Here is a 72,089-nt window from a genome sequence, read left to right as displayed (position 1 = left end):
AATCCATGAATAAAAAATTCTTCTTTCGTGAGTAGAGAGAGAAAGAATTCATAAGAAGAGATCATCAAATGAAAGATCAAAAATCCATGAATAAAACTTCAAGAAGGTGATAGGAAATGATCTCAATAAAAAGAAAACTCAATTTTCAAAAGCTGAGAAATCCGAAAAAGGTATAAGAGGAACTCATGCATTCAAAAGATTTAACATGTCTAATTCTTAGAGTATTGCATGCATCATAATATCATCAAGAAGTGCATCATAATATTAGAAAGTACATAATATCAAAAAGTACATCATAGAGTGTAAGGATAAGGAGTACAACATATCAAGGAGTACAACACATCACGGTACTATTGAGTTTTCTCCTTTATCAACATAAAAGAAAGGAGAAATATACAAGCTATTCAGGTGGTCATAAACTAAAATGCCTAAACAACGTGTCAAGTTATTGATGAATTTGTTGTATCTCAATTAAGATTTGACTTTGACATAGTTCAATTCAATCCAGTCGAGTCACTATGGAATCAGTAGATGAGGAGGGTGCTGGCTCCTTTGGAGGTGCTGTGATAAGACCCTAAAGTCTTATCGTTGCTCTGATACCAATTGATAAGACCCTAAAGTCTTATCGTGGAAGAAAGGGAAAAAATGGGGATGATAATGATCGCTTCGAGGGGATCGGCCCTCCTTGATCTCTTCGAGGGGATCGGCCCTCCTTGATCACTTCGAGGGGATCGGCCTCCTAGGGTTTGTCCAAAGACAATAGTATTTTTCATAGATTATCGAAAAGAAGTAGTTACATCCCTATTTATAGAGTTCCACCCAGAGTCCATCAGGACTTGAACTCTAATAATAAATAAATATTAAATAAACCTCTACTTGACTCTAACTGAACCAAACCGACTCAATAAACAACTGGACTAAACAAACTCAATAAACATTATTCAAAAGCTCAGAAAAAGGGTCCTAACAGTTCCTCCCTCTTCAAATCAGCCTTGTCCTCAAGGCTGAGCAGCATCAATCTCTGGGAGCTTCTCTTTCAGCACTTTAGCCATAGATTATCTGTAACACATCACAACCCGTTGATCAAGTAAGTATGATCTCCACTTTTTGATAGTGTAAGCAAAAAGTCGGTCTTTCAATATAGCAATCGTTGCATGAAACTTCTGGCCCTGTATAATCAATTTTATCTTTGAACCTTTGCTATCACAAGTGAAAATCCGTCCATCAACGATTTTTACTTCGAATCTGTCATAGTCTTCAATGTGATGGGCCAATCGATCAACAGTCTCATTGTCCATAGAATTGTTAGTGCTACCAGTATCAATCAAAACTATAACAGGCTGATGTTCCAGAGTTTCGCCAACTTCCATAGTTTGCGGGTTAGAGTAGTCGGCTAATGCATGCATTGTATGTATGGTAGGTCCAACCTCTGCATTAGAATTTATACCTTCATGATCGGAGTCCACATTCTTAGCTTTCAGTTCCTCTCCAATTGGTTCAATCATCAGAAGTTGCCCTTGTTTACATCGATGCTCCATACTCCATTTTTCATCATAATACAAACTCTTTGCTAATCTTTCATTGAGTTCTTCTTGGGTTAGTCTTCGGGTGTCAAGGCTTTGGTTGGGAATAGATGGGGCCAGTGGCTTACTAATCATCTGGTTGTTGTCACTTCTGTTTCCATGATTTTCTCTGTTGATTTTTTTCTCATGTAGATGTGCAAATGAGATCGCAGCTATCATAGTGCGGGGTTGACGAGCCTTAACTTCACACTAAATCTCTGGAATAAGACCTTCAATGAATGTATCCAGAAGTTGTCGTTCCGACCAATCTCTAGCTTAATTTGATAATCTTTCAAACCTACTCTGATATTCCAACACTGTAGAAGTCTGACAAATTTTTGAGAGTTGTCCATCCACCTTCATGTCTGAGTAGATTGTGTCACAATCTTGGGGTCCTTTTCTAGTATTTCCATATCTATGCAATGTAGAACTTGAGCTCCCACCTTGTTGAAATTTACTAAGGCTCCCCAGTAAGTCCTTTTTGAAATCATTAAGTACTTCTTGTAACCGGTTCTCAATTCTAATTTCCAATGCTTCCATTTGTGCTTTCACTAAGTTATCGGTGGCCATTTCGTAAGACTGCAAATCTGTAATCTCAACTCCTATTTTTGATGTTGGTCAAAGGCATCAATCACTGCCCTATTCGGTGCTGTTGTTGTGACGTAGTCGATGGCAACACTATGGGAATGAAGGATTGCTGCGAGGATGCGGGAATGTAGTTGCGATCGCCGCGTGGGAAGCAGCGATGCTTGTTGCGATCGCCGCGTGGGAAGCAGCGATGCTTGTTGCGGTAGCTGCGTAGAGGGATCGCTGTTGCTGAGGGCTTGGAGGCAGCGATGGTGGTGCGGCTAAAACAGCACTGCCAAGGGCTCACCACTACGATGGCTGCGACGGTGCGGATGGAAGGCAGTGTTGCTCTGTTTCTGTCACACTACGGAAGGAGGCGGTGGTGAGAGGCAACGATGCTTGTTGCAGTCGCTGCGTGGAGGGATCGCTGCTACTAAGGGCTGGGAGGCAGCAATGGTGATGTGGTTGGGGGCAACGCCGGCAAGGACTCGCCGCTGCGGTGACTGTGATGGAGGAAGAGTTGCTGCCGTGTGTTTTTGTCACCGTGTGAGATGAGAGCGCCGAGGCTGAAAGGCGACGGTTGTGATTGCTGTGACCCAAGGAAGCAATCGCCGAGCAGCCGTGTTGAGGCTGCGGTGATGGCAACCGACAACTGCAGCAGCGGAGGCAGAACAAGAGGGAGGTGGCGTTGAAGCGATCGGGGTTGAGACTGCAGTGGTGGCAACCGGTGGCTGCGGCAACGATGCAGCGCAAGGGGGGCTGCAGCAACGGTGCAGATCGAGGGGGTTGAGGTGAAGGCTGCGGTGGCTAGCAGCACCGGTGGTCACTGGCCGGAGCGCAGCGTTGGCGGTGGAGAAAAAGGCAGCGGGGGAAGTTGCGATGCTGGAGATGGGAAACAGGGTGCGAAACAGGGTGCTCTGTTTCTATCGCACCACAGCCGGAGCCGCTGGCGATGCTGGCAACGGCGGCGCGGCGGTGATCGTGCGGCCGAGAAGCAGCGGCAGCGGTGGAGAAGGAGGAGTCGGCGGTGTCACGGTTGGGAACAAGGGCAACCGGTGAGTTGCCCTGTTTCTGGCACTACGGATGCAGAGCAAGGAGGATCGGCTGCTGGGAGGCGTGCGGCGGTCGTCGCACGGTGGCCCGCAGCGGTGATGGGTTGGCTGGTCGGCGATGGCGCTGGAGGGGAAGAGGAGTGCTGGAGGCGGCGCGGCTGGTGGAGGCGCGGTTGCGATCGACGAGGGGCTGCGGCAACAGAGGAACTCTGTTTTTGCAACCGTTGCAACGAGGGGCTGCGGCAACAGGCGGCTGCGGCTGCGACCCAAGGGGGGGGGGCACGGCTAGGGTTGCAGTGGAGAGGCAGCGGTGTTGGCGCAGCTGGGAGCAGCGTCACCAACGATCGCCGAGGAGAAGAGTCGAGCGGCTGCGCTGCGACGCAAGGGGAGGCGGGCGGCGGCAGTAGGGCTGGGATGGACGCTGGCAGCGTCGTCTCCTGGCCGGGGAACAGCGGCGGTGGTGGTCGCCGGCCGGGAACCGGGGCGATGGTGGGCGCTGGACGGAGAGAAGCGACGGCCGGACGCAGGGGAAGCAAGGGTGCTTCCTCTTCTCTCTTTCTTTCTTTCTTTCTTTCCTTCTTTCTTTCTTTCTTTCTTTTTCTTCTTTCTTCGTATCTTCTTTTTTTTTTTTTTTTTTTGATAGCTTCGTTGCAACGAGAATGCGAAGGATCAATGGGGATGATAATGATCGCTCGGCCCTCCTTGATCACTTTGAGGGATCGACCTCCTAGGGTTTGTCCAAAGACAATAGTATTTTTCATAGATTATCGAAAAGAAGTAGTTACATCCCTATTTATAGAGTTCCACCCAAAGTCCATCAGGACTTGAACTCTAATAATAAATAAATATTAAATAAACCTCTACTTGATTCTAACTGAACCAAACCGACTCAATAAACAACTGGACTAAACAAACTCAATAAACATTATTCAAAAGCTCAGAAAAAGGGTCCTAACATGCTGCCTCAAAGGGACTAGTAGGAGGAGATTGACTTTCCTTATATATATGTGTTTCTAGTTCTGGTTCAAGTGGGGGATGATCAATTCTCCTAGGTAATCTAGTCCAAATACCATTTCTTATTATACATCTTAATCTTCTTAATAGGTTTCTGTTGATGATATTAAATCTATCTAGTTTCATAGTTTCTTCATATGGTGGAATTACTATGTCATGTGCATGTATTAATCTAGCAATCAAGTCACCATATAGAAGTATCACATCTTTTATTGACAATTCAATCATGTTTTACCATATCAGATATCCAAAATAGTTATCATGTTCTTCCATAATTCAATACATTGTTCCTAATTCCATTCGACTAACTTCATCATGATGGTATTGCTTTAGAAGTAGAATACTAATCATGATGTGATGAAGTAGTTTTGTATTGAAAGATAGCAAATGTTCATAACTTTTTGGAATGATAGACAAATTTGGGTTTCCAAAAATAGTACCTAAAGCCTCAAAGTATATAATCCCAACCGATTTTGTGTCTCATTGTCTTCTAAAATAGCAACCTCTTCCTTTCTCAAGAATTCATATAAGGTTACAAATTACGCTACCCTTAATGGGTATGTGATGCCCTAAGAGATAAGTGGACACCCTATCGTGTTCATTCACATGCAAGTTATTGTAAAACAATCGAAAAAGTCTAGGATAGATAGGTTCACTAATTTGAAGAATTAGAAGAATATCTAAGTTAGCAAATCATTGAATGTTTTTAAACCACTCAACTCTTCTAGATCTACATATTTTCCCATATGCACATTTCTAGACTCAAAAGTTAAAAATTTTAGGGCATGATTATATGAGTCAAATAATGTGGAGCAAAGGTTTCATCTAATCTCCTCTTTCCTTTGTCCCTTGAGGATCTTCTAGGTGCCATGGAACTATATATATTAACAATGAGAGAGCTACATATAAGAAACAAGATCAATCAATGAATTGAGAGAAAAGTTTTAAGGATTACCCTTGTAGTGATCTCCAAGAGATTTGAGATTGATCCTTAGATTTGTAGAAGAGAAGGGTTTTCTTTGGTTTCTAGAGGAAGAGCAAGGAGAATGAGAAGTGGAGAAAGGTTTAGTGATGTGGAGGAGAGGTGGAGGAAGGTTTGGGGGCAGTTTTACCGTCAGTCCTAAAAGCTCTTTAATAGGGCACGTTTCGGGCAGTGGTATCGCTAACTGGACGGTACTACCACCTATGGCAGTGTGCTCTGGTGGTGTTACCACTGGTGCACTGCCTTTGGCTCATTTTCAAGCTACAATTTTATATTTCAACCATTCAAGCTTCAATATTTGACCTTTAACAACTCAACAACCATATTTAACATTCTAGTAGCGTTAACATACAAGTCAATATCCGATAATATTCAAGCTAACATTTAAGCGGATGATGCCAATCCTATATTTAGCATTCAAGTCATCACTTTGCTTATTGAAAGTGCAAGCTTCACAACACTTTTGAGATGTGCAGGCCAACAATTTTCTGTCCTTGTACATCAATGATTCAATCATATCATGAGACATACAAATCATAAATACAAGAAAATTTATAATACACTTTAAGTCATAGACATCAAGAGGTCTAGTGATATATCATAGTTTATTTGGATAAATCCTTTCCTTAGTCAATAAGGGGCAAAATCATAGGAAAATGATTAATGAAAAAGTTGGAAATAAATTAAAAAATAATCAATATTTATTTAGATAAATGTTCTCGAGAAACAAGAAAATTATTTCATATATGGTACATCTCAAATCGTAAACATCGACATATCATCTCATATGAGAAACTATAAGATTAAAAATAGCTAATGTTCTTTAGCTTAATTCGTTTTTATACTTAGTATGCTCTAGCATTCCATACACAAACCATTCATCATGATTTAAAGCCTAAAGATAATATTTATCACAAAAAACATCAAGATCAAAATAGCTCATAATTCCAAAACATAAGATTTTAAATCATCATTACTTCAAATCCTCATGCATAATATCAAATCTTCAAGTATGATTTCATAAAGCATCCTCAATTGAAATCATTTTGTTTCGGCTAGTAAGCTTTGTGAAATGTATTGGATATGCAGTCATAAGCCTTGAGCATACACTATCAAAATTTTATTTTTACTCCTAACTTTCGATTGTAGAGATGTCTATAAGAAAGGTGGGTTAACTTTAGCTACCCATTTAGCTTTGAGTCCCTTATGAAAAGCTCTACCTATTTTGACTAATGTCATTGAGTTACTTAGGGTTCTTTTAGGAATCCAAACTAATTTGTGTAGACTATACATTTTAAATGGACATTTGTAAGCAAAATGACTATATTTTTCATAAAAATTATATCTTTCTCTAGGTGAGACATGTAATATAGGGCCTTTAACGAAGATAGTTGGCTTTTGTTGAGTGTTACTCACAAAGCCAATTCCTTCCTTTCTATAAACATTACCCTTATTAGCAAGGATCATGTTTAGAGATTTATTACCTATTTTAAAATTTTTAATATTTTTTGTAGTAAAACATTTTTTTCTTAAGTGAATATATCTCTTCACACTTAGTGCAAGAAGCTAACATACTATCATCATACTCATTTTTTAATTTACCAAATTCACTAATAAGAGAAGCATAATCATTTTTTAATAATTTATATTTTTTACTAACTAATTTATATTAATCAAACAAATCATAAAAAGCACTTAATAATTCATCAAAAGATAAATGAGCTTCGATCGAGTCACTTACCTCGTCGCTAAATGTCATTAATGTGTAGTTAGCAACTTCTTTGTTGGTTGGCTCCTTGTCTTCGAATGTACTTGAGTCATCCCAAGTAGCTTTGAGCACTTTCATTTTCTTTGGTAGCTTCTTCTTCTTTTGGGGATAATCATTTATGAAGTATCCTAGCTTCTTGCATTCATAGTAGATTATTTGGACTTTTTTTAGTTCACTTTTGTTCTTAAAGTCTTATTTTGTTTTGTTCCTTTTTAAGAATTTTTTAAACTTTCTTGTAAGAAGTGCTAAGTCATCATCATCATCATTGTCATCACTTGAGTTTTCACCCAAGTGGCCTTCTTTAGTTCTAAGTGTCATGTCCTTCCTATTCTTTGGAAGATTGTTTTTAAGTTCATCATATGTTATACATGTCATTTCATAGGTCATCAAGGACCCGATAAGTTCTTCAAGCGAAAAATTATTTAGATTTTTTGCTTCTTGTATTGTCGTTACTTTAGGATCTCAACTTTTTGGAATGGATCTTAATATCTTGTTAACAAGTTCAAAATCAGAAAAACTTTTACCAAGTACTTTTAGACTATTGACGATATCCGTAAAATGGGTGTACATGTCTCCAATGATCTCGCTTGGTTTCATACGAAATAACTTATAGCTATGAACCAAAAGATTATTTTTTGTCTGTTTAACCCTACTTGTGCCTTCGTGTGTGACTTTGAGTGTGTGTCAAATGTCATGTATAATTTTGCATATAGAAACCCGATTAAATTTATTTTTATCAAGAGTACAAAACAAAGCGTTCATCGCTTTAGCATTCAAGGAGAAAGTCTTCTTTTCCAAATCATTCCATTTGTTTATTGGTTTGGAAGACTTCTTAAAATCGCTTTCAACAATGTTCCACAATTCAAAATACATAGAAAGCAAGAAAATTCTCATTCTAGTTTTCTAATACGTGTAGTCCGTCCCATTGAACATAAAAGGATGAGTGACAGAAAGACCCTCTTGATTACCGGCAAAAGTTATTTCTCTTGGGTTTTAAACCAAATAGAGAGTAACATTACTCTAATACCAACTGTTAGGATTGTGAATGACACTAAGAGGGGGGGTGAATTAGTGCTATCATAAAAATTAGGTCGATTTGAAACTTTCGGTTTGATAAAAACGTAACGAAAAAGATATTGAAAGTGTGCTTGACTTAGAATAAGAGTGATAAGCAATTAAGGCAGAAAACAATAGTAATGAAGAGCAACAAGAAAGTGTACACCAATTTTATAGTGGTTCGGTCATCGTGACTTATGTCCACTCTCGATTTCTCCTCCGTTGAGCCTACCGATGTTCACTATCGGTCTTCCTTCCATCGGCAAAGACCAACTACTCTCTTACAATACTTTCTCCTTTTTACAAGTTTAGGAGACAACTTTTTACAAGTCTCACACCTCTCTTAGTTTGATTACAAAGCTAAAGGAGGAGGAGGACACTTAGCACTTTTTTAACACTTTTACAACCAAAATCTCATGACTTTTATTCACACTTTTGTGGTCTTTCATGTAAAAAAGAGTGGGGGTATTTATAGGCCCCAATGACTTAAAAAATAGAGCTAAAAAGTGTTTCATTCCTAGTTTCTAATGCACTGATGGTACTACTGTTATTATTGGGTGGTACCATTGCCTATAGACTGACACTAGGTAGTACCACTGTATAGTTTGGGTGGTATAACTACCTAATAGAGCCTCGGAGACTGGGCTCTAGCAGTACCACCGCCTAGCAGCATTAACTACCGATGGTACCAATGCCTAAACCACTTGGGAAGCTGAGCCTCAGGACTAGTCTAGGTGGTGCCACCGGCTGACGTGGCTCCAAATGACTGAATGGGCCATCCAATCGACCTAATTCAACCTTGTTAAAGGCCCAATTGGCCCCTAATTGAGTTAGTAGGATTTTTCTTAAAACTAACTCAAATAAAGTCCATAGTTAAGGCTAAAATAATTGCGATATACATAATTTAAGTTGTTTGGTACGTCAATTGTTCAATCGAACTCTCAGTGAACTTCCAGCGAACTCCCGGTGATCTTCCGACGAACTCCCAGCGAACTTCTGTTGAGCTTTCGACAAACTCCTAGCGAACTTCCAGCAAGCTTTCACTAAATCATCTGATCCTTCAGTGTATCCCCCGATTCATTCGGCTTGATGCCCGATCATTGACTTCGGCCCAACTTCGATTCCTCTTTAATTATTTTGCCTTTCTCACGATCATAGTTAGTCTTGTATCACTTATCTCAACACATGAATTAGATCATTAATTCACCAATTGATTTCATCATTAAAATCTGAAATTCAATAAAAACTTGTATATATCTCCTTTTTGTTGATGATAAAGGGGGAGAAGTTGACTATATTCTTTGTTGATTTAAAATTTTGATGATTTAGAATTATATATATAATGATATCTTAACTCATGATTTGATATTATGATATATATAATGATATTTTAACTATGCATATGAAGTGTGAAATGATTATTTTGATATAATCTTTGCAAAGAAAGTCAAGTTTAACTAGCATTAGAAGGTTATCTTTTTCTAAATTCAAGTTTATTTCAATATGACATATAGATAGGGGGAGTTTAGTTAAAACTCCATCATCAATTGGTTGTCATCATCAAAAAGAGGGAGATTGTTGAATCCTGAATTTTGATGATGAAATTAATTGATGAGTTTATGATATAATAAGTGTTTGAGAAAAGTACCGTAGGACAAACTTCGATTATGGAAAGACAAATCGATTAAAGTAGGAGAATCAGATGTTAGGCTAGAGTGTATCTTGTTAGAGATTAGGCATCGGGCTAGAATGATCAAATATTGTGCCAAGAAGATCAAATGTTACGGGAGGTCAACATGATGATGGATTGAGCAATACGCCGAAGGAAAGAATGACATGCCAAAGTAGGATTCATGATTGCAATAATTGTCTTATCAAAGTAGATTAAGTATCTTATTGAGTTTGTTTTGGGTGTAACTATGTCAACCTGATTAGGAGTCCATTGGGCCTATTGGAAGGCTAATTCAATGACCTTAGGTTAGGCTAGGCGGTGGTACCTCTTTGAGTTCGAAAGTACATAATATACTTCTCTGGAAAACCCGACGGTAGTACCACCCAGTATCAAGCGATGGTACTGTCAAAACACAGTCTCCCTGGCTATGTCAGGCGATGGTACCACTAGTGCTTAGGGTGGCAAGTAGTGGTATCACCCAATGCAGGTGGTGGTACCGTCAGTACCCCGAAAACCCGAGGATTTAAATTTTTAGCTCCAATTTTGAAGCCATTTAGGGCCTATAAATACCTCACTCATGCTTGCTTGATGCAACAAGAAATGGGAAAGAATTCTTGAGGATAAAAGTATTATAGACTCTTGAAAAGTGTTGAGTCTCTTCCTTCTTGAGTTTAGAAGTCTTTCTAAGGGAGGTATAAGATCTTTTATAAAAGAGAGATGTAAAGGTTCTCTCTTGAGCCTATGAAAAGAAGAAAGTGTTCTAACAAGGATAGTTGATCTTAGCTCATTGAAAAGAAGATCTGTAGTGAAAGCCAATGACCTCGAGGGAAGAGAAATCGGGAGTGGATGTAGGTCGGTATGATCGAACTACTATAAATATGGTTTGAATTTTCCTTTATACTTATTATTCCTATTACTAACTGATTTAGTTGCTTACTATATTTACTCATATTCTAAGTTAAACACATTTTCGATACGGGTTTCATCAATCGAAACTTTCAAACCGAAATTTTTCAAAAGCACTAATTTACCCCCACCCCCTCGTAGTGCCTCTACGATCCTAATAATTAATGATCCTATGAGTTCTTCAAGAGAAAAATTATTCAAGTCCTTTATTTCTTGAATTATAGTTACCTTTGGATCCTAACTTTTTGAAAGAGATCTTAAAATTTTATTAACCAATTCAAGATTAGTATAATATTTACCAAGAGCTTTTAAACCATTAACAATATCCGTAAAATGGGTGTATATATCACCAATGGTTTCACTTGCTTCATTCTAAATAATTCATAACTATGTACTAAAAGATTAATCTTAAATTCTTTTACTCTATTTGTGTCTTCATGAGTAACTTCAAGTGCGTGTCAAATATCATGTGTAGTTTCACATCTAGAAACATGAATAAACTTATTTTTGTCAAAAGCACAAAATAAAACATTCATAGTTTTAGCATTTAAAGAAAATATTTTTTTTTCAAGATCATTTCATTCATTTCTCAATTTAGAAGATTTTTTAAAACCACTTTCAACGATATTTCACAAATCAAAATCCATAGAAATCAAGAAAATTTACATCTATGTCTTCCAATAAGTGTAGTTCGTAGTTCGTCCCACTAAATATAGGAGGACGAGTGATAGAGTGACTCTCTTGATTGCTAGAAAAAGTCATTTAATCTCTCTTGGGTGTTAAACTAATTGAGAAAATCTAGCTCTGATACCAATTGTTAGAATCGTAAAGGCACTAAGTGGGGGGGGGGGGGGGGTGGTGAATTAGTGCTTTCAAAATAAAGTTTCGATTTGAAAAATTTTAATCAAAAAATATATATCAAAAATATATTTAACTTAGAACATGATTAAGAGTAGTGAGCAACTAAATTAGTTAGTAATAGCAAGAAAAAGTATAAAGAGAAATGCAAACTATATTTATAGTGGTTCGATTGTCCCGACCTATGTTCTCTCCCAATTCCTTTTCCCTCGAGGCCATCAGTTTTCATTATCGATCTTCTTTTCAATAGGCGAAGATCAACTATCCTTGTTACAATTTTTTCTCCTTTTCATAGGCTTAGGAGTGTTGAATCTCGGATTTTGATGATGAAACTAATTGATTGTGTTTAAATGTTTGACTACATTTTGAGTGATACAGGTCTACTCGATCAGGATTAGACAATTAACGCAAGAGGAATTGACGTTGCGTCGGAGGAGATCACGTCAGGATATTGGGTGGCAGAAGGCTTCGGGCGTCGGGCATCGGGCCAAGGAGAGCGAAATTGCGCCAAGGATATCGGGGTTGCGGAAGTCAACCGCCGATTGGGCAACAAGCTGCAAGAGAGGACGATGCACCGAAGAATCGGATGAAGCGCCAACCAATGACGTGCCGGGCAACAGAATGTCAATTTGCGTTATAATAATTGTCTAGATCGGAGTAGAGTGTTTGCTTGTGTGTGCAGGATTAACTACGATAACCAAAAAACACAAAGCGAGAATACCGGAGTCAAGCTCGATGGACGTTTAAGAGACCGAAGAATCATCGGAGATGCTGCCGGAACCATCCGAGAAGAAATCGGGAACGTGTCGGAAGTTCGCCGAAGAAATCGTCGGAGGCTCGCGGAGATCACCGAGAAGGCTCGGCTACTCGTTAAAGTCATCACAAAGATTGGGAGCTTGCAGGGAGTCCGTCGGAAGAAGTTCGTCGGAAAGCTCGCCGGAACAAGACTTGACGTTCGCGGTTGATAAAATTGCTTAGGATGTGTTTTGTTATGTAGTTCACTTGTAATTAGGATTAGGATTAAGAAGATAATCCTATATCCTGGTTAGGGGCCAATTGGGCCCGAGTTCGGACTAGTTTAGGCCAAGATTGAAGCCCAACTAGTGGCTGAAAACACTGTAGTCGGGCTGAAAACACTGTAGGCGGTGGCACCGCCTAACTGGGCGGTGGCACCGCCCAGCACCCGAGTGCTGGGCGGTGACACCTCCTTGGCTGGGCGGTTGCACCGCCCAGCACCCGAACGCTGGGCGGTGGCACCGCCTGGCTGGGCGGTGGAACCGCCAGCACCGGGAACCCTAAGAGAATTCAAATTTTGGAGCCCAAAATTTGAATCCTCTTGAGGCCTATAAATACCCCTCAAATCTCAGCTGAGGTAACAACTTTTGAGAAGCATTTTGATTGAGAGAAAAGTCTTAGAAAGTCTTAGCAAGTCTTGTTTTCAATTTGCTAGAGAGTTCTCCTCCTTCTTTTTTATTGAAAATTTATAAGAGGTTGAGCTGCTTGTAAAAGGTTGTAAGAGGGGTGTTTACCCTTCCATTTCAAGAGACTTGCTAGTGGAAGGTGGGAGCCTCATCGAAGAGGGGCCTCGCAAGTGGAGTAGGTCATTTGACCGAACCACTCTAAAAATCGGCGTAATCTCTGGTTTGCTTTTTATTATTGTCATTTACATTACTGCAAATCTTCTTACTGCTTTAGTTTGTATTACTCTTGCTGCGCAACTTTAAGAATACGCCTTCAAGTTAAATTTCTCAAGTTTCGTTCTTAACGTACGAAAGATTTTGATTAAAATCGAAGTTTTAATCCGCTGCACTAATTCACCCCCCCCTCTTAGTGCCGCTCCGATCCTAACAAGTGGTATCAGAGCAAGGTTATCTCTCATATTTGGTTTAATACCCAAGAGAGATGGCTTACTCCGGCATGCAAGAGGGCCATTCTATTGCACGACCACCTTTGTTTAATGGGTCGGATTACACATATTGGAAGACTCGCATGAGAATCTTCCTCATTTCTATGGACTTTGAGCTTTGGTCTATTGTCGAGAATGGATTTCAAAAATCTTCTCTTCCGATGAGCGAATGGAATGAATCGGAGAAGAAGGTTTTTTCTTTAAATGCAAAGGCTATGAATGCCTTGTTTTGTGCACTAGACAAAAACGAATTTAATCGTGTTTCAATGTGTGATTCGGCTTTTGATATTTGGAGAACTCTTGAGGTCACTCATGAAGGCACTAGCCGAGTGAAAGAGTCCAAAATCAACATCCTTGTGCACTCTTACGAACTTTTCCGAATGAAACCAAGTGAGTCCATCGGAGACATGTACACCCGGTTTACGGATGTCATCAATGGACTCAAAGCTCTTGGTAAAGATTTTTCTAATTTTGAACTAGTCACTAAAATCTTAAGATCCCTTCCAAAAAGTTGGGATCCAAAAGTTACGGCCATTCAAGAGGCCAAGGACCTTAAAACATTCCCTCTCGAAGAACTTATTGGGTCTCTAATGACCTACGAAATGAACAATGTGGCAAAAAAGAAACTCGAGAACAACCTTCCAAATGATAGGAAGGATTTGGGACATAGAACACATGAATACCACTCGAGCATAAGCTCAAGTGATGGTGAACTTAAACAACAAATGAAACAAAAATTAAAAAGCAAAAAGAATGGAACTACTTGCTTTGAACGCAAGAAGAACAAAAGTTGGGATGAATTGAGCTCTTCCGAAGACGAGGAGAAAATCAAGAAAGGCGAGGTGGCAAACTATGCCTCACCCTCTTTCAACAATGAGGTAATCAAAATCCCACTAATTCATTTCGAAATTACATAATACTTTCTTGAGTTATTTTTAATTTAGTTTAGGATTAATTTTCTTGAAAATTGCTTGTTAATGCAATAAAATGTTAGATATAAATATAATGCTTATACACCTAGTAAGATTAATCTTATATATGTGCTTGAGAAGCAAGAATTTGTACTTTGACGATTTCCATATTGATTTTCAATGACGATGCATGACTTTTGAATGGAAGGTTTTATGATTTTTTTTATGAACCTTATCTTTGGTTTTCAAACATGATGTATAGTTTTGACATAAGAACAAAAATTTGAAGCATGCTAATATAAAGTCAATCATATAAAGTAAAACTAAAGAAATTTTAAATATCTATAAGAATCATTCAAAATTATGTTCAATAAAACCTTACTTGATGTTGTAATGAAACTATTGAAAGTTTTGATGCTATGATTTGATGATTTTATGCATGAGATTGTAAAGTTATACATGATGATTTTTTGGTCTTGATGGTTTTTATGACAAAATTCATTTTTCGATCCTAAATGTTGATGCACATTTTTATCTAGCATAAATGACATGAATTTAAATAACTAAAAAGAGAAAAGCATTGTTCTTGAAAATTATTTTTCTCTATCTTGTTGATTTATATGAATCCCTTGAAAATGATTTTGGTTTGATGATTTGAATTACAAATGAGTTATATCAAAATCATGATATTGATTTGACTTGAAGTAATGAGTTGAAATCATTTTTTTTTTGGAATTATGTGTTGCACTTTTTTATCTTGATGATCTTTGATTTTTTTTTGTTTTAAAACGATGATGCATGGATTTGAAAGAAAAGGAGATGCATGCATGGAATCAATCAATAAGTTGAAACAAAAGGAGGAAAGATTTTTTATTGAAAATTTTCTTTTTCTCTATCTTATTGATTTATACCTAAGAGACAAATAAAATTATTTATGTCATTTTGAATCTCTTGAAAGAAATGTTGAGATTTTGATGATTTAGACGATTTGAATTTGAATGAGTTTTATCTAAAATCATGATCTTGATTCCGTGATATTTACAAATTAAGATTTATTATGAATCAAGATTTTTCATTAATCGATCTCCTAAGATTTTCTTTTGATTATTAATGAGTAGGTTTTTCAAAAAGAAATCATGTCTTCTGGTATTCACATGTTCTAATCCTTCATGATAAAATTTTTATGTAATTCCTTATATTCATGAAATGTTTATCTCATCACCAATTATTTTCTTCTTGATATTCCTTATTTGGTGATATAAAATCATGCATGAAATACTCTTGAGATTATTTTGATGCATACAAATGAAAAGTTATGATCATGCATGGTAGGATGCAATTTGACAAATTAATACCATTATGATTTGAAATATTTATAATTTGGAATGATGCATGCAATACTTATGCCTTTTATTATGATAATATATGTGATGTATTGCATATGATGTGAATCATGAATGCTTTAAATGATAAATGTCTTGATATCATGATTAATGATTTTGTTCTATGCATAAGATTTTTAAAATTATGCATAATGAATCTTGTAATTTACAGATTATCGATTTTCTTTTTACCATAATGAAAGTGCCTTATTGATCCTTGTCATAATAAATCTAGCACTTTCGGTTTTAAACATGATACATGTTTTTATTTGACATAAAAAAAAAAGGGGAGGCATGCTTGAATGAAATAAATAACATGAATTGAAGCAACTAAAAGAGAAGAACATTTTTCTTCTTGAAAATTATTTTTTCTATATTATTGATTTTGATGAATCTATTTGTATTATTTTTATGAATCTCATGGATTATGAAAATGATTTGAATTTAATGGATTTTATTGAAGTCATGATCTTGATTTCTTACAATTTTCTATTGAATGAATCAAGTTTGTTTTCTATTTAAAAGGATATTTATCAAAATTTTCATGGTCTTTTAGTATTCATGATATTGATAATTATATTTTGAAACTCTATGTAAATCAAGATTCTTCATCATGATTCTCTCGTTTTATAAAAGAGGAGATGTTCTATGTGAATCATAAGATTTTATATGCATGAATTGAGATTCTTTTTGCTATTAACTAGCAAGAAACTTGTTTTTGTAAACCATGACATGCTACTTGACATCTTGATAATTTATAACTTGAGTTTTCTTTTTGAATCAAGATTGTTTCCTATCATGTTTTCTATCTACAAAAGAAGAAATTTGTCAAAAATGATATATGTCTTTTGACATTCATTTTTCATCTTTATTATTTACCCTTATCATGATTTGAATATTATAGTAAAGAGAAATGAATTACATGATTGTATTGTTATTCCCTTCTATTTGACACTGACAAAGGGGGAGCAAAACTTGCTAGATAGCAAATTTGCAAGCTTGCACAATTTGAAAAGAGGCAAAATAGTCCATCTTGCACATCTCAAAAGATGTAAAATTTTGCTAACTTTTTATGTGCAAAAGTTGATAGCTTGTATACTATAAATTTGCATACCAAAAATACAATCTTGTTTATCTCAAGATGCAAAACATACTAACTTGCACTTTGCAACGGAAGCAAAATTGCTAGCTCAAACATTGCAAAGGAAGCAAATATTTGCTAGTTTACAATTTGCATATTTCAAGAAGCAAGAGTTGCTTTCTTGAACATCTCAATATTGCTAGCTTGCATGATGTAGAACTTGCTATCTTGAACATTACCAAAAGTGCTATCTTATATGCTGTAAAACTTGTATATCTAAAACTTGATAGCTTGAATGTCCCAAGCATGATGCATTACTTGCTAAATTTTCTATCTTCAAAATTGCATGATGATAAAAATTTAATATTATGTTTTTCATGCAATGGTTTGAACCCATATAATAAACACATAAGAGTAGCTACTTCTCCTTTTTGTTGATGACATAGGGGGAGAAGTATATTGATGACTTCATGCATTGAATTAAATATTATATATTTGCATGATAGTTTAAATGTTTTTCATAACATGTGATGAATGTTACTTGGATTTGGGATAATCCAAGTGTTCTATCAATGGCATATTGATAGGGGGAGTTTAGTTAAACTCCGGGGAGTTAAGGTTAACTCCGTTAGTCATCAATTAGTTGTCATCATCAAAAAGGGGGAGATTGTTGAATCTCGGATTTTGATGATGAAACTAATTGATTGTGTTTAAATGTTTGACTACATTTTGAGTGATACAGGTCTACTCGATCAGGATTAGACAATTAACGCAAGAGGAATTGACGTTGCGTCGGAGGAGATCACGTCAGGATATTGGGTGGCAGAAGGCTTCGGGCGTCGGGCATCGGGCCAAGGAGAGCGAAATTGCGCCAAGGATATCGGGGTTGCGGAAGTCAACCGCCGATTGGGCAACAAGCTGCAAGAGAGGACGATGCACCGAAGAATCGGATGAAGCGCCAACCAATGACGTGCCGGGCAACAGAATGTCAATTTGCGTTATAATAATTGTCTAGATCGGAGTAGAGTGTTTGCTTGTGTGTGCAGGATTAACTACGATAACCAAAAAACACAAAGCGAGAATACCGGAGTCAAGCTCGATGGACGTTTAAGAGACCGAAGAATCATCGGAGATGCTGCCGGAACCATCCGAGAAGAAATCGGGAACGTGTCGGAAGTTCGCCGAAGAAATCGTCGGAGGCTCGCGGAGATCACCGAGAAGGCTCGGCTACTCGTTAAAGTCATCACAAAGATTGGGAGCTTGCAGGGAGTCCGTCGGAAGAAGTTCGTCGGAAAGCTCGCCGGAACAAGACTTGACGTTCGCGGTTGATAAAATTGCTTAGGATGTGTTTTGTTATGTAGTTCACTTGTAATTAGGATTAGGATTAAGAAGATAATCCTATATCCTGGTTAGGGGCCAATTGGGCCCGAGTTCGGACTAGTTTAGGCCAAGATTGAAGCCCAACTAGTGGCTGAAAACACTGTAGTCGGGCTGAAAACACTGTAGTCGGGCTGAAAACACTGTAGGCGGTGGCACCGCCTAACTGGGCGGTGGCACCGCCCAGCACCCGAGTGCTGGGCGGTGACACCTCCTTGGCTGGGCGGTTGCACCGCCCAGCACCCGAACGCTGGGCGGTGGCACCGCCTGGCTGGGCGGTGGAACCGCCAGCACCGGGAACCCTAAGAGAATTCAAATTTTGGAGCCCAAAATTTGAATCCTCTTGAGGCCTATAAATACCCCTCAAATCTCAGCTGAGGTAACAACTTTTGAGAAGCATTTTGATTGAGAGAAAAGTCTTAGAAAGTCTTAGCAAGTCTTGTTTTCAATTTGCTAGAGAGTTCTCCTCCTTCTTTTTTATTGAAAATTTATAAGAGGTTGAGCTGCTTGTAAAAGGTTGTAAGAGGGGTGTTTACCCTTCCATTTCAAGAGACTTGCTAGTGGAAGGTGGGAGCCTCATCGAAGAGGGGCCTCGCAAGTGGAGTAGGTCATTTGACCGAACCACTCTAAAAATCGGCGTAATCTCTGGTTTGCTTTTTATTATTGTCATTTACATTACTGCAAATCTTCTTACTGCTTTAGTTTGTATTACTCTTGCTGCGCAACTTTAAGAATACGCCTTCAAGTTAAATTTCTCAAGTTTCGTTCTTAACGTACGAAAGATTTTGATTAAAATCGAAGTTTTAATCCGCTGCACTAATTCACCCCCCCCTCTTAGTGCCGCTCCGATCCTAACAAGGAGAAAACCTTCGCACCTCTCTTTTATAAGAAAACCACACAACTTCTCAATTTGACCTCTAAATTGAAGAAGAAAAAGTTTCAACACTTTTCAAGAGAGTTTACATACTTCAAATCATAAGTTTTTATACTTTTACTAAGCAATCATGAGTGGAGTATTTATAGACCCCAAATGACTTCAAAAATAGAGCCAAAAATTTAAATCATCGAGTTTTCGAGGTACTAACAGTACTACCGCTCGCGTCGGGCGATACTACCACCATATAGAGCTTGGGAATATGGGCTCTAGCAGCACCACCATTGAATAGAGCCAGGGATTCTGGGCTCTAGTGGTACCACTACCTACTTGAGCGGTACTACCATCGGGATTCCCAGAAAAGTACAATTCGTGCTTTCCAACTCTCAAGCGGTACCATCGCATAGGCCTGATGGTACCACTACCTGTGGTACTACCACCCAACCCAACCCCAGGTCACTGAATTGGCCTTCCAATAGGCCCATTTTGACCTTAGTTTAGGCCCAATGGGCTCCTAATCATGTTGGCATGGTTATGCCCTAAAACTAACTCAATTAGACTCTAAACAACTTCGATCAAGACTTAACAACTCTGATTACAATCATGAAGCCTTCAGCACGTTGTTTGTTATATTATCTATTCATCCAATACTTTATCCGAACCTTCGATGTATCGTTCTTTCCTTCGACGTATTGCATGATTCATTGTTATATTGACCTCTCACAACATTCGATTTTCTTAGCGTAATACCTGATCCTCTCAGCCCGATGCCCGAACTCATGACACAAAGTCCATCCTCCGGCATGTCGACCAATCCTTCGGCCTGACGTCCAATTTCTGACATGATGCTCTCCGGCCCAACGTTTGATTCTCCTACTTTAATTCAAGTCCATGATCGAAGTTTCTCCTACATCACTTATCTCAAATGCTTATTAGTCCATAAACTCATCAATTGATTTTATCATCAAAATTCGAGATTCAACATAGCATACCGATCTGTCTAGTTATCTCGATGTCCCTCTCGAGTAACTTATGATCGGGAATATTTAGGATCTGTGTTTATAGATGAATTAATCTCACTATCATGATCTCATCATGATCAAATTCGCATTGCATAGATCCAAAGACATCATAATATATTCATCATCAATATAAAGTGATAAAATGCTATAATAATAATAACCAAAAAGATTATGCAGCGTATCATATGTGTCATCACTCACGTGATTGACTTGCATGGTACTTGTAATTAGTTGGCTAGGCAAGACTTCTAATCTTCAATGGGCCCTTGGATAAGGGTCGACCAAACTAGTAAGTGACGTTGAAATTATTTTAAATCATGACTCCCCTAATTAAGCTCTTCACGTTTCATTAAATATTTCTTTAATGTTGAAAAAACTAACTTCAATATCTTCTTCCAAGAATCATTTGCTACACTTGCACTATAAGAAAACACGTCATTAGCCATGGATTGTATGCTCAAACATTTAAATTTATCATTCAATGATAATTTATTGACGAGGTTGTCACTAAAAAGTTTTTTAATGACAAACTATCATTTGTCACTAATATATCCTCACTAAATCTCCTGTATATATAAATTGGTCATGGTATTGTCACTAATTCTGTCATAAATATTTTTTATATATGATAAAAATATTATGATTATCATAAATGATATTTTAGTTAATAAATATTATTATTATTATTATTACTAAAACTAATTTTGGTGATATAATATATTTTTTCATCAAAATTCATACGAATCAACTGAAGCAAGATATAATATTTTCATAAATAAAAGAGACAAATCTTTTCTTCGCCCTCCTAAGACAAACCCTAGCTACCGCTTGATGTTGTCGCCTATTAATCTTCGCTCATCATTGTCTAAGGTATTATCTTTGGTTTCTCTATGATAATGTCCGGCACTTGATCTAATATTCTTTGACATTCTCTTTGATATTTTAGTTGATAAATATTATTATTGTTGTCACTAAATCATTATTAATGATAAATCATATCTTCTCACTAATGTTTATTATGTAATATTTAAATTTATTGGTTTAAATAAATATTAAATTTAAATATACAATCTGGACTATAGGATCATATATGACAAACATTGTAAAATTATGATAGAACCATAAGAAAAACCCTAAACCGACTACATTATATTTAGTTAACCCTAGCTGCAATCGTTTTTCGTATTCTCAAGCATTCAATTGCTCCGTCATTGCCACTCCATCACCGTGTCTATGTCATTGTTCCATCGCAACGACTATATTGCCAATCCATCATGATCGTCGCCCTACTTTGACATTGTTGGTGTCTTAGCCACTCTATGATCCTTTCTCTTTCACTATGATGTCATAGATCTGTTCTTTCATCAATCAAAGGATTATGGTGCTTCTTTCATTTCTAAAACTTGAGGATCCATGGCTTGATGATGATTAGGACCCAATGATATTCACTTGATTAGTACATTCAATGTTATATGCATAAACGAATCAATCGAAATAATCATGTGAAACATCACCCTATCTCATAATTGGACTTTGACTAAAGAATGGAATCATTGCAAATGATGTTTGGATGGATTCGTAGAACTGCCTCAGCAAAACGTAGGATGGATATCCTCTAGTTTGCTAAACGTAGCATAAAGACGAACTCAAATTTGCAATTGGATTTTTTTTTGTGGACACCACTGGGAGTTCTTATAAGTTTTCTTTACTTGGTTCTCTTTATTTCTTTTACTGTTATGAAATATCAAATTAGAGTAATTAGTTATTATTTCTCTTTATTGAAAAGGCCACTTAGTTTCTCGTTATCGAACAAGATGTCCATTTTATCTTAAGAATGGCCAAACACTACCTTTTCAATCTTAAAAGAGGCAAAAGCTCTCTCGGGTGGAGAAAAAGGCATCATTTTCGGTGAGGTCAAATGGCAAACAACTTCGTTAAGGCATATTTACACTCTTCGGTAATGTCACCTTTCAAGGCATCTTCTCTTACGATTCGCTTCTTTAATATAATTGGATATAAATCTATTTTATGATCAATCATCCCACACTCGAAGAAAAAATTAAAAATATTCTCGAAAGCCAAAAATCGAAAAAGAAAAGGAATCTCCCTCTATAGAGGATATTCTAACAAACTTGCCCTGCCTGAAGACGACATTGAAGGGGAGGAAGTATGGACAATTAAATCCTAGTGGGGATAGAGATGACCCTCTTAATGAGGAGTTAAAAATTGAGTTTTCAAAGAAAGAGAAACAAAAAGTAACGACAACCTCGTTCATGTCATCTTCGAGGACATACATACTCTTTAAAGTTTTGGAATAAAAGCTTTGAAAAAAATCTAAGTTCCCAAGAACTTGTCCTAGAGGCCAAGGTGATAGAAATAATATAAGATAAGAACAAATATTGACCTTCATTAAGGAGAATGAAGGGAACGTCTGTGCTATCACAGCAACAGCAATCGCAGCAGCAGCAGCAACGATCTGCACTTATCTTACTCATGAAACCTCTCGCTTGTAAACAATTCTTTGCATCGATCCAAGATTGGTATCCTTGTCTTCTATCATGCCCCCGCAAGATGGTGCTCTTGACAATGATACCAATCTTGGATCGATGCAAAGAATTGTTTACAAGCGAGAGGCTTCATGAGTAAGATAAGTGTAGATCGCTGCTGCTGCTGCTGCGATTGCTGTTGCTGTGATGGCACAAGCGTTCCCTTCATTCTCCTTAAGTCTACCGAATGTTGGCAGATCAACGAAGACTACCGCGGTGAGGAAGATGAGGATTGACCACGGAGCCTCTTAGGAATGCAATGGCGTTGGTCGCTGGCCGAAGGGTGAAGCTTCACTTTTCTCAGCGACGTTGGTCGCTGGCCGAAGGCAAGAGCGAAGCTTCGCTTTTCTCAACGACGTTGGTCGTGGTTGCGATTACGACGGCTGCGACGGTAAAGAAGAAATCTACAGCAATGTTGCAGTGATGCTACTACAGCAAAGGAGGAAACTACAACAGAGGAGGAAGCTGTAGCAGAAGAGGAGGAAAATAGCTACATCGAGGAAGAAAGGTGGGGCAGTGCTGATGAGCAGCACTAGAGATGCCGTGACGGAAGGGAACGGACATTGGCGCAGAGTAGCAATGGAGAAGACAGTTACCGTTCGCCTAGGATTTGTCGCACCAATGATGAACTGGCAGCGAGAAGAGAACTTCCTCTAGGCAAGCGGCTTTGATACCATGATAGAAATAATAGAAGATAAGAACAAATATTGAATGAAGCTTTATTGAATAGTTGAAGACGCTTCAATATATTAACACGTTCCCACTCCTATTTATACAAATTACTCCTATTTATACAAATTAAGAGGAAGGATTTCCCTAACAGAATAGAGGATTTTCCTCAACAAAATAGAGAAATTTTCTCAAAAATCTTATCTTCTATCACAAGGCACCATTGCTGTCTGACGACGTCTTTCTCCATGGGATATAATTCCAATGCAAGGTTTGAATTTTCTCTGATCTTGCATGGTTTAATTTCCATGGCCTCATCCACTGAAAACTTTTCAGGTTCCCACCCCCCCATGAGCCTTTCGGAAGATACTAGCCCAAGAGAGATCAACATGATAACGAGTCCAAGAATGTCAACGACAAATGCATTCTTCACTCATCATCCTCTCAATGCCATTACACAGTAAGATTCACTTAGCGATAGAAACTAATTACAATCTCTTCGACTGACTGCAAACTGAAAAATGATATACATTGTTTAAAGAAAAAGCCAATAAAGTATCGACAAGCAAATCAAAAACATCAAGAACTCATTTGAGAAGAATCACCATGTAGAAGAAATCACTTCCCAGGAAAAGAAAAAATCCAGTTTGATTTAAACCATACTACCCGAATGAACCCGATAACCAAAGAAAAGGAAAACCACAAGTCATTATCTGAACTTTAACTTGAAATTGAGCTATAGTCAGGCTTACTTTTGGATTTTCTGATTCTTCATTGAGGTCCAAGAGTTGGAGCCAAAATCATCTGGCACTGTTCCAACCTCTAATTTAAGTTCATTTCGTTCCACTCTAGAGCAAGACTCCCAAATGTCATCACCAGGCCGCACTCCGAGGACCTCAGCTTTCAGATGCTTAACTGTTTCTTCTATGTCCTCAAGAGATTTTGCTCCAAGAACAAGGAAGTCTGACTGTATCTTCTTCGGCTCCTTTTCGGAAGGTATAACTTCAGGAATCATAGGTTTAAATACATGCTCTTCGGTAATTTGTTGGGTTGCCGAGTGGATGTCTTCAACAGATTTTGCTTCAAGAACAAGAAGATCAGTATCAGTCACTCTTTGCTCATGATCCCCTTGAGCAATGATTATTGCACCTGGCTCAAGCACAGAATCTGTTGCCAATGACTTGTCAAATCTCGAGTCTAGCAGAGATAACATCATATCTTCTTCATGAGGTCTATTCTTCACTGATACCATTTCTTGAATAGAGCTTGATGCAAGGATTTGTAGCATAGGATTGTAAACAGTCCCCTCAAGGTCCTCATTAGATGACCAAAATGATGAAGTCCCAACTTCAGATTCCATGTCTTTTAAATTGTTTACCACTGAATGCAACTCTTCAGTTCGACCAAGGTCAGCACCAGAGGATATACTTTGTGACATATTGGCAAGCACACTAGATTTACCTATAGAAACTTCAGGCTCACGTGGACAGACATGCAAACCACAACTTGAAGGATCTGTACTTACACAATCGGATGAAACATCACTCGACATCATCAATTCAAATCCCAGTTGATCAGGTGTACTTTCTTCGGCATGGAAGTCCCCAACTTTATCCAACTCTGAAAGGAGGCTTTCATCTATATCTGTTGCTTCCAGGACCTCTGGATGGTTCTCATCAGAGCTTTCTAATTTATCAAGAACTTTTTTCCCACCCCAGACTGCATTCTGGATTACATCTCTTGACTCAGCTGAATCTCGACTGAACTTCACCTCAATCACAGACTCCATCGTAGGAAGCACTGGGAAGTCCATGCTTTCTGTTAGTTCAACCAACTGGAACTCGGTCGTTGCACCATGATGACTAGAAACATCAGTAATAAGGACCGAAGGACTATGTAATTCTAGCTCATGAATAAGAAAATCCCTACTAAGACTATGACTAGCTTCATCAGTGGAAGGGAATTGTTTGATGTCAAGTATATTCATATAAGGCTCTTCAGTTATCTGCAACCCAGATAAACAAATAACTTCATTAGGATTTGGGGAGCTTACTTCCTCTTCAGCAGGTTCAAGATCTTCTAGATTCCCCTCAGGGATCGGGTACAAGTCCAAAATGCTGGTATGAGGTTTTCCAAAATCATCGGTAAATGACTGGGACTGTATCTGAGGTTTATCTCTTACTAGCAGTTCCTTCTCAAATTTGGACAAAACCAAATCACCAGAAAAGTGTGAAACCTCCGAAAAAGATGTTAAAGCATCAACGATCATGCTTCCTTCTTTTGAAGTGCTTGAAATCATATCAACCATAGCACTCTCACTTGATTCAGTCACCAAGGAAGATAAATCATGAAAAGAAGACAAATCATTCACAATATCAAGATGCGGTGGTTCTGGAAACACAGGTGAAAACAAGTGACCAGAATCCCCTTGCACTGGTGAAAGTTCATTTTCAATAATATCATGCTGTCCAACCGTATTACTTTTCTTTAATCGTGTTTCATTTACTTCTGTAAAAACTATACCTTGAGGAGTCATCAAAAGCCCTTCATCATGCGACAGAAAATTTTCTACTGTGCTTCCTTTGATAGATAAAAGATTTATGAAGGATTTAACATCAGCTAAATCAGGTACTACTTGAGATGATTCTACTCCCAGAACTTCTGTTTGCATCCAAGATGAACTAGCACTAGAAGCTTCATTATCTGTGGAAATGAAAATTCACCAAATGAACCAACGACAAAGTATCAGGACTTTGCCAATGCATCAGAAAACAATTCTCTTACCTGCATCAAGCAGACCTCCATTACTTAATGAAATTCGAGGCATAGCTTCTTCAGTTGCCAATGTGCTAGAATCAGAGATGGGATACAGAAATTGATAGTCATCAGCTTTATCACCCATACCGAAAAGATTAGAATTTGAAAAAAATATTTCCGAGCGTTCCCTTGTTTGCTCCAACTTAGCCAATTCTTCATGGAACGTACTTTTGGAAATCACCCCATCTGCCCCCGATGAAAATGAATAAGTTGCTTTGTCATGATTTTCTTCAATTACTTTTAATCCCTCAGCATCTGAGATGGGTGCATCTATTTCTATTTCTTCTCTGGTATGTTCTTCCACCGATCCAAAATCATTATCTTGACAGGTTTCTTCAATGACAAATTTGGTGTCTAAAACAATTCCATGATCATTAGTAACAAGATCATTCATCTCTTTCTCCACATCAATTGATTCAACTTTCCTTTTAGCATCATATTCAACAGTTGCGACGGATGCAGGAGTAGAACTAACCTTCAAGTCACCACTGTTACTGAATTTTCTCTGAAAAGAACTTTCCTCCTCTGAATCCATCCTCTCTGCCTCAAAATTGGGATCAAACCTCGAACAATGCCTTTCTTGCTCAAGTTCCATGCCTTCCACATTGAAGCTTCTGATACTTCTAAACATCTCACAATTTGGACTTGACATAAATTCCTTCTGCTCCCAATTCTCATCTATGTGGCTGCTATGTTCATCTGCCAAATCATACAGATAGTCAAAGGGGTTTCCTCTGTCTGCCAGACAAGAAGGGGCTGAACTGGGAATCGGTGGTAAGCCCATTGAAACTTCTGAATCATCAGGGGATCGGAAGGGATTATGTCTTGTTGCAGAAATGTGAGGTACATGGAAATGAAAGTGTGAGACTTTATCCATGCTCGTTAAACAGTCGGCGCCTTTTGGATTATTCCCTGTCAGAAATCTTATGTTCTTTCGTGCCCTCCTCTTTAAGATTAAACTCTCCAATCGTTGACTCCTTTCTAACTCAAATGAACCAAGATCCGTGATGTTCCTTTGATCATCTTTTGTCCATTCCACAGCTGCAATAGTTACATCATCTTTCTCCTCATATGCTTCTTTATCCTTTTCATTCTCGTGATTTTTAGCTTTATTCTCATTGCCGTCATCATCCGATCCATTACACTGTAATAACTCTTGCGAAGCAACATTTGAGTCATCCTTGGATATAGAAGCACACTGAGGATGTTCAGATCCTAAAAGTGGGTGAAGCTCATCAAGCATTGGAGTGGTATCAATCATAGAAGCACTGGGAGAAGAACTTTCTGTATGGTCTGATACAGAATCAAATGAAGTATCATGTCGATCTATATGCAGCCAAGGGGAGCCTAGAGTTGAATCAAATTGGTCATCCAAAGGAGCTTCAGCAATAGCCAATATGTGACCCTTTAATGGATCAGTTGAAAAAGACGCTCCAACTTCCTTACTCACTTCTTTTACTTCAGCTGGCTTTTCTACAGATATTCCTTTGCTTTCCAATATCTCCGGACGTGGAAGTTCTCTATTTTGAATCAATTTATCCTCATCTTGAGTCTCAAGCTTTTCATACTTGCCCATTAATCCTGCAGTTAGAACAATATCAGCTTTCTCATCTCCCTCGGATCGTGTAGATGTAGTACGTATGTTCCCCTCTGACTTATTATGGGCGCTATCATCTCTTTGACTCAATAATGCCTCGCTTTCTCCTATTTCCTGTATCTCTGTTCTATTTCCCACTTGGTTCTCAACCAAAAATCTCTCAGTCTTCTTGACAGCAAGATCCGTAGCAGTAGCCTCAATTTTCAAGGAAGAAACTTCCCGAGTCCCTTTGTCATCTTCTTCAGTTTCGGGTATATTTGGTGCACCATAACTTAGGAGGAGTCCAAGAAGAAGTGCTGTGCAGACGATAACAGGAGAAACAGAAACCAGAAAACCAAATAGCCTAGGAAAAGAACTATACAGCATAGGAATGCAAAGCACCAAACTGAAAACCAGAGGATGAGCACGAGATGATCTATAGCTAGTTCTGACAAACAATACCATAACCTTTTTGCTATGCACTATGAGTTCCTCTCCACTGATTGCCATGTGTCTTTTGTCTTCCTTCCCCCTCTAATGCTGCAGCCACAAGAAACGAGACCAATGAGAGCGGCAAAAGAAATCATAAAATCTAACTAAATTTTTCTGAAAAATGTTTTTCAGTATCCAGTGTTGTGAAAACCAATAGAATGAATCACCTAGAACACAAAAAGCACACTAATAATAAAATCAAATCAATAGCAGAAAATTAGTCCCATATTTGATTTTACAAGCTATTGCTCAGGAGTTGTAGAACCTGTGAAATTTGTACAAAAAACACTCAATTTTCTATTGATACACATTCTAATAGCTGGGAACAACAATAAGCCGAAAAAACAAATCTTGTCCTGACAATAGTAGCACAGGCGTTTGTTCTGTTTTTCTTTCATTGTTGGTTCGGAGATCCAATTAATAAAGCTATATATCTGTTTTCAAACATATCACCTAAATCTGATGGAACTAACTGGAGGTCCCCAAGAAAGAAAGATACGCTTGAAATAATTCCACCAGATCTTCCCAATCCTATAAGTTGATGATCATACGCACTAAGAGAAATATGCATGAACATAAGCTAATAAATTTATACTGAACAATCCAAAAGAGAGCTTTCTGACTGGAATTAATGGGTAAGCAATCGTATTGCTTCACTCTATAAAGCAAGCTGTCATCAATTGGGGTTTAGTCTTCGCTTGGTAACAATTCAAGCAGGAACGAGACACCACAAAGCTTGCTGATATGTAGCGATCGTATCGCAAAAGAATTGCTGCTAAGATGTACATATATATATACAACACAGGATGATGACAACACTGGCAGTTCGAAACAACAAACCAACGAGAAGCCAAGAAAATAACATGAATACCTGTAATAAAGTAAAACTAAAAATAAAAAAATTTAGTAGCAAAGCACCATCATATATATGGTGGAAAAGAACATCAATTCACACACCTAACCCATCCTCTTGCAACCAGTTAAAACCAAATCCTTTGGCAGCAATCACCTCAAAATGCTAAAGCCATAGTGAAATCACTAAGACAAATGCCCTGTAGCTGAGAATTCTTCCAAGAGAAGCACAACTGACCTGATTGCAACGGTGCAAGTCTGGATCTTCTCGGTGCCAAAAGATTTCAAGTGCCAAGCAGATGGGATTCCCACGGCATGCTCTCAAGATAGAGCTCGACTCCCATTTCTCATGGCCAAGCAGATGGTTGGTTTTTGTATTTGGTCGTTGGGGCGGCGCTGGACGGGCCGAAAGGAGGAAAGAGAACAATACAGATTCTAAAGCGGGAAAGACAGGGAGATAAAGTAGAAAAGAGACACAGAGTGGTGGTCTATTCTCTCATCTTTTATCGAGTGAGCCATGGCCGGTCGGCTGGCATCAGCACATTGACATGGACGTCTGACAAGTTTAATCGATCTCCAATCGTCTTCTTCGTCGATGAGAAACGTCACAAGAATAATTGTTGCCATTACAACGATTTCTTCAGCGTCGTGTCACTTTGTCACATTCAATGTCTGCTGCCCTAACAACCTGCACACAAGTTTCTATCCATCTTTACTCGGAAAATAATTAATAGGGATATAAGGCAGCAGTTATTCAAGATTGTAATATACAAGGATTGGAAACTAAATGTAATCGATGTTAAAACAAGGATGATCACGAAACTAAGTATAGTAAGGAAGCAATTAGTCGGTCTCCTATTCCACCAACACCATCATCAGCATCATTTGGCTACAGTGGAATCCAGCGAGCAGCTATCGCCATCGCTACATCTGTTGTTCCGCTCCCAGTCAGTCACACGGCTCCTTGTAGACACGACCTAAGTAGTAAATTGATGGCCGGCAGGAATCCTCCGATTGGGAGAGTTGACCTTAAATGCTTGAATACGAAACAAACAAGACACAAAGGTTAGTAATAAGAATTTGCTAAAGAAGCGTATGTGATGCATCTTTTTTTTTTCTTTTGATTTGTAAGTCTTCTCTCTTAGCAAACGTGAAAATTCAATTCATTAATACTTATCGTATTGTGAAGAACGGAAAATTGATCCGATAAAAGATTCTCGATAATAATAAGAGAATATGGTCCTATCATAATATAGTTTGATTGTCCAATTTCAGATCTATGATCCTTTCCTAATAATGTTGTAGTTTGACTTGGAGCGGGAGCATCAAATCCTCGTGTTGAGATCTTTCAAGACTATGTTGAAGACATACCCGACAAAATCCTCTCGATACTTAAATTATCAATAAAGTTTGGAAGATCTAATTTAATATAAAATCTAAGGAGAGTTGGATTAAATCAGAGATGACCATGAGAATTGAGAGAGCATATGCAAGAATTAGAGATAAAAATTCAAGATGATTATCTAAGTTATTCGATCATTATTATACATTTAATTATGTATTAAATCTAGATATTTCAAGAGTTATTTAGGATTCCTCCATCAATATAAGCGTCCTCCTTTAATATAGTTTCAAGGTGTTGATTATATGTTAAGGTATCGATAGCCCATGAGATGTCATTCAATCTTACCATCATGTAAGCCCCTCCTCCCCTATCGTGCTTTAGCATACAAAGAAGTGTCGAAATATGATGTAATTATCTAGGCTATAGAATCTACACATAAAAATGAGTTTGTAAATATGTAATTTTTTCAGGTTGCCTAAGTAACACTCAGGGCCGAATACACTACACTATCATCAAAGGTATCACTTTTGATCGATTCAATCATGCTATCATCGAAGGTAATGCTTCACGCCATTTCAGTTGTGTTGTTGTCGAAGGTAGTATTTCAAGCCGATTTAGCCATGCTATTAATGAAAGTAAGACTTCAAGCTAATTCAACCATGCTATTGTTGAAGGTAGTACTTCAGGCCCTTTGATCATATTATCATTGAAGGTAAAACCTTTGAATCAATTTGATTGTGTTATCATCGAATGTAACACTTTGAGCTAATTCGATTATGTTGTCATCAAGGATAACACTTCAACTTGTTTCGACCATGCATCATCCGAGGTAATACTTTGAGTCGATTCAGTCATGTTATTGTTAAAGGTCATTTCTCTCAAAGAGTTGGCTTGTTGGTTATGATCCTCGTGCCACTCACTCCTTATAGTCTTTATCATATTTGGATATCATTTATGTGATGGTTTTGCTGAGGAGTTTGACCAATGTGTATAAGCTATATTTATTATCTCGACTTCTTACAGGAATATCATGTGTAGTTATATTAGATCCAAGGAGATCTGGCTCCTAGCATGTCCTAATCAAGACTTGGGATTTCACATAATGACTCAATAAAGGAGCTCCAAATAGTGGTCCGCCAAATGGTCGAGGATTTGGAGGGATTACAATCTATGTGGCGAATAATCTTTGGCCAATGGGGGGTTGTCACCTCTTTAATCATAGCGGATCATTTGCTAACCGAAGGATTTGGCATTGATAGCCATGGGTCACTTAGGGTCTATAAATAGGACTCTTCTTTCACTCACCCACCATTTACTTTGAAGTGCATTTAGAGCATTCGAACTTTCAAAGTAAAAATTATCTTAAGAGAACAAGAAAGGTCTTATATGTCTTCTAGTTTAACCTCTTTCTCCTCTACTTATATATCAGACTCAAGCGAATCACCAAGTTCTATCAGCTCCTTCGGTGTCACAAGTTAAAGTTCCTCATTTGAAAGGGTTGAGGTTGTTACTACGAGGGAGGTCGTTCCTTCAGGACAGTGAGATCTTGCCATCTTTGAAATGATCATTCAATTTTGATTCATACATTCGTCTCAAGGACTTAGAAGAAATTAGGAATACTTTCTATATTCTAGTCAAGTTCAATTTTATCATAACCTTTTGAGTGATCAACCCTATATGTTGAATCATGATCTCTACACATATATTGATGCATTAGAGAGCTTTGATTCTCCCTCAATCATTTGTTTGTTAAGGTCTTTTAATGATGGAGGATTTTGCTGCTCATGTGGTGCCTAACACTCGGTGTTACCTTGTGATTTTTGTTGGAGAATGTTGAAGGATCAACATCACTCTAACATTGCTTGATTTGTTTCAAGAGTTCAATATACTTTCTTTCAGCTTGAAGTGGCTATAAAGTCAATATCTTATGTTGCTCATGTGGCACCGAGCTTCAATAAGAGCTAGAAACGAAGGGTTTTTTTTTATTGCTTCAAGAAAAAGGTGGCCAATAAACTTGTCATGGGCTGATCAAAAGTTTATCAATGCCTCTTTGAAGCCGAGTGGGTTTTACAAGAAATGCATGATAATGCTCATGCCCTGTCCAAATACAACACCATCTAACAGATGAACAAATAATGGTTTGTTGAAATAGCACTAAGTCCCACAGGAGGGGGTTGGTTTTGAGACTCTTCCCCTCACAGTTTTTGGAGTCTATTATTGATCTAAGTTTGTAGACATGAACTTCTATAACATCATTCTCTAAGCTGCCTTAGACCATGGGAAGAAGAAGTACGCTAGTTCTTCCCAATCCTCCTATTGAGGGGAGAGGGTTGAGCACCAACAGTGATAGGAGGTAGAGTCGTAGTCACCCGTGAAGATCTAGACCTCATCTAAATCATGAATTAGGCATAGTAGCATACCCAAGGAGGAGTGTCAGGCCATGGCATAAGACGTAATGAATAAACAACTATGATCTTGGGAAGAGTTTCAAGTATATGCCTCTCCACCGTCACCACTATCACCCAATTAGCATGTGCCTCTCCTTCCACGAGGGAAGAGTTTCAAGCGCTCCCAAGTCCTCCCACTTTTAAGGGTCTCGGATGGAGAGGTCATAGTAATAAGAGCAACACCAGCAATATCAACAATAGCTAGAAGGGTCGAGACCCTACAGCTTGTCGGGCCCCTCAAGTGGCCCATCGACTCAGTGTGTTCGAGTTCCACCCGAGAAAGCAAGACTCATACAACTACGATCAATGCTGAGGTGGCTTGAAGGGGGTGTGGCCTCTCTCTCTTTCAACCTGCATATAAGTAAGACAAGCTGCCAGTGGGAGGTTCTGCATGAGATTACCACATGGAATCGAGGTATAATGCTCCTGGGATTAACAAAAGATCTATATGTGAGGTTGAGCGAGGACCTTTTCACCGATGCCCATGAAAACAATATCTCATGGTAAGGACCAACAACCACTTCTCCTCTTAGTTCAATGTTATAGTTTTCTATACTAACTTCACCATTTCTTTTATATAGAATCATTATATTACGATGGTGTTGATAGATTACGTCTCATATACATCAATTACTATAACAACCTTGATAAAGGAGCAGGACTAACTCTAGAATAAAGTTACCAAGTTTGAGAAGAGAATAATTAAAGTAGAAAATAAAGTCATATTTATGCATGGGAATATAGCCTAACTCCATATTCGAGCCAAGGAGTCCAAGAAGCCTGCGGAGGTGGGGCGACATTTAGTGAGGCATCTGCAAGAGTAGGTGGCAATCCTAAAATGATTGATATGGACATAATTTACATTGTGGAGTGTGATAAAATTTATATTTAGTTGTTTATCTAAGAAAATATCAAAATCATCATTCTAATTATTGATAATAAACAAAATACCATATTAATGTTCATTTAAATAATCACACAATGAATCATAAGCAACACAAATACAACATACAACCGGAGATTTCAAGTCGTCAATTTTAGTGTTCTCGTTCAGATATTAAAAAAATTATAACTATGTTCAAAAACACTATAAATGGATAATAAGAAACTTCCTTGTATTCTTTTCATTGCATACAATGTCAACATATAAATATCTTTGGGCCTTAAAATTGATATGGACATAAATTTGAATTGAAAAGTTTGATAAAACTTACATCTAGGAATTTCATGTAAGAAGATATCACAAACAATCTAGCTATCAATAATAAACAAAATATCACACTAAGGTTCACTTCAACAATCAAACAATTAATTATAAGCAGCACATGCATAACCAAAAGAGATTTCTCAAGTCATAAGAATTCAGTTATAATGTTTTTGAATGTCATTATATATAAAATACTATAAATATATTCAAAAATACTATAAACGAGTAATAAGACATTTGTAATTTTTTCCATTGCATACAATGTCAACATATCAATATCTTGGACTTTAATATTAATATGGACATAATTTGAGTTGATGAGTTTGATAAACTTATATTTAGTCATCACAATCAGCATTCTTATTATCTATAATAAGCAAATACCATATTAAGATTCACTTAAATAATTAAATAATCAATCATAAACAACATATACACAGTTAGAGGGCATTTCAAGTCATCAGAATTCAGTTATTGTGTTTTTGAATATCATTATAATATTTTTGTAACAAGGCATTTGTGATTTTTTCCCTATTGCATGCATTATGTTTATAACTATGTTCAAACACACTTGTTGTGTTTTTGTTCAAATAAAAAAAATCATAATATTTACAACTATGTTCAAAAACACTGTAAACACTTATGATTTTTTCCTGTTTCAGACAATGTTTATAATTATGTGCAAAAAAACTTGTTGTATTTGAATTCAGATACAGAAAACTTAGAGTTTATAACTATGTTAAAAAATAATGTAAATGAGACATTTACTGTGATTTTTTCCTATTACATATAGTACCAACAATTTAATATCTTAAGATTTAATATTAATATGGATAAAATTTGAATTGAGGAGTTTAATAATAACTTATATTTAGGCAATTCATCTAATGAAACATCAAAATTAACATTCTAATAAATAAAACACCACGTTAAGATTCATTAAATAATCAAACAATCGTGGACACGGACGGATCCACAGGGTGTGGGTGGGAGCTGCTGAAGGGTAAGTTTAGGTATTCTGGGTATTATGGAAAGGAGGTGGCAACGATTGTAAATTTTAGAAATAAAGGGCATGTCCAATGGTATTTAATTTCAAAATTATGATTTTCAAATATCATATTTCAAAATTTATGAAAATAAAAATAATTTTTAATTACAAATATCATATTTTTGTTTTTAAGAAAAAGTGATAAACCTTAGTACAATGATATGATTGCTCCTTTATGATCTAGAAAATTAGGATTTAAGCCACGAAAATAGTCATTTTAATTATTTAAGATAAGATTACATATATTAACTCTCCCTAGATCCTACACTGGTAGGAGCCTTTTGGATACGCCTTTTTTATAATTTTCTTTAGACAAAATTTTCTACATGAATTTTTAGAAAACAAAAAATTTCTAGAGAAAAATTCAATTTCCTAAAAAGAAAGTTAGGTCATAACTTTATTATTCATATATCAAAAAATAAAATTTTTACCATAAGGAAAAAAATTTATATTAGAATTAATTAATTTTAAAATTATGATTTCCAAAGTTACAGTTTGTACCAAAAAATCTCTTTAACATAATTAGATATTATTAAAATTTTCTGAAAAAATAAATATTAGCTTTCTATTTTAATATTTTTAGGAGGCAAAATTTTCAATTTAATACTAAATAATTTGGAAACTGTAAGTGATGAGATTTGAGCTTTTTGAAAAGAAGAGTAAGTGATGAGATTTGAGCTTAGGATGTTACTAGTTAACTCCTTGCCTTCTAAATACGATAAATTTGATTTGAGACACTACCACCACCAGATCGATCAATATTTTAGATATAAACTTTTGTGTTTCACTTATTAAGTTATCAGACACAGAGATGCATGCGTACAACCAATTTCTGGTTGGTATTAAAGGGACTAACATCTTCAGTGCCTCTTAATCCGAACTACAAAATGCAGTTTTTTTTAGATTGTTAAAATAGTTATTTAGACTGTTCACGATTTGATTAAAAAAAAAACAACTAACAACAATTAGTGAGAAATTAAAAGAGAAAGTTAAAAGAAGGAGAAAGAAAAAGTAGAGACACATTGTCCTAACATTTTATGTTTCTCTCTCCTTTGGACTGTAGCCAAGATGAAGAAGATACGATCGAGTATATTATCCTAGAATTTCTTTTAACAAATTGAGGAGCAAAAATGAGAATATACAAGTCATAATAAGCATCAGTGTCATTTTATCTGGAGACGACACCGGACTCCATTTAAATAACATGTTCTATAGTATCTACTTACTATTTATCTTTCACAAAAACCATTTGGGACCGTCTTAGCGAGTCTCTTTGCTCACCTCAAACCCTCCCTCCCGACCGACCGACCTACTTAAAGCCCCACCACAAAGTTCCTGCCATTTTACCAAGATTCTCTCAAGTACATGAATTTGGAAAAGAGGAAACGAAAAGGTCTACGAAGGGTGAAGGGTGAGAACTGCAGCTAAACGGCTATTGGAACTTCCTCCTCTTCGAGTTATTAAAATCAAAACCGCACTGCCTAAGAGGCTTGAATGAATCATCTGCCTAAAATAAGATCTTGTAGAAAAAATTATTTTGAGAATCGTTGCTTGTCTCTGATAGAGACGTAAAAAATACAGTCATCTTGATTATTCCACAGAATACATTAGTTTGTATTAGAACTCTCTGTGTTCCCATGGAGATCCTAAATTTCTCAAGCCGAGCTTCTGTCCGTCGGTCGATCATCAATCAAAATATTTTAACATAAAAGTTAACCATAGACCAGAATCTTGAAGCACAGAAGCATTAAAAAGAAAGATGATACAAGGAATCAGAGAGAAGACTAAACACCAAGCATGCAACATTTTGCATTTTATAGAATGAAAAAGTTATTCAATATGAGATAATGATTTCACAAAGAGTTCCCATACAAAAGTTATATATATATATAAAAAAAAAACTTTTTGAATGAGAGTGACCTTAAAACTCCCATGTCTTCTTTCAGTGGACTCGGCCACAAAAGTTGTTCCCAATATATTAGTGAAGATAAGTAGCTTCGAAAACATTACAACAATGTAATCCCACAAATTGGTGCACATAATCTGTCACCAGCAAATGTACTCCTCCGATTGGATGATACGCATAAGCTCCTTCAAATTGGCTAACACATGACGTGGCCCCAAACTCTGAACACCAATATAATTCAAAAGCTGCTCCAAATCCTACATAGGCCATAAAAGTTAAAAACGAGTTACAAGCACGTAAACTTTCAGTGCCCTTTATACCAGCAAGACCTGTCCAAATAATTATTTGTGCATTTCTTTTGACAAATCATATAAGATTACATGCATACGCTAGTGGAGGTATTGACTGAAAGACCCACACATTCTTTCAGTTCTTGCATCGACACCGTACAGGCCGTTGGCAAAGGTTTGATAAAATTAGTTCTTAAAGTGATATGATCCTAATACCAAATTGCAAGAGGAAAAAACTTTTCTGTTACCCAACATTATTTATAAGTAGGAAATGCAAATGCTGGGAGAAACTATTTACAAGAAAAAAATTTTAAAAATGACTATGTGAACTGTATAAACCTGCTGAATGAAAGGTGAAAATCAATAACAAAGAATTAGCAGAAGATGAAAAAAGCAAATCCAACATTTATCACCAACAACCTCTAAGAACAGTAAATTTACATCCAATTAATACCAAAATCAAGTGTCTTTTCATCGAGCACGATTCTGTTTTCAGTAGAGAATTTCAGAAGCACTTAAGAAAAGAACATATTGGCATTAATGAACAAGTTTTGAAGGTTATAATAATGAACAAATTTCAAAGGTTGTAAATATAACTTCCCTCTGGTATTTACTCATTACAGGGAACTTATAGAGTGGCTTTCTGGTTTTAGAATGATTACATGAGTTTACTGAAATACATTGGCAACCCAAATTTTCAGATTAAAAATATCATTCTCTTGCAGAAAATCACTTGGCTAGGTGGTCTGCACAAATTTACAAGTTTCACATAGCAGTGAGAGTCAGTTTTCTTTCTTGCAGCTCGACTTTTCAGTTTCATGTGAGTTCTTGTTCATATCAACTCATTTTGGTCGGGAAAAGCTTGAAGTATTGTGATAGTCACTTAAAAATAAACCTTATAAGTGCCTTACTCTCATCAGATAATATCATCATAATCATGGACATTACTGAAAAGATGACTCTTGGTTAAATGAAGAGCGTTTGTGATAGATTCCACAATAATTCAAAAAGAAGAGAACAATACAAAAAACAAACCTTGTTCAGCAAAAATATTGCATACGTTGCTCTTGTGGTATATTGGCCCTCTAGAAAAAGCGGAAATTCTGTGGGCTTGGCAGTCATGCTCGTCGATGCCAGATTTGCCACCAAATCAGACGAAGTCATCTCAACTAAAGGTGCATAATCATGAATGTATGAACGTGAGCCTCCCAAGCGCAAAGGATATCGAAGAGGCACATCAAGGTATGATGAAATAAGTGAGACTGCCTATTGAGACAAGTAAACAAAGAAGCATGAATTAAAAGACACATCTATTCTATTCCTGATATATGTTGAGCACAATCTTCAGGTGACATGCTTAGAAGGAAGAAACTTAGCTATATTTTAAATAGCTTTAAGGCAAAAAAAAAAAAAAAACAAAGATTGAGGAACAAAACTGTCAGTGGATATTCAGTTAAGTCAAGCCAATATCTTACAAAGGTCAAAAATTCAGATGATAAACTTACATGTGCAACATAACCCAAAGCATTTGCAGACTTCTGGACCTCCTTCTTGTCACCAAAAAATTTCTTTTTTGAAGGAAGTATAGTTAGTTGGAGACCTAATATTGTCAATGATGATGAGTGTGAAGGTCTGGACTCATTTGGTGAGGGTGATCCAGTAGAATATCCTGAAAGCAATTTTGTTCATCACAATGACTACTAATGTAGACAGAAAACACAGTGCAGACACATTAAAAGGATCTCATTAAAACAATAAAATTAACGGTTATGCTCTTTCACCTGTTTTTCATCTTATAAAAATATACAATAATAAATAAAATTAAGGCATCAGATGCAATACAAAGCTAACCACAAATATAACTTTAATAAGTTAAATCAAAATTTTGCAAACATAAACAAAGATCTATTAGCTTTAGCAGATGGATGTTGTATATGCTTATTATTTAAGCAAAAGACAATACCTTTGCATTAATAACCAAGAAGTTCCCGGATTCAGACCACTTTCTATAGAATGCATTTTTTGTCTAAAAACTTGACACCACAGAAGGATAGTATTCTCAAATCACTCTTTCCACTAAAGTTAAAGCAATTTAAAATAAAAAAGAAGATATATTAAATAAAATCCGATAACTAGTCCTACATCAGACAATTCTTTGAAAGATTAACATAAAGGACAAAACCCAAGAAAAAATAATAAAAATTAATCTAAACCGTAAGGCTTGGCAACAAAATGAAATAATGTTAGGAGCTTCTACAGATTAGAAGGTTACACATTATTTTCTACATGACGTAAGTGCCTTGTCCTGAAAAGAGAGTTTGTTTCAAATCAGGAGGCTGTTCAGAGTCAACAACACAAAGCTACATTTTCTAAAATCAGACTTACAATGTGGATTTGGTCATGCAAATGACCATCAAGATCAAACTAGGTGTGCCACATTGAGCAATATAAATTAAAGGATTGGCTTTTGAAAAAAAAATACCATCTAAAAGTCTAAAAATTTAAATAACCAGAAAAAAAGTTTAAGAAAATAAAGAATTAGAAATAATTTAAAAATTAAACATAAAGACTAACTAATATCTCTATCTTGTTCTACCATATAATATATTACCATATTTATGTAATATGCTAATTATATATTTAAATGTAACCATGAAACAAAAGTCTTTATTAGTATGTTTTGTCTCGAGGGTTTATATTTCAACCCCACCAATTGGTACAGACTGACAAACCTGCTTCTTGACTAGTATTGTTTGATAAAATATTTTAGTTTTCATCATAATGATTGGTTCAGACCAATACTTACCAATCTGATTGCCAACCAATATGCAAACCGATAATTTTGGCCATTACAGTATGTGGACTGGACAATTTCATCCAATTTGTTTTGATACACCCAGTACACTTATCATTTCAAGTGTACATACCAGAGAACATAACAGTACGAATTTGCTGTGTGCAGGTCTCTCCTCCTCTCAAAAAAGCGACAAGCCTAGCTTTAAAATCTAGGCACAATGTTGAACAACGAACATCTGGTATAGATGCCTCGGTTTCAAACTTCCTTTAATGCAATCAGGCCAGACTTTCAAAGTTGTTGTAGTTGTACTACTCAAAATCTGTATCAAGTTGTTTCAACCAAAGAAGTGTTTTCCTCTGCATCACTTTAACTCCATGTCAATGAAGTTCAAGCACAGTGACAAAGACATTTAGTAAAAGCAGATCACCCTGATTCAAGGATCAAGATGTAAGATTCCTGACCAATATCATGCTTGAGATTAGCAACATCAACCCTCCTCATCGCAGGAAAATAAGGGTAGTTATTACAACACAATTTGGATCCAACAAACATGCCATGTTCAAAAAATCTATGGGGCCTTGTATGAGGCAGCCAAATCTATTCCAATAGGACCAATCATGGTGGTTGACTTCACAACAGACATGGATGTTGACATGATGATTTACAAGGCCTATTTTGACTAAAAGGTGATATGGATTGCAGCTGACAGAATTCGAAAGACTCGATGGTCAAAGGAAAATCTTATTGCAATTGGGAGATGTTCCAAATCCATCTCCCTAAAGTAAGTTGGCAGGTAGTACTAATTCAACTAGAACTAAAAATAAATTTTGATTGTCTAAGTCAGTATGAACCAGTATTCATCAGTATGACCATGGACCAATGCTACACCATATTGATCAATACTGGTTGGGTTTTTATCCTGGTAATACTGAGCAATATGGATTAGCATACTGCATAGTATACAGGTACCATGCTGGTCCAATCAGTTACCGGAACCAGTATCTCACCAAGATTTAATAGGCACCTTTTCCTAATCCTAAGGAAGTGGTACTATAAAGATACTATGTGCATAATGTTATTGTACTGGAATAGTATTATAGCATCAGATTATCATGTCTTGTGTATTAAGTAGAGATGTCTAAAGAACTTGGATTGCCAGTTATGCAGATGATTGCAAGGTTTCGAGACCTATGCTTGAATGATTTTTTGACTTCATTGCAGCAACTTCATGTTATTATGTAGTTTACTCTTCTAGATAATAGATCTAGAAATCCACTTCCGTTATGAACTAAAGAAGGAAGTGTTAGAGGCAAAACTAAAAGAAAGTGCAAAACGCCAATATGGAGCCTATTTGAAGGTGCTGGCTACGGTAAAGATTTTGAAAGCTTATGGCAAGGTCCTAGGCTCGAATTCCGCATTCACCATTTACCTTATGCAAAAAAAAATATGAAGCCTATATGTAAGACTATAACACTAACTTTATTCAAATTCTTTGAACTGGTTCAATATTTTTCCTATTAATTCACTAGAAAACATTCTATGAATTAAGTAGGGACCCAATTAGCAATTACTATGGAGCAACTACATGATGATTTGTACCACTAAGCTTTGTTTATAACAATATCCATTTATCACTAGTCAAACTAGGGGCTATAAAATTTCTTTTATTGTTTCTTATAAAATGTTAGCATACATCTACCTGTCATTACACCATAATTCCAAATTGACTCACCTTTAATGGTGCATTTGTGAGTCTTCTTTTAACATGTCAATACCACAATAAATGGAAATCCCTCATTCGATTGAGGAAAATTACCCCTAAATTTTCATCAATGTATTCTTTTTTATTTTTCTTTTTTGTAGTAACTCATGCATCCGTCTCAACAACGTGGTCTTCTATATGTTGTTTCGTACTTGTCCAATGATCTAAAATTTAAGCGGGTAATTATACGAGATTATATTTAGCCTGTCAATTAATTTAAAGATGAGAACTTACCCATATACACAGATTGATAGGATTAACAAACTTAAAATCTTACCATCAGAATGTGAATCAATTGTCTCCCCAAATGCCTGTTCGTTCATACCCTTGACTGGGTAAAGTGTTGAAACCTGAATTATCATATGTTGTTGCCTCAACCGTAGCAGCTTCTGCAGGTTTTTCAGATTACCATAACCCCTTTCTCCAGATAGCAATCTATTAGCTTCCTACACCAAAAGAATAAGTGGGCAGATTAGTGTCATAAGTTAGTTGGCCTAAACCAATAAAACAGTAAAACGATACAGCATTTCTTGAATAATTAAAATCAATTACAGGAATCAACAACTTAATTGTTGATTTTAATTCTTGAGTAATTAAAATCAGCATTTCTTGACTAACTGCTATAGGAATAAAATAAGGATACACATGCACCCAATCTTCTCAACATTAAGTGCTCTTTAACTCAGGGGTGCCTATTTAATTAATCCCAGTACCTGCAGTTGCTGGTAGGCTGCATCGAGGGTCTTGCCAGCTACCAGCAACATTCTGATGGCAGCAGAAAGATGATCCTTTTGGTTCTTAACATTTTCTGATGTCTTGTTAAAGTGCATTGAAGAACTTGACAATGCAAGCCTCTTAACTTCCAACTTCTGTTTCATTTCCTCTAGCTCATTGTGTTGACGTATTGATTCTTTCCTCACCTGTTCACCATATTACCATGCCGCTAACCAGTGAACTAATTAGCCAAAGCTCAGAAAAGTGACATATGCAGAAGAAACCAAGCAATTACCCGACAAGAAGAAAAGGAAAGTTGCTATAATAATAATGACCAAATCGAAACAGAACATTATTGCAATGATAGTTCTGGAATCAACACTGCAACAACCTACCAAAAATGTGAATTATCTCATCAAATAAAACTACCCTCCTAACAATTTGTTTTCACCGTATATAAACAAATATTTATTCAAGAAGAAGGCAAAAGATATGATCCAGTTTGATTCTAGCTCATTCTATGTTCAGCAACTCTACTGGAACATGTGGTGCTGAGGGAGGAGCTGTGATAACTAATATCAAAAGGAGATACAAAGGAAACCATTTTGAGTTAAAAATGGCAGTCTTTACTATCTGCTCCAACAGTTCCATGCAAATATTTAGTGAAAAGGAAATTCTGAATCCCAATAAATTCAAGGGACTGGTCCCTCGATTTAATTTGATACGATCATTGCAAACTAAAATTCGCGAGATAAGAATGAAAGAGCCAACCAGTTGTCCTCTGACTGAAACCAAGAGTGTCAGAAGGCTAAAGACGAAATCTTTCCGCTAAAATCGAAACCCTAGAGACATGATGCCCAAACACAAAACCTACCTCGATTATGGATTCCAGCCGCCGGGCGAGGGACGCCTTCCTCTCCTTGGCCTTTCCAAGGGCCGACGAGAGGCTCCAAAGGCGAGCAAGCTCCTGCTGCAGGTCCTCCCAGTCGACAATCTTGGGGTTGTCGGCGCCTTCGATCGCCTCGCCGTCAAAGTTCATCCGAGTGGCCACGTCCGTGGATCCATCGGGGGAGCGATCTGGTACGTTGATCCCGTCGGTATCCATCGGCGAAAGAGTTCTTCATCGTCTCTGAGGGGGAACGACGGCGGTGGCCGAGCTCATCAGAGGTAATTCATGTCTAAAGTGACCCGAAATGGGGAACGTGGGCAGTTCGGGGAACCTCTTCTTTTGGTGCGGGGGAAAGGAGATCGATGCGATGAATTCCAGGGCTAATTACATATTTATGTTCCCTCTGGTGCTTGGATTTTAAATAATTATTTTTTTAAAAAAATTAATTTAAAAATTACCATAATTAATTTTCTTTTTATATATTGGTATCCTCATAATTTAAAATTACTATATTTGACTCTTATTTTTAACAACACCTTCTCATCCTTTAACGAATCCCCTGCACGTGACATCATGTGACTAATCCCCATCAAACTAACGCAAAATGAACATTGTAACTTAAAACTTCATCTACCAGTTTTTACCAAATCAAAACTCGACTCGAATCCTCATCGAAAAATTTTAATTAGGGTCCTGTTGAATCCCGCTTCCACCGTACCCGCCCAGCTCGCTCTGCCCAGTCCCAGACACCACCGTAGCAACTCGGCGTCCTCCTCCTTACTTGCATTATGGATTACACTAAACTTCAAAGAGAACTTGGTGAGCTCTGTGACCCTCCTCACAACGTATGGTAGCTCTTGGAGACCTTCTGCATGCAGCTTGGTTTCTGCAGCGTCAAGCTCGCTCAAAGGCCAAGGGGAAGAGAATTAGATGACCTGTTGCCGGAGCTTCACACGGGGCACCGCAAAAGTTCACCGCACTTTGAGACAAAGATGGCTGCGACGTAACATCATCTGCGGCTTGTTCGCCAACGGGAACAGATGCTCCAAGCTTTGGTGTCTCAAGGTCCCAGTTCCTGAAGCTTAATGATCGCTCCATCACAGCGTCATGGGACACACCAGAGACCATCATGTTCGACGAATTGCTCCTTCGGAAACCGAATGATCTCAAGATCCTATTGGCCTCCTTTTCACCAAGGCTAATGGATCTGGCTGCAGCAAACCAATTCCACGAGAGCAAGAAGAAAAAGCCCATGGAAGTGCTGTCCTTGTTAGATTCTGAAGGACCATAAGATTGTCGAGTTCCAACTACAATAACCATGTCATGGAACAGTAAAGCTAGCATCATCGCATATAACATCAAGAAACGTAACCCTTCTCCCTCTCCAACAAATATATGAAGAGGCAGAACAAAGAGGGAGTGGAACCCAACAAATATATATATATATATATATATATATATATATATATATATATATATATACTACAGTACACCTTCCTGGAAACTAAACTTCGTGAGCTAAGTGACTAGGTTGATGACGTATGAGCGTATAGTGGGTGAAATAATTATTTTATTTTTTACTTAATCGTTAATTCTGATGTTATGTGCATAAGATTTCATTAAAGAAATATATTATCACATACGTTTGTCATCCACCCGTAATACTTTTGTGAACGGATCGTTCATGTCATGCCACCCGAATTTAATTTTCATTCAGGAGATATAAACCTAACTCAAAATTGATAATATTATAATTCAATAAATAATCCAGGATCCAATCACACATTTGAGGTCACTAAGAAAAACATTTAAGTCATTTAATTCTACAATCCATAATTCACAAAATCTGTACAATTTATAATCATACATCATATCACTAGATGATTCTTAAAATCCAAAGGCAACTTAACTAAACCATAACCACATCATAAATCCATAGTTGTGAGAATCTATACAATTATAAAACCAACATGTACGACATGTTTATATCATTCATTACATAATTTTAACTTAACATTCCCAAAGTTCTAACATGAGAGGTACTTTTCAAATATTTACAGTATACATCAATCTAGATTTATTATTGATACACACAAAAAGAACTTATACAACATCAGCATATCAAGTACGAAAGATTTGCCCCAAAATCTTCTAGCTTCCCACTGCCTCAACCCAAACTATATATTTTAGCGAGCGATAAGCTATCCTGAAAAATTTATATATCAACGGGGTGAGCATATAAAGCTCAGCAAACGACTAATATATCAATAGCAAAGAGGATAGTTTTTCAAACAAATAAGGTATCAAAAATACAAAGCAGAAATACAAGATGAAACAGAAGCATGTGTTGTTTGAATAATCGAGAAAAGGTAATTGGAGCATATCCATGGCATATGGTAATTTCAAGGTATAACAAAGACTTATAACATTTCAGAAACATATCAAAGAACAAAACATGAATAGAAGCTCAAATGTCACATGACGATGCATTCATTTCATTCTTATCCAAAGCATGCATAGAAACATAGCCAAAGCTTTGGATATCATATCAAACACATAGAAGGTGAAGTGGGATCATAACATAATATGGTCCATCCATTTCTGAATGACCACTAAACATAAGTCTCCCACGTTTGGGAGCTCCATCCACCCACGTCTGAGTGAAGTCATAGGGGGCCAGTAGAGCATCGCGGGCTCTAAACATAACTCCCTTTACCATTTCTGGCAAAGGTTCACATTTATCCCACAAATACCAGAGTACAAAGGGACAGTATAAATAATGAAATTAGCATATATCGGAAGCACATGCGAAATAACGAAATGTACATATGCCTTTCGAGGTAATACGATACAAACATAATCTTTCACAAATGTATTTCAGATTTAAAAGAAAACAAAAGCAAGAGCATACAAGGATTTCAAGAAATCACATATAGCTCAATTGAAATAAGAAAGTTAGATAAATTCAATATCCAAAGAAATGAAACTAGAAGAGGCACATATCGAAAGCAAATGTGAAATAATAGGATGCATGCGCTGAATCATTACGATGCAAACATGAACTTTAGATGATAGCTGCAGATGTACAAATAAATAAAGGACAAAAGTATATAGGAATTTAAGATAATAATGTAAAGCTTAACTAAAGTAAGAGTTTTTGCCGAAATCGATTTCCAAAGAGAAGAAACAAGAAAAGCCGAAAGCGACCAAAGCTCGATTCTGACAGAATTTGATAGGAACATTGTATGAACTATTTGGATAACCAACTGTACTCCAATTTATACAAAATAGGTGTCATTAGAAAGCTTTGTCAATCTAGTTTTAGGAAATCAAGCTTTATAAGAATTGGAATTTACAACAGGGAGTTACAGATAATTTTGTAGTGAAAGGTCTAAAAATATTAGCTTTGTTTTACTGAATCCATAGGATCGATGAAAGTAGATGTTTCAGTTATCAATTGTACTCCAAAAATTTCAAATCAGATATATACAGAAAGAATTTTGAGTCTAGCTATGAATAAATCATACTTTGTATGAATCTGAGTTCACAACAGAAAGTTATAAGCAGTTAAGCAACAAGAGGTCAGAAATTTTAGTCCCTATTTTGCAGAATCTATAGGGTTAATTTAAACAGAAGTCTTAGTAGGCATTTAAACTCCAAATCATTCGATCTTAGTATCAAAATAAATATTTTTTTGTCTACTTTCAAATAGAATAGTTTTGTCTAAATCAGAGTTTATTACAAAATGTTATGACCGAAACATTGCATAGAGGTCAGATTACCGAAAACTTACAATTCATAGCTTTATATCAAAACAAAAGAAGGTCTAGTTCTCAGTTTAAATCTTTCAAATTTTACAGAATAAAAATGGAAACAAAGATTAAGGTTACTATGGGATGGGGTTAGAACACTTGCCTTAAAATTATTTGAATCCCAAATATGGGAAAATTGATGAAAAAAACCTCAAGCTCTTCTTCTTCTTCTTCTTCCCCTCGCTTCTCAAACTCACATTGGCTGTAACTCTTTAGATTTGTTTTCTTTAACCTTTCATCTAATTCTTTTTTTGTTTTTAGTTTTGGCTAATGCAAAAGTTGCAATGTGTCATGCATACATGAAAGGGGCTAGGTGTCATCTTTAGAGTAAACATAAGTGGCACCATTAGGTTAGCTAGGGACACATGTCCACTATTTTTTTTTTTAACTTAAATCTGAATCTTTCATAAATTATATCAAACTTCTAATATTTATTCTTAGGTCCCTAGCCATAAACTTTTAATATAATATCATTTAATATAAAATAATTATTAAATAATCCTTATTTTTATAAACAAACCTTTTACTAAATTTTCAAAAATAGGGGATGTTACAGTTCATCATTTTTTTTACTTGTATATAAGTTTACTAATATATTTTTTTCTTATTTTTATATATTTTATTTAAAAATTCTGAGAAAAAATAATTTATAGGACTATAGAACCATCGCTCACCAGAATCGACAACACTATCTCATAATGATCCTATTATAAAACGTCAACCATCTCAGCACTCTAAAACCACTTTGGGTGGCATAGAGCTAAAAGGGAGTTTGGGATATTGTTAGGCATTGATTAGATTCACAAATTTTTACATACCTATAGGAACTTACCAACATGCCCGACACCCAGTGATTAGTTGTTTGTAGACTTGTGACTATTCATTTTACTTTCTAAAGTTTTTGTTTCTCTTTCTTCTCTTTTTTTCTCTTACATATCAAGTGTTTATTGAATTACTTATAAAGTTACTCTCTTTGCAAGATAATGAAACTTGTCTATCATTCATTTTCGGAACTAATCAATTTATTTTTTTATAAAACCTTCAAGACTTGAGCGAGGTTGCAATCAAGCTAACCCTTTGTGAATGAATAATACAATAATGCTTCATAACTTAAGCAATTCTAGCTAAGTTGTGACATTGTGGCATTGGAGCAGGCAAGTAGTTCAAGCAAATAGCAAAAGTTCATAATCTCGTCATAGCAAAGTGCCATGGTGAATCGAGCAAGACGAGGCAAGCTGGACCATTGTCCTAAGTAGCCACAGGTGGGCTATAAGTGCAAACTCGCACTCAAGATTTTGGAGCTACTCAAGAGAAGTGCGATAGCAAAAATGACAAGCAAGAAGTTGATTCTTCTCCGTAAATAGAGGAAGCATAATCTAGAGTACCAATTGAAAAAAGAAGTCATAAGAAAAGACTTCCAATTGTAAAAATTTGTCTTAATATTTTCGAAGCGAGTCTAGAAAAACTCTACCAAGGCCAATGAAGGCTTCTTAGGATAAGAACTCGCAAGATAAGGTGAAGTCTTATATCAATAAGGTCGAGTCCCGAGAAGATCAATTAACGGAAGACACCAAAGTCTCGAGTATATGAAGTCATGGTGGAACTCACGTCTAGAGTTATGTTGTTCACAATAGCTCTTAATGTGGGAGAGAGTAACACCCACGTTGCTTTATCATAACGCTTGAGGGCACCTATACTACATTGTTATTGGGGTATCAGGGATACAAAAGAGCTTGAGATTTTTTTGTTTAACATATAACAATACTTTTGAGCTACAAGACCTAATTTTGAGGAAATATTAAGGAAATTAAAGTTTCAATAGTAATCATGTATCTAAATAGGGATGCAAAAATTTGGTAGCGAACACGTTGGGAGGAGATCTAACAAGGTCGGTGTCAAGTGGATACATAAGTGTACTTGAAATAGAAGTTAAGAACTCAGTTCATACCTAAGAATATAGAGTTCATTGCAAGAAGGAAACTGAGATAACTCTATCAATGCACTTTCATTTGGGACTATATAAAGCGGTTTTCAACATTGATGTTAGACATACAAAACATGTTTAAGAAGGACAAGCATGATAATAGATAAAATTTTCTCAACTGCATGAGAAAATCTCTGAGTAGTTGAGGAAAATCCTCTCTACTAATATGTATAAATAGTCATCAAGTTCACTATCTCAAACATACTTTGTAATTATATCTCATATTCTATCATGGTATTAGAGCTGCTTGTCTAGAGTAAGCTCTCTTCTCACTATCCGACTCCTCACCAACCTCGTCGGTGGAGGTGCTTGACGCCAAGAACCCTCTCTCCTTTTTCCTCGACAAATGATGTAGTCTTCTCCCGCTGCCACTTTGCGCTAGTACCTTTAGCGCCGTAAACACCGGTGCTTCTTCCCTCCCTAACATTGCTCTCCATCCTCACTATTGCTTCTCCTCTCCCGACGACAGAGGAGAAGGCTTTCTACTACTACATTTTTCCGTCGACCACCTAATCTGTCGGTGGACCCCTCTTCTTCTCTACTCGGCACCATCTTCTGTTGCTCCATCCTCGCTAGCAATAGCAAACCACCTCCCTGCCACTCACCGGAGCCGACTGCTAACCGAAGTTGGCTTCCTCCTCCAACCGATCTCTCATAAATCTGCGAAAAGAACTACAGATTGGCAAGAACTACATATCTCTCATATATCTGCCTCAATACCCTCTACCCTCCTCACGTCAAGAACTGCAAATCTCTCACAGAATGCAGTGATCGTTGTGGCAAACTACGGCCAAACACTTCCACTGCCGAAGACTCCTCTCCTCTTCTCCCTCAGAGCAAAGATACGCAAGGAAAAACATTGTTGTCAACCCTTACGAGATGAATGAGTGTAGCAGCCCAGATATCTGGTACAAAGAAGACGAGCTACTCCTGCAATCGTTCCCTGTGAACTGTACTATAGTGGAGCAGCAGCAGTTCCCTACCCAGCACTGCAGCGGAGTGACTCATCCCATCCCGATCGTTGTCACAAGCACTGCTCGTAACAGAACAGACCTACTCCCTTAGGTCATCGCTGACGACATCCTCACTGTCCAGCCTCTCTACAGCATATCGAGCCACTAACTCTTAATCTCCTTGGTGCCCATCACTTTTGTCGTTGCTAAGCAAGGAACAATACTTCTTCCTCACCGGTGCACCACCAACTCTGCTCTCTAGCAGAAGCTCTGTGTTGCAGCTCTTTCCAGCATTACTGCAACTATCTCCAACACTGCAAACTTGCAAACATTGTTGCAACTCTCTCCAGCATCGCTACAGCTTTCTCCAGCATTGCTGCAGCTTTCTCTAGCATTGTTGATGCTCTCTCCAGCGTTGCTACAGCTCTCTCTAGTGCTAGTAACACTACTGCAACTCTCTCAAACACTACTACAAATCTCTCTAACATTGCAAATAATATTGCATCGAGGGAAATCCTCTATTCTGTTGAGGAAAATTCTCTCTCCTAATCTGTATGTATAAATAGGAGAGGGACATGTTAATGTATTCAAGCTAAAGTTATTTCAATAAAGCTTCTTCACTTTTTCTTCAATAAAGCTTCTACAATAATTGTTCTTGTCTTCTATTCTTTTCATCATGGTATCAGAGCCACTTGCCTAGAGCAAGCTCTCTTCTCGCTGTCGACTTATCTGTTGCTTCTCCATCTCCGGCGATAAAAGAAAAAGCTTTCTACTACTGCTTTTCCATTGTCAGGCCATCGGTGCGATAAATCTTTCCTCCTCGGTGAACGACAACTATCTTCTCCACTGCCACTCTGTACCAACGTCTGTTCCCTTCCGCTGTGGCGTCTCTAGTGCTACGCTCACCAGCACTGCCCCACCTTTCCTCCTTTGTTGTAGCCTTCTTCTCTATTGTAGCATCGTTGTAGCTTCCTCCTCTTTTGCAGCTTCCTCCCCTGCTGTACCTCTATTGTAGCTTCCTCCTCTGCTATATCTCTATTGCAGCTTTCTCCTCTGCTGCACCTCTACTGTAGCTTCCTCCTCTGCTATAGTATCGCTGCAACTTCCTCCTCTACTACAGTCGTCGCCATCGCAATCGCAAGAACAGCAACAGCAACAACAGCAGTAGTATGCTCTTGCCCTACTCACGAAGCCTCTAGCTTGTAAATCATTCTTTGCGTCGATCCAAGATTGGTATCCTTGATAGGAGCACCATCTTGCGGGGGCATGATAGAAGATAAGATTTCCCCAGAAAATCTCTCTACTCTGTTGAGGGAAATCCTCTATTCTGTTGAGGAAAATCCTCTCTCCTAATCTGTATAAATAGGAGAGGGACACGTTAATGTATTCAAGCTAAAGTTATTTCAATAAAACTTCTTCACTTCTTCTTCAATAAATCTTCTACAATAATTGTTCTTATCTTCTATTCTTTTCATCAGTAGCAACCGTACCTTTGGAAGAAGCACTGCTCCTCACCGGTGCACCACCAGCGTTGCCCTCTAGTAGAGTTCTGCGCTATAGCTCTCTCCAGCATTGCAAACATTATTGCAATCCTCCAACAGATCTATAAAACTGTAGCAACTTAGCCTCCAGCTATAGCAACCCTTCTATAGTTGATAACTCTTGTAGATACGTATCATGTCTTCATCGTCTACCTTTGACACCCTAGTTATTGTCCTTGAAGGGAACCATAGCACTTCTCAATCTATAGGCCTTATCACAACAATGTTGCAGTACTCATTCCCTTCAAATTATCCAAAAGCGGCAATTATGCATATTGACGAGCATAACTTTCTAATCTTTTATTTGGATATGATCTCCTAGGCTACGTTGATGGCTCTCTCCAGTGTCCACCTGTAATGGTCAACATCCTAGGAGGACCAAGTCCAGTACCAAATCCAAACCAAAAACTATAGTTACATCAAGATCACCTCATCCTCTAAGCTATTCAAGCCTCCATTGCTAGGTCTATCACCCCACTGATATCTTCATGTACGATTGCTATAGAAGCATGGTACAAGTTGCAAACCACCATGGCAAATCGCTTCCGTACTCACATGCTTGGACTTCTATCAAATTTGATGACAACGAAACAAGAGGGAAGTACCATTATTGACTATCTATAAAATATCAAAGTTATCATTGATGACTTAGCTTTGATAGGTCATTCCTTTAGTGATGAAGAAGTCCTAGTCCATACCCTTAGTGGCCTAGGAAGCGAATACAAAGAACTAGCAGCAACAATTCGAGCACGTGACTCACCAATATCATTTGAAGAACTCTATGACAAATTGACTAACTATGAGACGTATTTGAAGCGCGATAACAGGGTGCTCGGACCAACTATAATAGCTCAAGTCAGTCAAAAATCCAAGAGGAAGAGCAACCAGTACAATAAGCATGTTAATAAATGTTTGGCTATGCTGCCTCCTAACCCTATGGGTCACAAATCAAACCCCCTCATTCACATCATCAACACTTCAATCATCACTATCAAGGTGGCAACTTCCATAATCATCAGCCTTGGAGTCTTGACTTTACTAGCCAACAAAGAGTCATTTGCTAGCTGTGTGACAAAGTTAGAGACTCTGCGAAGGTTTATCGGTCTCGACCCAAACTTCCTGCTCTATCACGGTGGCCTCAGGCAAATCTCATGACTACTCTAACTACTCGCCAACCTAATTGGATTATGGACTCTAGCGCCTCTCATCACATCACCTCTAATCTTCAGAACTTATCCATCCATAACAACTATGGCGAAAATGAAGATATCATCATCGATGATGGTAAAGGAATTCTCATTACTCATATTGGTTCCACATCGCTTAGTTCACATAACACAATATTTACACTCGATGATGTTTTGTGTGCATCTCACATCAAACGCAATCTCATTTTTGTTTCTCAATTCTGCAACTAAAATAATATATCAATTGAATTCTTTCCTAAATCCTTTCTTGTCAAAGATTTGAGTATGGGGGGCATCCTTGGTCCGAGGCCAGAGTAAGGATAACATTTACGAGTGGTCGTCAGTTACCCAAATCACCTAGCCTACTACCTACTCTTTCATCGTAGCTCCAATTGATGTGTGGCATCGTCGTCTTGGTCATCACTCATCCTCTATATAGCAAAAATTACTTTCTCGTTTTTCTCTTTCTACTCTTAAAACCAGTAGCATTATATCCTATTGTGATGCTTGTTTAAGCAATAAAAGTCATAGACCCTCTTTTGGAATCTTCTCTATATCATACTCTAAACCTTTTGAAATTATTTATACTGATGTTTGGGGTCCTGCTCCAATCACTTCTTTTGACAAGTTTAGATTTTATATCATTTTCGTAGACTACTTTATTAAGTATACATGGTTATACCCTCTCCATAATAAATTTAAAGTTACAACAATTTTTTCCAACTTTAGAAGGTTGGTTGAGAACTTCTTTTAGTCTACAATCAAAAGAGTTTACTCTGACGGCGGCGGTGAATATCAAGCCCTCACATCTTGTCTCTCAGCTTATGGTATATAACACCTTAAGTCACCCTCATATACTCCTCAACTAGTTGGTTTTGCTGAATGCAAATATCGACATATAATTGAAACTGGTCTCACACTCCTCCATCAAGCCTCAATGCCAATAATCTTTTGGTCTATGACCTTTCATACTACCGACTACCTCATCAATCGTATGCTCACTCCAATCTTTTAGTACTAGTCACCATTTGAAAAACTATTTCATAAATCTCTAACCTTCAAAAACTCAAAGTATTTGGCTATTTATGTTATCCATGGCTATTTCCCTATGCCTTGCATAAGCTAACATCAATATCTAACCTTGTATTTTTATTAGATACTCTCTTGAATATAATACCTTTCGATGCTACAAACCCCAAACTCAAAAAGTCTTTATATCACGTCATGTTATTTTTGTGGAGTCTACCTTTCTGTTTCAAAACCCTGAGTCTCCTGTTGTGCACCCTACTCCAACAACTATACATCATTAGAGTACATTGCCAATCTCGTCAAACGAGTCTCCCACAATACCACCCGGTCATTCTCCTCAAGATCCACACTATCTTCTTCTCCCGATTCAACAGCTCCTCACTCCCTCCATTACTCCTCTCCCTTCTTCATGAGGTTCCCTTACTACTGAAGTAATGCCCTCAATAACACAACGACTATCTTTATCCTCTTCTGAGACTAGTGACACTGAAGTATCTCTAACCCATGTCAGTACATCTCCACCGCTCATACCTACAACACAACATATTGCCCCTGGACATCCAATGATAACACACTCCAAAAGTGATATATTTAAACCACAACAAGTCCTTGACCTACATGCCATCACAAAATCCTCGTCAGAGACCAATGAACCTACCACAATTACTTAAGCCCAAAAATCTTCACATTTGCGTAAAGCTATGTGTGAAGAATATGATGCCCTTATCCATAATTCTATATGGACTCTTATACCCTCTTATCCCACACAAAATATCATCGGGTGTAAGTGGGTCTTTCGAATTAAGCAAAACTCAGATGGATCCATTGTCATATATAAAGTGCATCTAGTGGTCAAAGGATTTCATCAATGCCTTGATGTTGACTTCACAGAGACATTTAGTCCCATTGTTAAACCCACAACAATCCGACTTATTCTGAGTTTAGCCATCTCAAAAGGCTAGCATTTACGACAACTTGATGTTAACAATGCCTTTTTACAAGGGACTCTAACTGAAAATATCTTCATGTAGTAACCTCCTGGCTTCATCCACCCTCAGTATCCAAGGCATGTTTGTAAACTACAAAAAGTTATTTACGGACTTCGTCAAACTCCAAGAGCTTGGTATATAGAACTTGGCTCATTTTTTACATCAATTGGCTTCATCAATTCCAAGTCCGATACTTTGTTATTCCTACGACAATAAAATGGAGGCACAATATACCTTTTGGTGTATGTGGATGATATTATTGTCACAGGCAATGATCCCTTAAAGACTCAAGCTTTTCTAAAGCAATTGGCCGATCGATTCTCCCTAAAAGATCTAGGAACCAAGAGCTACTTTTTGGGAATTGAAGCAATATTTACATCTTCGGGTCTCTTGTTATCCCAAAGAAAGTATATTCAAGATCTATTATCAAAGATAAACATGCAGGATGCAAAAGAGGTTATAACTCTCCTTTCTACTAGTAAATCACTCAAGCTATATGATAGAAGCCCTTCTACAAATTCTACTCAATACCGACAAGTCCTTGGCTCCTTATAGTACTTGGCTCTCACCCGCCCAGACATCTCATTTGCAGTCAATAAATTATCACAATTCATGCATCAACCATCTACTACGCATTAGTCTATGGTCAAATGAATTTTGCGATATCTTAAAAAGACCCTCAATCATGGCCTTTTTCTCCAAAAAAATGCTCCACTCCATCTCCATGCCTTTGCTGATGCTGATTGGGCAAGGAACTTTGATGATAAAACATCTATGTCAGGGTATATTATTTTCCTTGGAGCTACTCCAATCTGTTGGAGTTCTAAAAAATAAAAGACAAGTCACACGGTCTATAACTGAAGCTGAATATCATGCCATTGCCACTGTTGCTGCTGAACTCAATTGGATCATATATCTGCTCAAGGAACTCAACGTCAACTCCACCGTTACTCCTGTTGAATCTCAGATTTTGATGATGAAGTCAATTGTCATTTGTTATCTAATCTATATGTTGAGATAAGTGCGTAGGATTAACTACGATGAAAGTAAGACATGCAGCAGGAGTTGCGCCGGAGTCAGGACAATGATCACGTTGGGAGTTCGAGAGTTCGACGGAAGTTCGGACAGTCGTCGGAGGTTCTGCGGGAATAAATCTGAGAAGTCCATGAGCTTACCAAAGAAGCTCGTCAGAACTCGCCAAGTGGATCGTCCAGGAGTTTGCCGGAAGTCCGCAGGAGCATCACCGAGGGTTCATCGGATGATCGACGGAAGTTCGCCGGAAGCTCGCCGGAAGAAGCGATTGACGCACCGGAGCAAGTTGCAGTAAATGTCTTAGGGAATATCATAGTTAGCACAATGATTAAGTTGAAAATGGGAGGTGATCCCATTAACTTAATCTTGGGGCAATTGGGCCCCTGAAAAACCCAAATTGGGTCGAATGGATCAACCCATTCGGACCCTGATTTCTGCCAGGCGGTTGAACCGCCCAAGCCAGGAGGTGGCACCGCCTGGGCTAAGTCTCCGAGCGAGACTGGGCGGTGCAACCGCCCCAGCCAAGAGGTGGCACCGCCTGGGCTCAGTCTCCGAGCGAGACTGGGCGGTGCAACCTCCCCTGACAAGAGGTGGCACCGCCTGAGCTCGGTCTTCGAGCTCTGGCAGGAGGTGCAACTGCCTCAGTCAGGAGGTGGCACCGCCTGAGCTCGGTCTTCGAGCTCTGGCAGGAGGTGCAACCGCCCCTGACAGAGGTGGCACCGCCCAGAGGCTCAGTCTTCGAGCTCTACCAGGTGGTGCAACCGCTCTAGTCAGGAGGTGCAACCGCCAGATCCCGGAATTCCGGGAATTGACAATTTTGAGCTCCAAATTTGAACTGGGTTGGGGCCTATAAATACCCCACCCATTCAGCACTGAAAGAGCACTGAACATACACCGAAATCTTGATCTTGTTCTGTGATTTTTAGAGCTCAAAATTGTTGTAAAGGCCAAAAGTTCTTCTCCCTCTTTTCTTCCAAGTTCTGAGCTTTAAAGAGAGGAGAGAAAAGTCTGTAAGGGTTGTCTCCTAAGCTCGTCAAAAGGAGTGAAACTATAAAAGGGTGGTTGGCCTTCGCCTATTGAAGGAAGGCCTCTAGTTGACGTCGGTAACCTCGTCGGTGGAGGAAGCCAAAAGTGGAGTAGGTCAAGATTGACCGAACCACTCTAAATCTCGGTTTGCATTTACTTTGAGTATCTTATCTTTACTGCAAACCTCCTCAATAGCTTACTGCCTTTTGTGTTTTTACGAACGTGTTTCAAAGTTCAGTGCTTTCTGAATCGGTGTTTAGACGCAAATCAGTTTTATCGTACGAACATCATATTTCAGTTTGCGCTTACGTTCTGATTTCCATCATAACTGCAAACTGCCTTTATATCTTTGCTTTAACTACATCTCGCTTTATCTCAAGTTAAAGTGGGTTACGAATCGGCTTTCACATCGAAATCGCTTTTATCGTACAAACGTCGTATTTCAGTTTGCGCTTATATTCTGGTTTTCATCATAACTGCAAACTGCCTTCATAGATTGACTTTAACGTCATCTTGCTTGATCTTAAGTTAAAGTAATCATAGAATCGGCTTTTATACCGAAATCGTTTTTATCGTTCGAACGTTTTTTTATCGTTGAAAGATTTCCGCTGCACTAATTCACCCCCCCTCTTAGTGCTCTTGATCCTAACAACTCCTACAATATATTGTGATAATGTTGAAGCTACCTACTTATGTGCTAATCCAATGTTCCACTCCCGCATGAAACACATTGCCATTGACTTCCACTTCATGCGAGATCAAGTTGTCAAACATCAACTACGTGCTTCTCACGTGCATACGGTTGATCAACTAGTAGACTCACTCATAAAGCCTCTTGTCTGCAAACTATTTTCACTGTATCCGTCCAAGATCGGCATCCTTAATAGAAGCTCAATCTTGCGAGGGCATGATAGCAAATAAGATTCCCTCAACTACGCGAGGAAATCTCTGAGCAATTGAGGAAAATCCTCTTTGCTAATATGTATAAATAGTCATCAAGTTCACTATCTCAAATATAATTTATAATTACATCTCATATTCTATCAAAGCCATTCAGCTTCCTCGATGGCCTTAAGTCGTAGGTATAATAGGAACTACATCAAAGGAATATCATCGATTTGGTCGGGATAATCACTGCTACAGAAAGGCTCACAAACTTTGTTTCCTTGGAGGTCTTAGAAAAGAAGAAATAATCTTTAAAAAATTACTCATCTAAATATTCCCAAGGGAAGGTGTCTATAATCGAGCAAAAGAAAAAGAGTTCCCATATAGGGTCGAGTTTAAAAGGCAACGCCCCAAAACCTGATAGATTCTTCTTATGTAGAGGACCATACATGGTAAGAGAGTGCCCACAAAAGCAAGTACTTAATACATTGACAACATTAATCCATACCCCCTAGATCGAATAAGGGCAAGGTCATCACCCTTAGTTTGAGTAATTTGGAATCTAGCAGCCATGATGAGTAGTAAAAATATCGGATGGAAGCAATGCATTTATTGAATGCATTATAGTGTAAGTGAGGGAGAACATAAAGATAAAGCAATAGAATGTAAGGAGCAGCATGTTGATGTTTATGGACATCAAGCTGAATGGCGAAACAACATGTGGAATGGTGGACATGGGCACTACCTATAATTTTATTATTGATCGAGAAGTAAGGTGACTTGAGCTAAACCTAGAGAAGACACCAAGTCGGCTAAAGGTTGTGAACTCAAAAGCTAAGTAGATCTTTAGGTTGGTGAAGGGGGTCTCCATCAAGATCGGGATATAGAGCAAAAGCACAAACATAATGGTAGTGTCATTGGACGACTTCTAAGTGATCCTCAGAATAAAGTTTATGCACATAGCAAAATTGGTACCGATATTATTCCTAAACTCTATATGCTTAATGGGAGGCGATGACCCCTACGTGATTCCAATTTTTTTATGAGGAACCAAGGACCCACAATAAATATCAACTTTACAACTAAAGAAGAGGGTGCAAAAAAGTGAATTAACTTTCGTGATCGTAGTAATGTTAGAGCTACTTGATATGGAAGCCACTGTGAACCTACTATAGTGCTGGATGTTTTAAAAGAGTTCACAAATATTATGCCCCTTGAGATGCTTAAAACTCTGCCACAATATAGAGGAGTGGATCATCGCAACAAGTTGAAGCTAAGAGTGAAGCTTCCAAGGAGACCACCATATCACATGGACCCTCTAGAGTTGGTAGAGCTTAAGAAGTAGTTAAATAAATTGCTAAATGGTGGTCTCATCTGTAGTTCTAAAATACCATTTGAAGCTCTAGTCCTCTTCTAGAAAAAAATAAGATGAGAGCTTTCGATTATGCGTCGACTATCAGGCCCTAAACAAGATAATAGTTAGAACAAGTATCCTATCCTGCTCATCACAGACTTATTCGACCAATTGGGCAAGGCAAAATATTTCTCTAAACTTGATCTTCAATTGGGGTATTGGCATATGTGCATAGCTAAAGGCAACAAATCGAAGACTACATATATGACTAGGTATGGAGTGTTGTGTTCGGATCAAGAGCACTAAGAGGGGGGGGGGGGGGTAAATTAGTGCAGCGGAAAACTTTCTACGATAAAAAAAAAACGTTCGTTCGATAAAAGTGATTTCAGTAAGAAAGCCGATTCGTAAATCACTTTAACTTTTGATTAAGCGAGATTTAGCAAAGATATAAATGCAGTTTGCAGTTATGGTTCAAATCAGATAGTAGGCACAAACTGAAATATGATATTCGTACGAAAAAACTGATTTACGTCTAAATGTTGATTCGTAAATCACTTGATTAAGCGAGATGCAGTTAAAGCAAGGATATAAAGGCAGTTTGCAGTTATGATAGAAATCAAAACGTAAGAGCAAACTGAAATATGATGATCGTATGATAAAACCGATTTACGTCTAAACGCCGATTTGGAAAGTGCAAAGCTTGAAACCCAATCGTATATGCGCAGAAAGCAGTAAGCTTTTGAGGAGGTTTGCAGTAAAGATAATATGTTCAAAGTAAATGCATACAGAGATTTAGAGTGGTTCGGTCAATCTTGACCTACTCCACTTTTGGCTTCCTCCACCGACGTCAACTAGAGGCCTTCCTTCAATAGGCGAAGGCCAACCACCCTTTTACAGTTTCACTCCTTTTGACGGGCTTAGGAGACAACCCTTATAGAATTTCCTTTCCTCTCTTAACAGATTAGAACTTGGAAGAAAAGAGGAAGAAGAACTTTCAACTCATACAACACTTTTAAGCTCTAAAAATCATAAATTAAAATCAGAATTTTGGTGGTTTTTGGGTGCCCTTTCAGTGCTGAAAGGGTGGGGCATTTATAGGCCCCAACCCAGTTTGAATTTGGAGCTCAAAACTGTCAATTCCCGGAATTCAGGGATCTGGCGGTTGCACCGCCTGGCAGAGCTCGATGACTGAGCCTCTGGGCAGTGCCACCTCCTGTCAGGGGCAGTTGCACCTCTTGCCAGAGCTCGAAGACTGAGCTCAGGCGGTGCCACCGCCTGACTGAGGCGGTTGCACCGCTCAGCCAGAGCTCGGAGACCGAGCCCAAGCGGTGCCACCTCCTGTCAGGGGCGGTTGCACCTCCCGCCAGAGCTCGAAGACTGAGCTCAGGTGGTGCCACTGCCTGACTGAGGCGGTTCAACCGCCTGGCAAAAATCAGGGTCCGAATGTGTTGATCCATTCGGCCCAATTTGGGTTTTTCAAGGGCCCAATTGCCCCAAGATTAAGTTAATGGGATCACCTCCCATTTTCAACTTAATTATTATGCTAACTACGATATTTCCTAAGACATTTACTACAACTTGCTCTGGTGCATCAATCGCTTCTTCCGACGAGCTTCCGGCGAACTTCCGTCGATCATCCAATGAACCCTCAGTAATACTCCTACGGACTTCCGGCAAACTCCTAGACTTGCGACGATCCACTTGGCGAGTTCCGATGAGCTTATTTGGCAAGCTCATGGACTTCTCGGATTTGTTCCCGCAAAACCTCCGACGACTGTCCGAACTTCCGTCGAACTCTCGAACTCTCAACGTGATCATTGTCTTGACTCCGGTGCAACTCCTGCTGCATATCTTATTTTCATCGTAGTTAATCCTGCACACTTATCTCAACATATAGATTAGATAACAAATGACAATTGACTTCATCATCAAAATCCGAGATTCAACAATCTCCCCCTTTTTTATGATGACAATCAATTGATAATGGAGTTAACCTTAACTCCCCCTGTCTATATGCTATACTTGAGATAAGTCAATCTTGAATTCAAAACCTTTGAATTCAAGAGACATATTGATAAGTTAAAATCATTTAAACTTATCAATACTCCCATCATGATTCCCATCATGATGTTTCTCTCTGAAGATGATGTCAAAGCTTGACATTCATTTTCAAATTTTACATTACAAGTTTGAATGATGGTAATAGTAGCAATTCATCATATTGTAAGATATCAACATATAAAACTACGAAGTAAGATTTTGATATCATTACATGATACAAACAAGGCATAATGCAAATTATAGCAATCATAGTATCAATTCATATATCTCTTGGTGATGCAAGCATGGCATTAATACTCATATATTTCTCCCCCTTTGTCATCAACAAAAAGTGTGGTAATTGTGATACCAGGAGAACAATATAAGTGAATTTTGAGCATAAGTGTGATGCCTTTACTAGGTTCATGTCATTTTCAATAGTGAGTCAATTATGCAACCATGACATGAAGATATCAATTCTGTTTTTACCCCGCATCTCCACCATCTATTTGTGAGTTTACTTTAAATGAAGTTAAAATTGATGAGAGATTAAATTTTGCTTCATTTTCACAAGGATCAAGATATGTATTAGAAACGAATCCTTGTTAGTAAAAACACTATCATTCATATAATCAGGAATCATTTTATTAAATCCATTTCCTTAAAGAATATTCTTCACATAGGTGTATGAGAGATGTATTTCATATGTCAACAATGATGAGAATTAAACTCGTTATGACGTATGCTTTATTAAGTCCGGAAGAGGATAATGTATTGAGAAACTCCGATTTTTAAGAGAATCCGAAAATGAAATTAAGACTTTTATGCATTCGGACGAGACTGTGCTATTGATTTTCAAATATGATCATGAAGACAAAACATGCTTATCATCATGGAAATTTTTATATTCATACACATAATTTCTAACATGTAATTGTGTAAAATCATCATAGCAATTAAGTGAAATTGATCAATCAATCAATAAAGTCCGAAAAATAATTTCAACAAGTTTATGTATTCGGACACATCAACATTCCTAATTCTCTTCTTATGAAATCAAATTGTTCTTCACTTAGAGGTTTTGTAAAAATATCAGCTAGTTGATGTTTAGTGTTATGGCAATAATAATATCATGACAATGTCATGACTCATCAACTACATTGGTATATCATTTTCTCAAATCATATTTATCATGGAAACCAAGGCACAAGGTTTTCAAAGTAGTTATAAAAACATTTAGTTTCAGTGTAAAATCTGACAATGAATAACGAGATTAAACAATGAGAGATGTTTGTAACTCTACATATGCTCACAAATAAATACATCAGGTAACCATATCAAGGATCAAGGCAAAGGGCATCATGGTGAGTAACATAAAGAGTTTACAATAACAATAGGTGATTGTGTTCACATACAAGCTCATTCAGGAGGTGGAAAATTAAAGTGTCTAAATAAAGAGTCAAATTGTCGATGAATTTGCTGCAGCTCAGATAGGATTTGATCTTGTCTTTGTTCAAATCAGTCCATCCGAATCCCAATATCTTCGATAGATGATGCAGTAGCTTGCTCAAATGAATATGTTTCCTCAAAGGGACAAATCGGAGGAGATTGAGTACCCCTAAAGACTGGTGTTTCTGGTTCCGGTTCAGGTTAGGGGGGATCGGTTCTTCTAGGCATTCTAACCCAGTTACCATTTCTATAAACACATCTTAATCGGTGAAGTAGATTTTTATTTATTATGCTAAACCTATCTACTTTTATTACTTCTTCTTCCGGTGGTATTGGAATATCATATGCTTTCAGTATTCTAGTGATTATACCACCATATGGATGCATCATGTCTTTCTTAGATAGTTCTAACATGTTTTGTTGGATAAGATAACCAAGACAGATGTCATGTCCTTTCATGATCCAATACATAGTTCTTAATTCTATTTGGTTTACTTCATCATGATGGTATTGTTTAGGGAGAATGATGCTAGTTAGGATATGATGAAGTACCTTAGTATTTAGTGGTAGTAGATGTTCACAACTTTTAGGAACAAATGCTAAGTTGGGATTGGCGAAAATTGTTCCTAAGGCTTCAACATATGTTGTCCCAACAGTTTCATCATCCCAGGATCATCTAAAATAAAGTCCTCTATTTTTCAGGGGAATGCCTATCATGTCGCAAATGAATTTATCCGTAATGGAGATGTGTTGTCCTAAGAGATAGGTAGACATTCGTTCTTCTTCATCTACTTGTATATTGTTGTAAAACAGTCTAACAAGTCTTGGATAGATGGGTTCACTAATTTGTAAAATAGGGAGTAGATCTAAGTTTGCAAACCATTGGATTGTCTCTAAGTCTCTTAGTTCATTTAAATCTACATGTTTTCCCTTATTGACACTCCTAAGTTCAAAAGAGGAAAATTTTTCAGCATGATATTTTGAATCGAAAAGGGTAAGATCAAAATCTTCCACTAATCTCCTCTTCCCTTTGTCCCTTGAGGATCTTCTAGACCCCATAACTATTGCTATTTAAGAGGGTAGTAATGAGCAAGAGTAAATGAATCAAAAACAGAATTTAAGGGGTTCTTAGAGAATACCTTAGTGAGATCTTCAATAGAAGGAGAGATTGTTGATCTTTTGCTTCAAAATGAGGAGTATTTGGGATGCTACGAGGGGTGAAATGGAGGTGGCGAAGGTTTGGAAGAGTAAAGAGGGGAAGGGAGTGAGTTGGGGTCGGTTCCACCGTCGGCCCTAGCTCGGGTTAAAAAGAGGCAGAATTGCGGGTGGTTGCACTATTGGCTGGGGCGGTGCAACCGCTTGCAACACGTGACAGCCGGAGGTGCTACCTCCAGCTGGGGCGGTGCCACCGCCTGCAGGCGGTGAGCACTTGTTCTGACTGCAGTGTGATCTGATTTGAATGCTTTTGACTTAAGAAGAATTTTCATTTAGAGCAATCAACTTTACTTACGTAATTATGTAAGAATTTTCATTGTAAAATAAGAAATTTTACATGATTAAGATAGATCTTGTGACGTGCATACTCTAAATGTCGTGCACATGTTTGTGACAGATTGTTCAAGTTGGTAAGCCTTGCAAGTTCATGACAAACTTAGTAAGTTCATGATATAGTTGGATAAGTAACGAACGGATGACATCAATGGGCTCGAAAATCCAGAGGATATGTGAAGTGAGAATCATGGGTTTCCAATTCTGAGGGATCAAATAGGATTGTATCTATATCGCATTTGTAATTTTAATTTTCTAATCCTCTTCTGTTATTTAGGCTAGAGAGCATCGCGAGTTCTTTTTGGATCTCGGGTCATAAATATCGAGAATCCAAAGAGCAGGATATTATTTCTTACTCCCAGCTTATGATGTTTTATGTTTTTACAAGAAAGGATGATCTTTAGGTACCCATTTGCTTTTGGGTGCCTCAAAAATAGATCTACATTTTTTATCATGTTGCATAGAATTTATCATGGTTCCTTTAGGAACCCAAATTAATATGTTCGAACTAATTTTCTTGAATGGACAATAATGTGTTTTGTGTCCAAGTTTGCAACAAAAGTTGCATTTGCTTTGGTGTCGAACATATAAGATGGGGCCTTTTATGAAGGTGGTTGGATTTTGGTGAGGACTTCTCACAAATCCGATTCCACTTCTTTTGGGAACGTGACCCTTGTTTGCAAGGATCATGTTCAAGGACTTGCTACCAATCTCGAATTTCTTCAAGGTGTCCTTAAGTAGCAAGTTTTTCTTTTGGAGAGTTTCTAGATCATGACATTTTATGCATGAACCTAAACTATCATAATATTCAGTTTTTAACTTATCGAAATTACAAGTAAGACTATCATGCTCCTTTTTTAGCAATTTATATTTTCTACTAATAATCTTGCATGCATCAAATAAGTCATGGAAGGCATTTAATAATTCATCAAATGATAATTCTGCATCTATTAAATTTGTTACCTCCTCTCCGATGGCCATTAAGGCGTAATGAGCAACTTGCTCGGTGTTGGACTCCTCTTCTTCGGACGTGCTCGAGTCATCCCACGTTGCTTTGAGTGCCTTCTTCTTTGATGTTCTCTTTTTGACTTGGGGACAATCACTTTTGTAGTGTCCCGGCTTTTTGCACTCGTAGCAAATAACTTGGTCCTTCTTGGGTTCAAGTTTATTTTTTGTGTCATTCTTAAACTTGTTTCTTTTAATGAATTTTTTAAATTTTCTTGTTAGAAGTGCCAAGTCATCATCACAGTCCTCATCACTTGAGTTTTCTCTCAAGTGGTCTTCTAAAGTTCTAAGTGTCATATCTTTCCTGTTCTTTGGAAGGATGTCTTCTTGCTCTTCATGAGCTTTGCAAGTCATCTCGTAGGTCATTAATGACCCGATTAGTTCTTCAAGAGGGAAGTTGTTTAGATCTTTCGCCTCTTGAATAGTAGTGACTTTAGGATCACAATTCTTAGGAAGGGATCTTAGAATCTTATTTACGAGCTCAAAATCCGAAAAACTTTTTCCGAGTCCTTTTAGACCGTTGACGACATCCGTGAAACGGGTAAACATGTCGCCAATAGTCTCACTCAGTTTCATCCAGAAAAGTTCGAAAGAATGTAACAAAAGATTGATTTTTTACTCTTTCACTCTACTTGTCCCTTCGTGAGTCACTTCGAGTGTGTGCCAAATATCAAATACGGTTTCATAAATCGAAACACGGTTGAACTCGTTTTTATCAAGTGCACAAAATAAGGCATTCATAGCCTTTGCATTAAGAGCGAAAGCCTTCTTCTCCAATTCATTCCAATCGATCATTGGAAGAGAAGACTTCGAAAATCCATTTTCGACAAGATTCCAGAGTTCAAAATCTATAGAAATAAGAAAGATCCTCATTCGGGTCTTCCAATAGGTGTAGTCCGTCCCATTGAACATGGGTGGACGTGTAATAGAATGGCCCTCTTGGTTTCCGGCGTATGCCATCTCTCTTGGGTTTTAATCCGTTTGAGAGTTAACCCCGCTCTGATACCAATTGTTAGGATCAAGAGCACTAAGAGGGGGGGTGAATTAGTGCAGCAGAAAACTTTCTACGATAAAAAAAAACGTTCGTTCGATAAAAGTGATTTCAGTAAGAAAGTTGATTCGTAAATCACTTTAACTTTTGATTAAGCGAGATGTAGCAAAGATATAAATGCAGTTTGCAGTTATGGTTCAAATCAGATAGTAGGCGCAAACTGAAATATGATATTTGTACGAAAAAACTGATTTACGTCTAAATGCTGATTCGTAAATCACTTGATTAAGCGAGATGCAGTTAAAGCAAGGATATAAAGGCAGTTTGCAGTTATGATAGAAATCAAAATGTAAGGGCAAACTGAAATATGATGATCATACGATAAAACTGATTTATGTCTAAACTCCGATTTGGAAAGTGCAAAGCTTGAAACCCAATCGTATATGCGCAGAAAGCAGTAAGCTTTTGAGGAGGTTAGCAGTAAAGATAATATGCTCAAAGTAAATGCAAACCGAGATTTAGAGTGGTTCGGTCAATCTTAACCTACTCCACTTTTGGCTTCCTCCACTGACGAGGTCACCGACGTCAACTAGAGGCTTTCCTTCAATAGGCGAAGGCCAACCACCCTTTTACAATTTCACTCCTTTTGACGGGCTTAGGAGACAACCCTTACAGAATTTCCTTTCCTCTCTTAACATATTAGAACTTGGAAGAAAAGAGGAAGAAGAACTTTCAACTCATACAACACTTTTGAGCTCTAAAAATCATAAAGTAAAATCAGAATTTTGGTGGTTTTTTGGTGCCCTTTCAGTGCTGAAAGGGTGGGGTATTTATAGGCCCCAACCTAGTTTGAATTTGGAGCTCAAAACTATCAATTCCCAGAATTCCGGGATCTTGCGGTTGCACCGCCTGGCAGAGCTCGATGACTGAGCCTCTGGGCGGTGCCACCTCCTGTTAGAGGCGGTTGCACCTCCTGCCAGAGCTCGAAGACTGAGCTCAGGCGGTGCCACCGCCTGATTGAGGCGGTTCAACCGTCTGGCAAAAATCAGGGTCCGAATGGGTTGATCCATTCGGCCCAATTTGGGTTTTTCAGGGGCCCAATTGCCCCAAGATTAAGTTAATGGGATCACCTCCCATTTCCAACTTAATCATTGTGCTAACTACGATATTTCTTAAGACATTTACTGCAACTTGCTCCGGTTCGTCAATCGCTTCTTCGGGCGAGCTTCCGGCGAACTTCCGTCGATCATCCGATGAACCCTCGGTGATGTTCCTGCAGACTTCCGGCAAACTCTTGGACTTGCGATGATCCACTTGGCGAGTTCCGACGAGCTTCTTTGGCAAACTCATGGAGTTCTCGGATTTGTTCCCGTAGAACCTCCGACGACTGTCCGAACTTCCGTCGAACTCTCGAACTCTCAACGTGATCATTGTCTTGACTCCGGCGCAACTCCTGTTGCATATCTTATTTTCATCGTAGTTAATCCTGCACACTTATCTCAACATATAGATTAGATAACAAATGATAATTGACTTTATCATCAAAATCCGAGATTTAACATGTTGGAGTTCTTAGTGATACCTTTTGGCTTAACCTACTCTCTGGTCACATTATGTATGCTTATAAATCAACTATTTATGGAGTATATAGACAAGTTTATAGTCATCTGCTTTGATGATATCATTGTCTACAACCAAACGCTTGAGAAGCATGTCAAACACCTTTAAACAATTTTCAAGATTCTCATGGGAAATACTTTATTAATAAAAAGGGAGAATTACTACTTTGCTTAGGTAGAGTTTTTATTCTTGCATACATCGAATTAGTGAAGGTTTTATTTGGATAGACAAATTAAAGGTGCAAACTATGGTGAAGTAAATAACACTAAAGAAAGTACCAGAGATCCTTCCTTCGTTTTATCAATTATTATTGGTGCTTCATAGTTCTATTGATGGAGTTATTAAAGAAGGAGCAACCTTAATGATGGTCAAACAAATGTGAAGTAGCATTCCAAGACCTAAAGGCTATTATGTTAGAAGAATCGATACTCAAATTACTGTACTATAGGAAGCATTGTGAAGTCCATACAAATACTTCAAACTTTGCTAATGGAGAGTACTTATGCATGAAGGTTACCTAGTGGCCTACGAGAGCCATAAGCTTAATAAGATCGAGTGGTAATATCTAGTGCACGAGAAGAAGATGACAGAGGCGGTCTATTGTGTATGAGTATAATGGTATTACGTTCTTGGAATGTGATTTATATTAAGGACAAATAATATCGCATTGAGTTACTTTTAGACTCAAAAGAAGCTCTCCCTAAAGTAACCACGATGGCAGGACTTTTTTGTTAAATTTGATATAACAGTGGAGTATAAGCTCGGAAGAACAAATGTTATGACCGATGCATTGAGTGGCAAAGTGAAGCTGGTGAATGTTATGCAACTAGAAAGCGGAGGCCAAGCAAGTCAACTGCAATCCAACTTTCTTTCTAGGATCAGGGATGAACTATATAGTGATTCTCAAGCGGTAACCATAATGCAACTAATCAAAGAAGGCAAATTATGATGATTTTTAATCCAAGAGGGACTCGTCTATATTAAAGAGAATAGAGTTTATGTTCCTTGAACAGACAATTTAAGATGTAAACTCTTGAAAGAGTATTACGATACCTTTTGGGCAAGATATTTAAGTATTCATTGAAAGTTGGCTCTCGTGAAGAGTGTAGGGAAATCTATGGGTGACATCATATGCACAACGGAAGAATAGAAAATAAAAATCCTAGATTTTCACAAAAATATTTTATCATCGTGCGAAGATTAGGGCGTAAAAACCCATGAAATTAAAAACCATGTGTGAGATAGTTATATTACTTAGGGAGATCATATATCCCTGAAATCCTATAGATCTGCGGGAGAGGATAAAAGAGGTCAATTGTCCTCCTCTCTGACAGTGATCCACACGGTAGGGGTTGTAAAGATGCTCCTCAAATCATTATCCAAATCTCCACACCTACTAGTTAACGAGAAGAAGGGGAGAGGAGAATAGGAGGCAGTAGTTAGAAAGGCTCACCCTGTGGTCCTTTGGTTCTCTCACATTTATAGAGGCCCCCTATCAACTTAACCATAATGGACCACGCCCTATCGGGTATTGGATCTCCATTCAACTGCCCAAGTCTCTTATATTAGTGGGTCTCTATCCAATAATTTTTTATTGGCTCTTATTGGATATCATCCATAGGATCCAATAATTCAGGAGCTTATTGAATATCCAATAAAATAGGGGCTCCAACGGATATCTTATATTCAAACCTCTACTCATCGTAACACCTACCATATATATGTAATCCTCTAGACCCAATATCGAGCTGGTCATGAGTCATGCTTGTTAGAACTCCTTTTGGCTCAGTAAATTATTATCTCCATAATAATTCACTCGACTCATCGATTGCGGACGTACTAGGCCACTACATTGTAGTCCCTAGATGATATAGGGGAATCCAATCCATTGGATCTGTTTATCCTTAGTTACCATATATCTATAGTCTCTCATCCATTTAATATCCCAGAGACCATATACCGGGCATAGTATTGTCAGGCCCTCATAGTTTCTACTTGAGTCTCGCTCTAATCGGATTCTCTTAGAGAACTCTTTCTCTCTAAATCTGAATGACCCTGGCCAAGGATTTGTCTGAGCAAGAATACATTGGATATTCCTCTTATGACACCAAGAGTGGATGATCCTCTATCAACACTCAATAGGCCCCGTAAGGTTAGCTACCACTCCCGATGATTGACTATGTTAGATCTAAAACTTATAGACCTATACATATGGTATCAAAGAGTGGAGTACTTATATAGGATATCCTTAGTGTCTTAAGTTTAAGAACTAGATACACCACTAAGATGACAGAATCATTGTCTAACAATAAGGCAACATCAACCATCCAGCATTCTGGGAAGTAGATCAATCAGTAAACTCATTCTCTAATGAGCATTTGCATTGTATCCCTAATATCCCCACATGATTAGCTATGTGCTAATCATAGGTGCCCTATAAGCTAATCACGTGAGTGATGACACGTGTGATTTAACACGTAGTCTTTTTGTTTATTATTATTTATTATTTTATCACTTTATATTATCTGTTTCTTGAATATATTGTGATGTCCATAGATCTGTGCAATAGGAACTGGATCGTGATGAGGTCACGATAATGAAACCAATTCACCTTTAAACATAAATCCTAAATAATCTTGGTCATAAGTTATTTGAGAGGGACATCGAGATAACCGGACAAGCTGGTGTACTATATACTCATCCATATGATGGATACAGTTGGTCTCATAGCTACTTATGTGGGGGTACTAGGGATACAGTACAAGTGCTCATTGGAGAATGAGTTCACTGATTGATCCACTTATGGAATGCTGAATCGTTGATGATGCCTTATTATAAGACAACGATTCTATAGTCCTAGTGTTATATCTGGTCCTTAAACTTAAGACACCAAGGATGTCCTGTATGAGTACTCCACTCTTTGATACCGGACTTATAGGTCTGGAGGTTCCAAATCTAGCACAATCGGTCATCGAGAGCGGTGGTCAACCTTACAAGGACTATTAAGTATCGATAGAGGATCATCCACTCTTAGTGTTATAATAGGAATATCTCATATATTCTTACTCAGACAAATCCTTGGCCAGGGTCATTCAGATTGACAGAGAAAAAGTTCTACGGGAGAATCTGATTAGAGCAAGACTTTATTATAAACTGTATGGGTCTAACAGCACCATGCTCGATATATGGTCTTTGGGATATTAGATGGATGATGGACTATAGGTATATGGTAACTGAGGACAAACAAGTCCAATGGATTGGATTCCCTAGTGTCGTTTGGGGACTACGGCGTAGTGGCCTAGTACGTCCACAATCGATGAGTCGAGTAAATTATTATGGAGATAATAATTCACTAAGCCAGAAGGAGTTCTGATATGTATGACTCACGGCCAGCTCGATATTGGGTCAAAAGGGTCACACACATATGGTAGGCGTTGCGATAAGTAGAGGTTTGGATATGAGATATCCGCTGGAGCCCATATCTTATTAGATATCCAATAAGCCCCTAAATTATTGGATCCTATGGATGAGATCCAATAAGAGCCAATATGAGATTATTAGATAGAGATCTACTAATCTAAGAGGCTTGGGTAGTTGGATGGAGATCCAATACCCAATAGGGCAAGATCTATTAGGGTTAAATTGATAGGAGACCTCTATAAATAGGAGGGAACTAATACTTAATAGGCTAGAGCATTTTAGTTGTCTCTCCTATTCTCCTCCTTCTCTCCACCTCACATAGTAGGCTTGGAGTTTTGAGGAGCATCGTCGCAGCCCTACTATATGGATCACCGCTAGAGAGGAGGATGCTTGACCTCCTTTACCCTCTCTTAGAGATCTGTAGGGATTCAGGGATATACGATCTCCTTAGGTAACACAATATTTAATATACGTAGTTTCCTATTTCGTGGATTTTGCGCACCAATCTTCGCACGACAACGAACACACCTTTGGAAATTAGAGATTTTGTTTTTATGTTCTTCCGCTATGCATGTGATGTCGCCCCCCAAGATTTCCCAATAGTGATATCAAATTCATATTGTTCGTGCGAAAGATTAGTTTTGAACTATGCTTTGGAGAAGCTTTTGACATCAAAATCATTTTCGCAAAAGCGAAAAAGGGCATCATTTGTTAGGGTTTTCTAGGCAAAAGATAATTTTACCCCTCGAAATTTTAGAAATTTGAAGTTGTGTCCTTTGTCCAAATTATGAAAATATCCCTCACAATTCAAAAAATTTCCTACATATCCCTAATTTCAAAAAATATTAATTAATTAAAATTTTAATTGATTATTATT

The 72,089-nt window shown here is 37.7% G+C and overlaps 2 protein-coding genes across 3 annotated transcripts; both read right to left on the bottom strand.

Annotated features, from left to right (window-relative positions):
- Positions 1-23,233: 23,233 nt before the first annotated feature.
- Positions 23,234-29,588, bottom strand: LOC135612652 (uncharacterized). The gene is made up of 4 exons (XM_065109208.1): positions 29,181-29,588; positions 25,990-28,138; positions 23,958-25,908; positions 23,234-23,719 (listed from the first exon to the last, which is right to left on the bottom strand). The coding sequence occupies exons 2-4, from the start codon at positions 28,106-28,108 to the stop codon at positions 23,677-23,679; spliced, it is 4,113 nt and encodes a 1,370-aa protein (XP_064965280.1). The 5' UTR covers positions 28,109-28,138; positions 29,181-29,588; the 3' UTR covers positions 23,234-23,676.
- Positions 29,589-36,774: 7,186 nt separating this feature from the next.
- LOC103998338 (vacuolar protein sorting 38) lies at positions 36,775-43,704 on the bottom strand. Of its 2 annotated transcripts, XM_009419785.3 has the most exons (6): positions 43,333-43,704; positions 42,458-42,664; positions 42,022-42,190; positions 38,691-38,854; positions 38,221-38,451; positions 36,775-37,152 (listed from the first exon to the last, which is right to left on the bottom strand). In XM_009419785.3, the coding sequence occupies exons 1-6, from the start codon at positions 43,561-43,563 to the stop codon at positions 37,036-37,038; spliced, it is 1,119 nt and encodes a 372-aa protein (XP_009418060.2). In that variant the 5' UTR covers positions 43,564-43,704; the 3' UTR covers positions 36,775-37,035. The 2 variants fall into 2 exon arrangements, with proteins under 2 accessions (XP_009418060.2, XP_064965279.1); XM_065109207.1 differs by lacking the exon at positions 42,458-42,664 and having other exon boundaries at positions 36,788-37,152.
- Between the last annotated feature and the right edge of the window lie 28,385 nt (positions 43,705-72,089).

The sequence above is a fragment of the Musa acuminata genome, chromosome BXJ2-5 (genome assembly GCF_036884655.1).
Source record: "Musa acuminata AAA Group cultivar baxijiao chromosome BXJ2-5, Cavendish_Baxijiao_AAA, whole genome shotgun sequence".
Taxonomy (NCBI): Eukaryota; Viridiplantae; Streptophyta; class Magnoliopsida; order Zingiberales; family Musaceae; genus Musa; species Musa acuminata.
The sequence above is the reverse complement of the archived record's forward strand: the minus strand, read 5'-3'. Positions and strand labels throughout refer to the sequence as shown.

Coding starts and splice junctions, on each gene's coding strand:
- LOC135612652 (XM_065109208.1), bottom strand. CDS start 28,108: ATGGCAATCAGTGGAGAGGAACTCATAGTGCATAGCAAAAAGGTTATG. Junction 25,909..25,989: donor TGGAGGTCTGCTTGATGCAG/GTAAGAGAATTG, acceptor TCATTTCCACAG/ATAATGAAGCTTCTAGTGCT. Junction 23,720..23,957: donor AAGAATCAGAAAATCCAAAA/GTAAGCCTGACT, acceptor ATCATTTTTCAG/TTTGCAGTCAGTCGAAGAGA.
- LOC103998338 (XM_009419785.3), bottom strand. CDS start 43,563: ATGGATACCGACGGGATCAACGTACCAGATCGCTCCCCCGATGGATCC. Junction 42,665..43,332: donor GGCTGGAATCCATAATCGAG/GTAGGTTTTGTG, acceptor TATGGTGAACAG/GTGAGGAAAGAATCAATACG. Junction 38,855..42,021: donor AATTGATTCACATTCTGATG/GTAAGATTTTAA, acceptor AATTGCTTTCAG/GATATTCTACTGGATCACCC.